Here is a 72,089-nt window from a genome sequence, read left to right on the forward strand (position 1 = left end):
ACTCCCCCCCAGAACAGGCGCCTCGATGGACCGACCAACCAGAGGAGGCGCTAGTGCAGCGGCCAGGACACATACCCACATCCGGATTCCCACCCGCAGACACGGCCAATTGTGTCTGTAGAGACGCCCGATCAAGCCGGAGGAAACACAGGGATTCGAACCGACGATCCCCGTGTTGGTGGGCAACAGAATAGACCCGGATGTGAGAAGTCACATATTCATCCTGCAAACAAAACCCCCGTAATTACACAGTAATGCGGCTAGTGTGCCATCAGCTCAGCAGTAAACAGTTCCTACCCTTGGTAAAATGACTTCCTCTGACCAAAGCTAACACAGACAAGCTAATGTATTAACAAGCTACATCAACCTACATGGGAACCCTGTTGTACAGTAATATCATCATCTCATCATCATCATCTCATCATCATCATCATCATCATCATCATCATCATCTCATCTCATCATCAGCTGCTCCTCCGGGGTCGGGTGGCGGTGGCAGCAAGCTAAGTAGGGCACTCCAGACGTCCCTCTCCCCAGCAACGCCCTCCAGCTCCTCCTGGGGGATCCCAAGGTGTTCCCAAGCCAGATTGGACATGTAGTCCCTCCAGCAAGTTCTGGGTCTACCCCGGTGTCTCCCCCCAGTTGGACATAGCCAAAAAAACCTCCAAGGGAAGGCACCCAGGAGGCATCCTAATCAGATGGCTGAACCACCTCAACCGGTTCCTTTCGATGCGAAGGAGCAGCGACTCGATTCTGAGCTCCCTCTGGATGTCCGAGCTCCTCACCCTGTCTCTAAGGCTGAGCCCAGACCCCCTACGAAGGAAACTCATTTCAGCCGCTTGTATCCGTGATCTCACCCTTTTTTGGTCACTACCCAAAGCTCATGACCAGGGGTGAGGGTTGGAACGAAGACTGACTGGTAAATTGAGAGCTTTGCCTCCCGGCTCAGCTCCCTCTTCACCACAACGGTCCGGTACAACGTCCGCATTACTGCTGATGCTGCACCAATCTGCCTGTCAATCTCCTGCTCCATACCTCACTCGTGAACAAGACCCCGAGATACCTGAACTCCTTCACTTGAGGCAACAACTCATCCCCAACCCGGAAGGAGCAATCCACCATTTTCCGGTAGAGCACCATACAAACAGTAGTACTGCTTGTAGAGATGGTAGGTTAGCTGTCTTAAAAGAGGCATCCCGTCTACATCACCCTCACGTTTCAGTCCTTTTTTCCTGGCGGAGTAGCAGCACGTTTTCTGCTGCACCACCAGTCGTCCTGCCTGCTCAAATAGAGTGTCTCTTCTACGTAACCTGGCTCCATGGTCCAGATGAATAAAACAGCTGTTTATTAATGGAGACAATCCTGGATTTCAGATTTTAATTTGAGCTATCAACCTCATTGTTGCAGTAGATTTGTCTTCGCCCCCCCCCACCCCCACTCCCCCACTCCCCCACTGCAGTTAGTTCACCCGCAATTGCACCGATGGAGGAATTTAATCTATTTTTTCCCCTTGAAATTCAGTCACTGAGGAACCCCCCCCCCCTCAAAACTCTCCTTAAAGTCTGTACGGCCCTGTTAGAGTCCACCAGAGGAAACAGATGCTGCGTGAGTGTATCGGGTACAATCGCACACTCAACCCTGTGTGCAGGCCGTACACAAAGCCAGTTGACCCCTGCTCTTCCTCCCGGGCAGCGTCCTCTTCCTCAGCAGCGTCGCCGCTGAAGGTGGCTGCGGCGGCATGGAGCATCGGGAGTCGTGCCCTGTATAGCGAGCCGGCAGGGCCTTGTTAACCGAAGGAGTTGAAAAGCGGGCAACCCTGCCTGGTGTGTGTGTGTGGGGGGGTGGAGGTGGGGTGGGGTGGGGGGGGTGGGGTAGCACCGGGACCATTACTAAAGCTTAATGATATGAAAAGTGTTCTCCTATCCACCACGGAGGGGATTCATCACGACGGCCTAGCGCCATACATCTTTCTGCAGCCCTTAAAGTGGAAAGGGGACATTTCTTCATGGTGCGGTAAACGCAGGGATCTTTTTTACTGGTCTCCCCCCCCCCTCCTCTTCTTCTCCCTGGAGCTTTATAACATTTTTCATCCCTGGTTAAAGAAGCACTATTTTAAGATCTCTGCGTCTGAGGAGGGTGGGAGGGCGGGGGGAGGGGGCATGACCTTGGCAATGTGAGGTTGATATAAGGTGATGATAAGCTCTGTGTGTGTGTGTGTGTGTGTGTGTGTGTGGTGAAACAAAGCTCAGTTGCTGCCGGTGTCTCTACAGTCACAAACCACCACATCTTATCTGGGATTTGTCCTGATGTGCCCCCCCCCCTGACCGAGACTCACTCTCTCTATACAGTGTCAGCGGCTTCAGCGCGGCGCTCATAGCGTCCCATTCATCCCCGCGTACATAAAACCAGACGGGTAACTGCAACTACAGCCTCCGAGAGTGGAGGAGTAAAGCGCTGCAGGTATCCTGCTCTACTCTGCATCCAGCTCCGGCAGAATTACTCTTATTATTATTATTTTTTTTTCCCTGCGCGTTTTCGTCGCAATGTAAATGAGCGCGCTGACCTGTTAATCAAATGGGGCGGGTAAACCGCAACAGATGGATAACCGAACAAGGAATGGCAGCGAGTGATATTTCGTACAGTTCCGTGGCCCCGATCCGGTTTCCAATCTGTATTTAATGCATACTATTATTTCCTGTTATTTGTATTGTCTAACTGGCGGCCTCCCTCCCGTCCCGGGGGTGGGGGTCGGGGGGGGGGATTTACACAGTAGATCACAGACAATAACAGTTAAAACAGAAAGTGCACCGGTTTATGACTTCAGCACTTTCTGTTTGAAGTGTTCGAGCACCACTGAGTTTAAATTATGGTAGGAGACGTCCTTGGGATGTGAACATCTCATTTCACCAGGCTGTGCACACGCACACACACGCACACACACGCACACACACACATACACACATACTCATAAACAAGGGCCCACACAGGTGCACACATAACGTACACATGCACATTTCCTTTCATCAGGGGGGTCTCAGGGAGGCTGGGGTCAGTGAGGCATGACCAGGGAATTGTACAACTGGCAGCAGGACACACACACACACACGCACACACGCACACACGCACACACCTGCACACACACTTGTGACAGCTGTGAAACGAACGGCTAAATCTTCTGTACGTCACTCTGATGACGAATCACCACGTGTACTTGAGGATGGTCGATGCTGACGCAGAGCTGCTGTGGTGATAGTTGTACCTTACCGGGAGACGACGCTCTTTGAGAGCGTTTAACTTCTTCCCGCGTCCCTTTAACATTATGTGCGCCAGTCGCCCTCTCGTTTCCAACCAGCGACGCGTTATAACCACGCTGCGCACTGCGCGATGTCCCGCCCGGAGTTGTGCGCAACAGATCGATGGAGGAAGAGCTCGCCGTAACACCGAGCTGCGAGTTTGTTTGCGTGGTGACCAGGCGGGATGTAAAGCGGCGGCTCGATGGACACAAGTCATGTGAAGACGCTGTCCCGGCTGCTGCGCGCCGGGTGCGCGCCGGCAGGACTCGGCACGGCGCGTCAAGACCACAGCCGCATCGGCAACCCGGCGCGCGGTGGCTTATCCGCTGCACCCTATGTAATATTCTAATTCGACAGCTGGGGACACGCCCCCCTCCGCGCGCTCCGCGCCTCCGCCATTGGCTGTGCTTTTAGATATTCAAGGGGGCGCCCGGTCGTTGGCCGAAAGGCAACGCTAGCGATTTCATAAAGCAAATCTTTTGGGAAGTTGCGCGTAGAGGAATAAGTGCCAAGCCCCCCGAGATAGCGACGGCGGGCGCCCCTCGCGTGTTAGTTCGCCGCGGGCCTTTTTCTGCCCTCTTGTCCGGAAACGGCGCCCCGGGGAGGAGGAAGTCGGTGGGGGATTTCTTCTGCGCATCTCTGGTCCGGTGAGTATCCGAGGCTTCCTGCCCGCCGCTGCGCCGTTGGCCGGCCGCCGGCTGGTAACCACACAGCTCCGCCGGGACGTCCCGAGGCTTTTCTTTGTCCTTCTTCTTTTTTTTAATGCGAGTTTTGTCGTTTCGAGTTAAAGGAAAAAATAAAGGCTAGATAGAAAAGGCAATACGCCACAACTCGCATTAAAGTTTCAATGGCAGCTCGGGGTGGATAAACTTTTTTTTTTTGTTCTATAGAAAGAAATGAAAAATGCGAGAGCTTAAGTTGCCATGGAAACACATTTGCCAAACATGAGAATATTATTCAATCTCGTGATCAGCTGTTTATAAATATTAACTTCACGCTTAGAGCTCGGTGTGCGCGTGTGTGTGTGCGCGCGCGCGCATCACTATCATTAGCCCAGCATTAGCTAATGTGGCCATCATGGCTCACAGTATTCAGTTACAGCATCAGATGAAGTTGTACTTAATGCAGAAGAGACCCCCTTTTACCACACTTGCCTCTGTTGATGGACATCTATGGATGTGGAGAAAAGACTGCAGCAACATTTATACAGAATCACTGTTGTGTTACTTTTGTATGAGACTATTCTGAACGAGTTTTTTTTTATTTTAATTTCCTTGTCCTTGATTTGCATGGTTTCATTCTTGCATCTGAGGTATTTCATCGCTGGATGATAACATGAACATTTAAATCAGCCAATATGGGGTCAGTTGTTAATTCAATCAATTACGGTATGAGCGACTGGTGCGTATTATAGTAATTTAGATTAGCTGCGTATAAGGAAATTGATTTAATTAGAAAAGGTAAAACGCTGAGAAGTAGATCAGGCATGATGACAATTTACCACACGGCTGTGCTGGGATCAGTTTGACTTGTTTGATTTGAGGTACAATGAGTGACACACGGCTTGGATTAAACTGACGAGTGACTAGAATTATTGTTCGCTCCAACCCATAAGAGAAAGTCACTGGGGTTGCTACAACGTGTGTGTGTGTGTGTGTGTGTGTGTGTGTGTGTGTGTGTGTGTGTGTGTGTGTGTGTGTGTGTGTGTGTGTGTGTGTGTGTGTGTGTGTGTGTGTGTGTGTGTGTGTGTGTGTGTTCTGCAGCTAGGGTGTCCTTCACAGGGAAGGGGTTCTAGTGTGTGTGTGTGTGTGTGTGTGTGTGTGTGTGTGTGTGTGTTCTGCAGCTAGGGTGTCCTTCACAGGGAAGGGGTTCTAGAAGCGTGTTCTGAAACTGAAGATGCTGCTCTCTCCGGGTCTTTGTCGCAGTCTTATCAAGATCAGAGCCGAGCCGGCCGGGCATGAACGCTCCAGAAAGCACATGCTGATATTGCACACTGTGGTAATGGCCTCCTTAAGCCAACACAAATAACTACATCCAGCACATATCTCATCCTTAAACAGTGTTTTCTCCAGAGCCATTTAAAGGCGTCTGTCTCTTTTTGAATAGTATTTCATGTCTAAGTATAAATATATATATATATCATGTATTTAAAAGGAAGGCCATCATGCTGGGCCAAGCTGAGCCCTGCTTTTGCAACAAATTCCGTTAGTTTAGGCTTTCTTTGCACCTAACGACTCTTGCCGGGTAGGTGTTTTGTCTTTGCAAGGGAGACATCCTGAAAACCCGAAACTGCGGCGAACCCCTTGTGAGTTTTTAATCCCGGAAGAGTCGTGCTGCAACTTGCATACTGAAACGAGGCTTTCCCGGGTTGTGGCGCTGTACTGCGGCGGGTGCGGGCATGGTATGATTGTCCTTGGGTGGATAATCTGGTTTCCAACCTTATCATCAGGCCAACCTCCAGCGGCGTCAATCTGTCCTTTTCTCCCATCCTTGGTTTTGATGTATTCACTTTGGAAGCCGACTTGCTGGTCCGCTTGAGAGAAACGTCCACCCCCTCTGTGTCGTTAGATTAGCATCACAACAGCAGATAGCGGAGGGATGGCAAAGGGTGTTGTGTCAAGATTGTTGTCTTGGACGATACAGCAAAAGCTGCATCCTGCTTGGAGTTTTTGGTTTGTTCCTCATCTTTTATTTGGTAGGGGGTAAGCACCGTGCAGGAACGATGAAGTCCAATTGTTCACCGGTGAAGACGGAGGCGACAGAATTGATCCATTATTGTAGATGTTATCCAGCCTTACATACCAGGACCCACCGATGGAGTATATTCTTTCTGTTTTTTCTTTATGGTGCACCGTGAAAAGACGTGCAGATGATGGCCCGGGACCATCCCCTTAACAAAAGACACAACACACTGATCTTATCCTCATCCACTCTTTTTACTTTTCTCATTTCAAGTTTTACCACTTTGTTCTGCCTCCTCTGTCTAATTTATGGCTCGCGGCCGCTATCTACCGCGGAGAGTATTAGCAAGTCTGTAAAACCGCCTTCTGCAGCCCGGCGGTGCCCCTCTCATTTGTCATTGCATCCTGTCCTAATGGGAAGAACCCGCCTCGTCTCCAGCTCCCGGCGTTGTTAATTAACCCTCCTTGCTAACGGACTCAGCCTACACCGCCTCCGGCTCGCACGCCGCTGTTATCGCCCTGCGCTGGCTGCCCCGCCGAGTCCGCGCCGGCGTGCCCATATGTCTGCAGGTGTCACGAGAGGTGATCTAACTTGCGCTTCCCTTACCTGCCGATGTGCTTTTTGAGAGCGCTGCCGGAACAGCAATGCGGTTTTATCTCAAATTGAATTGTTGAGGGAGCTGTTAAGGAGCCATACATCACCCCAACGCGCAGGGGGAGAGAGAATCCACGGCGGCGGAGGAGAGGCGATGGGGATGGGGCTCGGCGGTATTGCAGATGGAATGGGTACTATGACGGAGGCTGTGCACATAAATCTACTGGCTCAGCAAATCAAGTTGTCAGCTTGTAATGGCCAGCCAGTGAGTGTGTGTGTAAAAGTTTTGCAGTTTTCTCTCTCTCGCTTTCTCCCTCCCTCCCTCCCTCCCTCCCTCTCCCTCCCTCCTCTGTCTGCGTTTGTATGTATGCAAGCTTGCAATAAAGCCACGAAGAGGTGACCTTCCTTATTCCTTTCGTCTCTCGGTTTGATGAGGTGACTCTTCTCCACACACACACACACACACACACACACACACACTCCGCAACCCCCCTCCAACCCACATCCACCACCTCCTGCCAACTCCTCACCAGTCGATGGGATCAATTCCTCTCTGTTCACCTTTTATCTTCTGACTGCCGTGAACACTCGCCTGCAATATCGCCCTGTCTTCCCTCCCCCTCTTAACAGCCCTCACGCACCCCTCTCGTCCAAAAGGCTTTCCTAAATTAGAGCCGGTCAAAGTCTCGAGAGGCATCGGAGCCCACCGTCTTTGTTATACCGGCTTGCGTCGGTCTGCCCCTGCACCCGCGGGGCCCTCTGGCCCTCTGGTCCTGCCCCGTGTATGGATTTTCTGCCCCATGATTTCTCAGCTTGTCGTTATGTGACGGGCAGCTCGGATCCAACGGCGCACGCCGGCGCTAATTACCGCCGTATTTCTTCATCTTTACATCTGAGGAGAGGGGCGTGCTGCTGCCAAAAAATCTGCTGCTACCCGGCGGATCGGAAGAACGAGCAACGAGGGCAAGTGGTGCAGTCTGCAATTGGACGGCAGAAAGTTTTCGTTTATGTCTCGCTAATTTTATTGAGTTGTGTATTTGCCCCAGCAGCTGGGAAGAGTGTTAGTTCACCCATGTGCGTACAAGTGTGTGTGTGTGTGTGTGTGTGCATAGATTTTGTTGCGTATGTTTACGTGTGTTGAACCTCACCTTCTCTTGCTGCTTTAAAAAAAGTGTAATTCAGTGCACACAACTGTACCGCTCCCCCTGTTCCTTCACCATCTTAACAGGCACCAATAGGAACCGGATCATCCAAAAGTCATGGCCTCCCCAACCTATCAGACCTCAGTAGAAAAGCCATGATGGGTAGAGCACTACCCATAACTCAGGACCCCCTCATCCCCTTCACCCGTTCTTTTTTTTTGTTGGATTTTTTCCCCCCGTATTGGATCCGGCCAATTACCCCACTCTTCCGAGCCGTCCCGGTCGCTGCTGCTCCACCACCTCTGCCGGTCCAGGGAGGGCTGCAGACTACCACATGCCTCCTCCCATACACGTGAAGTCACCAGCTGCTTCTTTTCACCTGACAGTGAGGAGTTTCACCAGGGGGACATACACTATTCCCCCCAGTTCCCCCTCCCCCCCCCCGAATAAGCGCCCCGACTGACCAGAGGAGGCGCTACTGCAGCAACCTGGATACATTCCCACCTACGGCTTCCCACCTGCAGACACGGCCAATTGTATCTGTAGGGATGCCCAACCAAGCTGGAGGTAACACAGGGATTCGAACTGGCGATCCCCGTGTTGATACGCAACGGAATAGACCGCTACACTACCCGGACACCCCACTCCTTCACCCATTCTTCACCTGCTTCCATCTGGTCTCAGGTTCAGGTCCTCACCTGGAGAAGGCCCGCTTTAAAAGGAGCTTTGTTCCTTCTGCCATCCTCTTGTAGGATGATAAAGTATCTATCTATCTATCTATCTATCTATCTATCTATCTATCTATCTATCTATCTATCTATCTATCTATCTATCTATCTATCTATCTATCTATCTATCCATCCATCCATCCATCTCTCTATCTATCTATCTATCTTTGTTGTATTGGACCTCTAAATTTAGCACTGCAGCTGCTCAGTAGGGTTAAATAACTGTGTAACATGGCAGCTGTTTTTATCATGCACTTTATCCAGTGGTCGTTAGATGTTGCTGCTGATTCCCCTACTGGTGCTCGTGTTGTATCCATGGCGGTCTTATGTGTTGGAGTTCATTTTATTCTACCCACGTGTTTCATGCTTTCATGATCATTCTATCTTATGGCTTGGATATTATGTGTTTATTTATATTGGATTAATGTATTATGTGATTTATAAGTGAGTGTTTTTATGTAGTTTTGAATTGAAGGGCGGCGCAGTGGCGCAGTGGTTAGCACGGTCGCCTCACAGCAAGAAGGTCCTGGGTTCGAGCCCCAGGGTAGTCCAACTCTGGGGGTCATCCCGGGTTGTCCTCTGTGTGGAGTTTGCATGTTCTCCCCGTGTCTGTGTTGGTTTCTTTCGGGTGCTCCAGTTTCCTCCCACAGTCCAAAGACATGTAGGTCAGGTGAATCAGCCGTACTAAATTGTCCCTAGGTGTGAATGTGTTGGCCCTGTGATGGTCTGGCGGTCTGTCCAGGGTGTCTCCCTGCCTGCCACCCAATGACTGCTGGGATAGGCTCCAGTGTCCCCACAACCCCAGTTGGGATAAGCGGCTTGGATAATGGATAGATGGATGGGTGGATGGATGGATGGTTCTGTGTGTTTGTCTGTGTTTAGGTGAGCACACCAAGACAAATTCCAACCAATTCTGTTGATAAAGTATTGAATCTTGAACCTTGGCATTGTTGTAGGTGATGCATGATGCATGTATGTTGGTTTGTGCCCGTGTGTGTGTGTGTGTGTGTGTGTGTGTGTGTGTGTGTGTGTGTGTGTGTGTGTGTGTGTGTGTGTGTGTGTGTGTGTGTTTGTACAGATGCAGCTTAGCATTGTGAAAATTCCCATTTTGACTGACCGTGAATCCCTGCTTCACTCATATTGTCTATTGCTAAATTTGTTTGGAAAACTCCCTTTCATAAAAAATAAAAAAAAGGCTGCAGCAGCCACGGTACCCATGCATGCAAGGCAAGACTCGGGATGCAAGTGTTGATGATGACTGCTGTCGTACACAAACCTGTGTTCTCCTCGTCTCTGCAGGTGAGGATGCTGTCGTTGTGGCTGAGTGTGTTTCTGCCGGCCCTCTCCGTGGCTCAGAGGTCAGAGCCCATGTTCTCTGCTGTGACCCAGACGGTCCTGCCTCCCGACTACGAAAACAACCCCACCCAGTTAAACTATGGTGTGGCCGTCACCGACGTGGACGGAGATGGAGACCTGGAGATTTTTGTGGCAGGGTGAGCGATGGATAGATCGAGAGAGAGAGAGAGAGAGAGAGAGAGAGAGAGAGAGAGAGGAGAGAGAGAGAGAGAGAGAGAGAGAGAGAGAGAGAGAGAGAGAGAGAGAGAGAGAGAGAGAGAGAGAGAGAGAGAGAGAGAGAGAGAGAGAGAGAGAGAGAGAGAGAGAGAGAGAGAGAGAGAGAGAGAGAGAGAGAGAGAGAGAGAGAGAGAGAGAGAGAGAGAGAGAGAGAGAGAGAGAGAGAGAGAGAGAGAGAGAGAGAGAGAGAGAGAGAGAACGGGTCAAGTCATACCAAGTTTATTTGTACAACTGCACAGTTCACGGTTTACGTGTCAATGTAAGTTAATTGAACGTGATCTTGATGAGAAACAGGTAAATCCAGTACAGACAACAACAGACGGCACCCTCCCTCTATGCTTAGACCCTCAATTCAGATGAGGCAAAACTCCACGTGAAAAACATGCAGAGGAGAAAAAAAAAGAAGTTGATAAACTGCAGGAAGAGCATCAAGGGGAGGGATCCCTGCTCCAGAACAGATTTATTTATTCATTTAAAAATAAGTTGGAGGGCAAAAGAAGAAGGGAAAGTGAAGAGGTGAGTGGAAGGGACGTGTCTGAGGTCTAGCTGCTAACTCTTAATGTCTCCTTACAGCATCAGAATTATATCTGCCACCCCTTTATTTCTGGCAGTTTAATGGGATAGTGGAGCAATTCATCAACTAGAGCGTAGTCCTACCACCTGCCCTAACATGGAGGATGGTTGTAAAATGGAAAACCGGAAAACAGAAGTGCTTTCTTATTTCTGATGGGTTAACATCGAACAGCGAGCACGCTATGGGCCGGTTTCCCGGACGCAGATGTTTTGTCCTGGACTGAACTGGATTTTGAATGGAGATTCAGCCTACAAAAGAGAACCAGAAGTCAGCACATAGTCTCACAGACGCAAAGCCTAACTGTTGTGTGACTTTGTTGTGAACAGAATGATACGGGATCATTGTCTTAAGTTTGTAGGTCTGGTATTGAACGCGCGTTTTCAACTGAGTCGCTAACATCACACGTTATTTACATCATATCCTGACTGGAGGCTTACCACTGACATTGTAAAATAGGTGCTTTTGCAGCGGTTCAGCAGAGCTAAAGCTAGCTGGTCTGGATCATGTTGTAACCAACAACCCAGAAAAACAAGCCTACACATCAGAAACACTTCAGAATCTAAAGGTTGATTTGTTTGAGCAGGTAGAAGGTGATAGAAAACGTCGTACATCTCTGTCGATGGCGTTTCTCTGTGAGGCCATGTGGCGCTTCTCAAATGAAACCACATGGACGACACCAGGTGATAGAACACGAGGGAGAGACCGAAGCAGAATATCGATGGGGGTGCAAAAAAAAAGGAATATTACCAATTTTCTTACCAATGAGGATGATGTTAATAGAATTACAGCAGCGTATGCTTTTAGATGCCCTCACTCGCCAGCGTTTGTGCAGGAGTTGAAACCCCATCGCATCTACGCAGATGTTACAGCTAGATGTGAGACCAAATGTCTGTTTGTGAGTGAGTTAGGTGCAGGTTCATGAGGTGTTTCGAAGCTAAAAAGGCGTCTGTAAGTCAGGAGATTGCGAGCGGGCCCTGCGGCTCCCTCTGCTGATGAGAATGGATGTGGTTGGACGGAGCGCCATTGACGGGAGCGGTCTGGAAAGCCTGCAGGATGTGTCTGTCCAATGAAGCAGAAATTAGTTTCACAATGCTTAACTGAATATGGATTGGAGAAAACGACCCTCTTTAATAAATGTCATTTAGCCAGGATGGGCCCTTCAGCAGGTACGCTGGACAGGAAGGCGAGCTCTTGTACGGCCCCATACAATCTACTTTGGGCTAAAGGGAGTAAATGGGAGTAACACTTGGACAACTCCGATGTGAAAATGTTTTAGCAGTCCGGCATGCTGGCCCAAGGTCCTGTGATTTAGTGAAGTGTGACCCATTAAAATGAAAAGTCAAGCACCCGAATTTGACTACCATCCAAGTGTTCAGCATACACCTGCACATCTGTAGTCAAGACCATCCAAGGTTAAGAACAAAGTCCAGGCCAAGTCTTTAAGGAAGTGCGTCCGAATCAAGTCTGAGACTTTGAGGATTGTCACCAGAACAGTGCAAGTACAATTAAACACCATCATTATAACGGTAGTAATCTACCATCATAGTAAAAGTCAAAATTTCACTACTGTATTACTTACCCCCCTTCCCCCCGTTAAGGAAGGAATGTATCAGATTCCAATTTCCCCATGTGTCAGAGACATAAATCAATAACAATAAAAACAAAAGGAACAAATGAGATTAGATTTCATTTTATTGATCTTGTCAGGGAAGTTTCGTATATAATTCACAAATTAAAACAGTTAATTAAAGTCTTGTACTCGATCAGTCTTGAAAATGTATTGCCACTGTCTGAGACAGAGTCAAGTCCAAATCATGATGCTGTGAAGTCTTCAATGAGACCAAGACCTTCAAAATACGGAATTGAGACCAAGTCCATACTCGAGTACTACAACCCTAAAGAACAGGTCCAAAGAAACCAGCAGTGGTGCAGCTTTTAATTCATCCCTGTTTTGCACTGCGGCTGGGAGACTTTAATAACATCGGACAGCCTGACTGACCTGTTGAGGGATGACAGGTTTCCTCTCTGTGGCCTCTCCTCTCAGCATGGCGAGACTAGTAACAGCAACCCCTACGGCCAAGGTACAAAAGACTTCAACAGCAAATTTATGTAACATTTAAGAAACTTACGCAACGTTAATGTTCAGCCGACATTTAGGTCTCTCGTTTCCTCTAAAATATCTCTTTGCAGATTGTCATGATTTACATTTACGCTGCAGTTGTGGAAGAAAGTTACACCATAGTATACCTGCTTCAACACTGCCAGCTATTTTCACTGCACCGAGTATCCATCCATCCATTATCCAAACCGCTTATCCTGCTCTCAGGATCGCAGGATGCTGGAGCCTATCCCGGCAGGGATTGGACGGCAGGCGGGGAGACACCCTGGACAGGCCGCCAGGCCATCACAGGGCCGACACACACACATTCACACCTAGAGACAATTTAGTACGGCTGATTCACCTGACCTACATGTCTTTGGACTGTGGGAGGAAACCGGAGCACCTGGAGGAAACCCACGCGGACATGGGGAGAACATGCAAACTCCACACAGAGGACGACTCGGGACGACCCCCAAGGTTGGACTACCCCGGGGCTCAAATCCGGGACCTTCTTGCTGTGAGGCAACCGCGCTAACCACTGTGCCACCGTGCCACCCTGCACCAAGTATTCATATTATAGTCTTCTCTTTATTCTGCTCTAACCGCTTCATTTGTTCTACTGATTTTGCTATTTTCTTTTCTTAGTTCACTTATTGCGAGATTCTCTAGTTTTCTTTAGCAAACGGCTCTTGTGTTAGTGGGCAGCTTTTCACTCCTAGTCTGTATACTAGCTTCGAGCTTAGCCTAGCTTAACAGTTAGCTTTACTGCATTTACATTCAGAGCAGCCTCATTAAAACGATGGTGTGTGGTGACTGTTCCACAGTTACAGATAGGTTGTCTCTACTAGAGAGATGTGTCCATGAGTTAGAGCAGCTTCTTTTGACTAGGATTACATTAGATGTGATGGGCACTCCAGATAGCCTTACTCCTGGGCCTGACAGCAGATGTGCTATTGTCTACATGCATGCTCCATAATCACAGAAATTTGAATCAGTTCATCTGGACACAACGTTTATTGGGAGAAACGTTTCATCACTCATCTAAGTGACTTCTTCAGTCTCAACTGACTGCAGGTATCCCCACCCTTATAAACAGCACCGTTGCATACGACCGAAACCAACAATCGGTTTCATATGCAGATTGCCTTGAACATTAACTGGAGTTACAATGGCCATGTGTACTATTCACAGAGGATTGGGGAATGGTTGCAATCACAGCATTCTAAGATGGCAACAGATGTACTCGTAGCCCCCCTCGGTTCGGGGATGGTTGTTCTTTCTTCACATAGATGGCCTCTTTGACTCCCCATTCAAACCAGTGTTCCTCCCTGTCAAGGATGTCCTCAGCTGGTGAACGAACAGGCGAGACAAACTAATTTTACCATCTATGTTAAGAGGGAACAACCATCCCTGAACCGGGGGGTGGGGGCTGACATACGCTAGTGTTAGGAGACTCCCATTACCCGCAATATTAGATTCGCTTTGCCAGCCTTGGTTTACTGTTTATCCGGGGCCATAGTCTGTGACATAGGGGATAATCTTAGTGTGCTGGCATCACGGAAAGTGAATCAGAGAACCCAGGTACACAGCACCACTACTTTAAGTAACACTGTTATTCACGTTGGCACCAATAATGCTAGGATGAAGCAATCAGACATCAGTCAGGACGCTTGAGTTGGCCAGAAAGATGTGTTGGCATCAATTTATTGTCTCTGGTCCCTTGCCCATGAGGGGTAATGTAATAGGCTCACCTCAATGAACTGCTGGCTGGCTCGTTACTGCAATGAGCAGGGATTCGGTTTTGTTGATAACTGGCCTTCTTTCTGGGGCTGCCCTTACCTGCTGAAAGCGGACAGCATTCACCGTACTGGGGACGGCACTGCTCTTTTGTCTAACAATATAGATAGCAGTTTACATTTAATTTGACACTAGGGACTTCTCATTCAGCAGGTCGCAGGCGAGTAGAGAGCCTGCTAGGTTTAAACCAGGTGCGGATGTGGAGTCAACTAGTTTAGTTAATATGTTTAGTCAGGGAATTTCTCATAGTGTAGATTATCAGACTGATAACTTGGTCTATATCATTGAGACCGTCTCCCTACCCTGCTGTACTCTCCCAAGCTCTCCTCTCCTAAATGTGTGAATCACAATAATCTAATTAATTGCTACGACTGGTGGTGGTGAAATGTGCAACAAAGTACCTAATAATCTACAGAATCAAACATTTAATGTTATCAAACGTGTGACCACACATTGTTCAAAGCATAGGTCTTCAAAATTGTCAACTAATACGACAAGGTGTCTAATTTCAATTAATATTTCATCTATTGGTAGCTCTAAAGATCTGCCTACTACTGATCACTTCAGCAAGATGCTTAAATTTGGTTTCATAAATATCAGATTACTGTCTAACAAAGCCTGGTAACACTTATATGACGCTTGCATCAATAACGCCCTATAAGTGTAGCTATAAGTCATTGTAAGATTCAATACAACCATGTATACGCCCTCACAAATCCTCATAGCCACCTTTATGTCAATTTAAAATGGATTTATGCATTATAAATATGTCATCATTAGCCTGTTTATCTCTCAAATGTCATAATGCCTCATAGCCAACTTGTTTTGCTGAAGTTTTGTAGAGATGCATAATGAGACTTCAGTGCTATTTCACAGTCTTCAGCCATAGCCCTTAGTCATTGTAATACACATTATAGGAAAGTATGGGCGTTATAGACGCTTATAGGGCGTTATAGATGCTCATACGGCATTATATATGCTTATAGGGCGTTATAGATGCAAGCTTCATAGAAAGTGTTACCCAAAGCCTTACTAATAAATTATCTGATTCATGAACATAGTTTTGATATGATTGGGTTATGTGAAACATGGTTGAAACCAAATATTTTCTGTCCCTTAAATGAAGCTTCCCCACCTGACTATATTTATGCCCATGTAACTCGGGCAAATAAACAAGGTGGGGGTGTCACCTTAATATATGTCTATTTAACTTCAAAACTTGAATCTAAATTCTAATCTTTTGAGGCTTTTATTCTAAGTCCACTTCCCTCAACCATGAATAGACTCTGCTCAGTCCACATTATGATACACAAATGTGATACACATGGTGATACATTGTGATTGTTGGCCTCCTGGCCCTTACCATTTCTTGAAGAATTTGGAGGATTTGTCTCAGGTCTTGTTACTCATTCTGATGAGACTGTAATTCTTGGTGATTTCAATATTCATCTGAATAAGGCTGCTGATCCTCTAAGTAAAGCCTTTCTGGCGCTTGTTGATACTTTTGGGTTCGCTCAGTTTGATCAAGAGTTGACTCATTGCAGTAGTAACACCGTTGATTTGGTTTTATCTGTGTATCTGTTTCTGATCTGACTGTCTTGCCAACCACATCTGCTGTGTCAGATTATTTTCCCATTAAAATTGAACCATCATTGGCCTGTCCTGTTAATGTTGGCAAAGATGTAATTGCTACTCGCCACATTGGTCCGTCCACTGTAGCTGCATTTGGCCAGGAGCTGCCTGAAGTCTTGCCACATTTCACTGTAGAGACTGACTCTGTTGAAAATCTCCTTAGTGACTGAAATGTGGCCCTCTCTAGTCTCCTCGATTCAGTTACACCTCTCACTACCAGAGCTAGGTAACTAAAGAGGCCTACACCATGGTTTATCGATGAGACGCGCTCTTAAGCGGGCCTGCAGGAGAATGGAACGTAAATGGTGAAAATCAAAATTGGAAAGTTTTTTACCTATTTTTGCATGATTGAAATACAAGCGTACTTTATCTGCTGTGAAAGCAGCATATCTTAATCAATATTAATAAACATAATCCCACATTTCTGGGCAGCATGGTGGCCCAGTGGTTAGCACTATTGCCTCACAGCAAGAAGGTCCTGGGTTCAAACCTCAAACTGTCCCAGGTCCTTTCTGTGTGGAGTTTGCATGTTCTGCCCGTGTCTGCGTGGGTTTCCTCTGGGTGCTCCAGTTTCCTTCCACCATCAAAAAGTCATGCATGTTAGGGTTAATACTCCTGCCTGTGCCCCTGAGCAAGGCAATGGAAAGAAGAACTGGAGTTGGTCCCCGGGTGCTGCAGCTGCCCACTGCTCCTATACAATAGGATGGGCTAAATGCAGAGAACAAATTTCATTGCAACCTGTACAATGATAAAAATAAAGTGGCTTTTTTGGCTTTCTCTTTGACACTGTAGCTAAATTTACTAAAAAGCAGCCGTCTATTAGTTTCTCACCATTCACGGCCCATGAGTTTCTAGACTTGTTCTGCAATAAGGTTGATGAGCTCATTAGCAAAATTAGTTCTTCAACTCCAGTTACCCCTGCAGATCCTGTCTTAGCAAATTCATATGAGTCACTGAGAGTCCCAGTTATTACAGCTTTTGAGACTATCTTTCCTGATACCTTGACTAAGCTCATGTCAGCTTCTAAATAAACTACTTGCCTACTTGACCCTTTACCAGCAAAACATTTTAAAGACCTCTGGCCTACAGTGCTAGACATTGTTAACTTATCACTTACTACTGGCACTGTTCCCAGCAGTTTTAAGAAAGCTGTAGTTAAACCTCTACTTAAGAAACTGCACCTCGATCCAGGGTCTCTTAATAACTATTGACCAGTCGCTAATCTTCCATTCTTTTCTAAAGTACTAGAGAGGGTTGTGTATCGACAACTTTTGATCCATATAGAAGAACACTATCTATGGGAACCTTTTCAATCGGCTTTCAGGGCCTGTCACTCCACTGAAACTGCTCTGACAAGAGTGGTGAAAGATCTTCTACGTGCTATGCACTCTGATTCCACCTCTGTGCTTCTATTGCTGGACTTCAGTGCAGCCTTGGACACCATTGATCACTGTATCCCATTAGACAGAATAAATTGTAATTTTGGTGTCTCTGGCGTCTCTGGCTTAGCTCTCTCTTGGCTTAAGTCCTACTTATCTGGAAGAACACATTGTGTCTGCTATGATAATATTACATCGAAATTCCCTGACATTAAATATGGCATACCGCAGGGCTCGGTTCTTGGCCCTCTACTTTTCTCTCTTTATATTTCACCTCTTGGCCAAATTATACGCAGTCATGGAATAAATGTCCATTGCTATGCAAATGATACTAAGCTGTATGTACCTATAAGGGCTGATGATCATACTTAAATGACTGATTTAGAGGCCTGTTTGGCTGCTGTGAAAAATTGGATGTCACTTAACTTTTTGCTTTTAAATTCAGATAAAACCAAGATGCTGTGTATTGGCCCTGCTAGACACAGACACCAATTTGATCAAGTAACGATAACAATCGACAACTCCAATTTCACAAAGTGTGGTAGCCAAAAATCTTGGTGTTACATTTGATCTCAGCCTTTCCTTTGATAAGCACATTAAATAAATCACCAAGACTGCCTATTTTCACTTACGTAACATGGCTAAAATTCGGTTTTTCCTGTCCGTGGTTGATTCAGAGACTCTAATACAGCATTTGTTTCATCCAGACTTGATTACTGTAATGTTCTGTTTTCAGGTCTCTCACATGCTAGTACTAAAAGTTTTCAGATGGTTTAAAATGCTGCAGCTAGAATCCTAATTAAAACTAGAAAATTTGACTATATTACACCAATTCATGCCTCCCTTCATTGGCTTCCTATCCCTGTTTGTAGGTCAGACTTCAAGGTGCTTCTGCTGACTTATAAAATCCTAAATGGGCTTGCTCCATTTTACCAGTCTGATCTCCTTAATCCGTATATTCCATCTCGAGCTCTCTGCTCTCAAAATACAGGGCTCCTGTGTGTACCCAAAGTTAAAAAGAAGTCAGCTGGCGGCAGGACCTTTTCCTATTGGGCCTCGTTCTGGTGGAATAACCTGCCCGCTGCTGTCAGGCAATCAGAGTCTGTTGAGTCCTTTAAATCCAAACTTAAGATTCATCTTTTGGCCTTAACCTACAATTAGCTGTCTTTAAATTGAGTGCTTCACAACCTGTACTGCATGGCGGGTTGGTTTCTGTCTCAATGAATTTACCAAGTACTCTTCTGCTGATGAGACTATAGAGTATAGATTATTGACTACTGCAAACTGTTCTCTTCTCTCACATGTCTTTTCTCTCTCTCTGAACGATGTCTTCTCCTTTCTTTTCTTCTGTGTATGTGGATGGTGTGATGTGAGTCTCCCCCATGTGCACGTGTAGTCTGTTCTCCTCCCAGGTCTTCATGGTGATGGTGGTCACCACCTGGACACTGCTTGGCATCCTCCTCATCACATTCTTTATAAATCCACATACTCCAATATGTGACTAATGTTTTCTCTTGTCTCTTGTCCCGTGTATGTGAATGGTGTGATGTGAATCTCCCCTGTGTGCATGTGTAGTCTGTCCTCCTGTCAGGGCTCCATGGTGATGGTGGTCGTGTGGCTCGGGTCCTGGGCTGTTCCAGTGGAATCTGGACACTGCTTGGCATCTTCCTCATCACGTTCTTCATATATTTTATAACTCCATTATAATTCAGAATAAGAACCAGAATCATGTTTATTGGCTGTGTAGGTTTGCACACATGGAATTTGACTCCGGTTTCGTGACTCACTTGAACATAGAATAACAACACTACAACACAACTCAACTGCCCTCAATTCTGTTATCCTCTTTCAATGAATCAACATCCATTATACGTCTGTCCGTCTTGGGAGAGAGATCCCTCCTCTGTTGTTCTCCCTGAGATTTCTCCTATTTTTTTTCCTCCCTGTTAAAGGGTTTTGTTCCTTATCCAAGTTGTTCCTTATCCCATGCGAGGGTCTAAGGACAGGGCGTTGTGTTGCCGTAAAGCCCACTGAGACAAATTTCTAATTTGTGATATTGGGCTATACAAATAAAATTAGCCAGGCACGGTGGCGCAGTGGTTAGCATGGTCACCTCACAGTAAGAACGTCCTGGGTTCGAGCCCCGGGGTAGTCCAACCTTGGGGAGGTCGTCCCAGCTCGTCCTCTGTGTGGAGTTTGCATGTTCTCCCCGTGTCTGCGTAGGTTTCCTCTGGGTGCTCCGGTTTCCTCCCACAGTCCAAAGACATGCAGGTCAGGTGAATCGGACGTACTAAATTGTCCCTAGTGTGAATGTGTGTGGGTCCTATGTGATGGCCTGGCGGCTTGTCCAGGGTGTCTCCCCGCCTGCTGCCCAATGACTGCTGGGATAGGCTCCAGCATTCTCGTGAACCTGAGAGCAGGATAAGCGGTTCAGATGATGGATGGATGGATGGACGGACAAATAAAATTGACTTGGGGGAAAAAAACTCTTGATTTGCTGAATCCACACTATACGTCCATGTCAGTCAGGCTGGTAAAGCAGGACTTCTGGCTTTAACGCAAAGGAAAAAATTCTGATTAGTTGGGAAAGATCTGATTGCGATTTTCTTCACCTTGAACATTACAATATGACTCCATATATATATATATATATATACACTACCGTTCAAAAGTTTGGGATCACCCAAACAATTTTGTGTTTTCCATGAAAAGTCACACTTATTCACCACCATATGTTGTGAAATGAATAGAAAATAGAGTCAAGACATTGACAAGGTTAGAAATAATGATTTGTATTTGAAATAAGATTTTTTTTACATCAAACTTTGCTTTCGTCAAAGAATCCTCCATTTGCAGCAATTACAGCATTGCAGACCTTTGGCATTCTAGCTGTTAATTTGTTGAGGTAATCTGGAGAAATTGCACCCCACGCTTCCAGAAGCAGCTCCCACAAGTTGGATTGGTTGGATGGGCACTTCTTTGAGCAGATTGAGTTTCTGGAGCATCACATTTGTGGGGTCAATTAAACGCTCAAAATGGGCAGAAAAAGAGAACTTTCATCTGAAACTCGACAGTCTATTCTTGTTCTTAGAAATGAAGGCTATTCCATGCGAGAAATTGCTAAGAAATTGAAGATTTCCTACACCGGTGTGTACTACTCCCTTCAGAGGACAGCACAAACAGGCTCTAACCAGAGTAGAAAAAGAAGTGGGAGGCCGCGTTGCGCAACTGAGCAAGAAGATAAGTACATTAGAGTCTCTAGTTTGAGAAACAGACGCCTCACAGGTCCCCAACTGGCATCTTCATTAAATAGTACCTGTTAGAGCCTGTTTGTGCTGTCCTCTGAAGGGAGTAGTACACACCGGTGTAGGAAATCTTCAATTTCTTAGCAATTTCTCGCATGGAATAGCCTTCATTTCTAAGAACAAGAATAGACTGTCGAGTTTCAGATGAAAGTTCTCTTTTTCTGGCCATTTTGAGCGTTTAATTGACCCCACAAATGTGATGCTCCAGAAACTCAATCTGCTCAAAGAAGTGCCCATCCAACCAATCCAGCTTGTGGGAGCTACTTCTGGAAGCGTGGGGTGCAATTTCTCCAGATTACCTCAACAAATTAACAGCTAGAATGCCAAAGGTCTGCAATGCTGTAATTGCTGCAAATGGAGGATTCTTTGACGAAAGCAAAGTTTGATGTAAAAAAAATCTTATTTCAAATACAAATCATTATTTCTAACCTTGTCAATGTCTTGACTCTATTTTCTATTCATTTCACAACATATGGTGGTGAATAAGTGTGACTTTTCATGGAAAACACAAAATTGTTTGGGTGATCCCAAACTTTTGAACGGTAGTGTATATATATGTATATTCTCTTAACAATGAAGCCAGGTGAAATTGCAGGATTTTCAGATTATTAGTTCATTAGTTGGCGATTCGAAGAAAATCCCAACTAGAATGAAGTCGCAGCTTGAAATGGCAGATTTAGGTTTCAGAAACCCTGCGGATGGACGGGGTGTTGCTCACTGGACTCGTGACAGCGTGTTGTCTTCCCTCTCTTGACAGCTACAACGGCCCTAATCTGGTGCTGAAGTACGACGGGCAGAGGAAGAGGCTCGTCAACATCGCCGCAGACAACCGAAGCTCTCCGTTTTACGCCCTGCGAGACCGTCAGGGCAACGCCATCGGCGTGACAGCTTGTGACATCGACGGAGACGGTCGGGAGGAGATCTACGTCCTCAACACGAACAACGCTTTCTCTGGTACAGCTCACATGCGTTCGGTTTCCCCTACATGAATACACATATATATGCGCGTGCATGCACACGTACACACAAAACGCATGCAAATGCTACACGGTCGCCCGCACGTCCACTAGCGTGCGGAGGAGGGGTCACGGCCGTGTTCAGGCGCTGAGAAGAAGCAGGAGGAGAATCAATATCCAGATATAACGCTTATCTCACGTGAGTCTTCATCAGATAACAGATAAGCTTTGTGCCGCCATTAATCAGCCCGAGAGGTTTTATATTGCAAACACCGCAGTGCCTTGAGCTCCATCACTCTGCCCCAAAACCCGAGCTGGAATATTCCTCACCCTCAGCTCTCATAATGCACCGCTCTGTTTGCCATCTCTCATTGTTATTGGATTGCATAACCCTGCTCCTCTGTCAGCTCACTGTTTCTATCTCCTGTACTCTCTCTCTCTCTCTCTCTCTGTCTATCGCTCGCTCTCTCTGCCTCCCTACCTCCCTCTCTCTCCTCCTGTCTCTCCCTCCCTCTCTCTCTCACTCTGTCTGCCTCCCTACCTCCCTCTGTCTCTGTCTCTCCCTCCCTCTCTCTCTCTCTCTGTCTATCGCTCGCTCTCTCTGCCTCCCTACCTCCCTCTCTCTCCTCCTGTCTCTCCCTCCCTCTCTCTCTCACTCTGTCTGCCTCCCTACCTCCCTCTGTCTCTGTCTCTCCCTCCCTCCCTCCCTCCCTCTCTCTCTGTCTCTCGCTCTCTCTGCCTCCCTACCTCCCTGTCTCTCTTCCTGTCTCTCCCTCCCTCTCTCTCTCACTCTGTCTGTCTCTCACTCTCTCTGCCTCCCTACCTCGCTCTGTCTCTGTCTCTCCCTCCCTCCCTCTCTCTCTGTCTCTCGCTCTCTCTGCCTCCCTACCTCCCTCTGTCTCTGTCTCTCTGTCTCTCCCTCCCTCCCTCTCTCTGTCTCTTGCTCTCTCTGCCTCCCTACCTCCCTCTCTCTCTTCCTGTCTCTCCCTCCCTCTCTCTCTCTCACTCTGTCTGTCTCTCTCTGCCTCCCTACCTCGCTCTGTCTCTGTCTCTCTGTCTCTCCCTACCTCCCTCTCTCTCTTCCTGTCTCTCCCTCCCTCTCTTTCTCACTCTGTCTGTCTCTCTGTCTCTCTCTTGCTCTCTATCTGCCTGTCTGTGTGTGTCTCTCTCTCTCTCACAACCATTTGCTGCTGTGTTCAGCCACAGAGGATGAGGTGATTTTTGCTGCAGAGCTCGGATAAAAGGGGTCTTATCTGCTTTCCGTTTTGTTTTATGTTTTGAGCTGCTGTTGAATGGTTATTGTTGGGACGGTTCAGGATGCATGTTGAGTGCTTGTCTTGACAAATATTATTTATATCGACAAAAAGATATCAAGTCTCTTTTTGTTACTTTTTTTGTCAAATAAAGACTTGTTTTAAAAATTCAGTTCTCTCTCTTTCTCTGTCTCGCTTGCTCTCTCTCTGTCTCTCTGTCTGTCTCTCTCTCTCTCTCTCTCTCCTTCAAGGTCGAGCGACGTATTCCGACAAGCTGTTTAAGTTCCGTAATGGACGCTATGAAGATTTGCTGAGCGATGAGATTAATGAGAGCAGAGATGTAGCCAACCGTATGGCTGGCCGCTCCGTGGCCTGCGTGGACAGGAAGGTACTACTCCCAACACATAGACACACACACACATACACACACACACACACACACATACACACACACACACACACACACACACACACACACACACACACACACAAGAAAATAAGCAAAACAAGTATAAGCACACATACTCGGTGAGTGTGACTCTCAGAAGTGTGTCTGTGTATTTGCATGGCCGCGTTTGTGTGCGTCTGTTTGTTTGCCGGCGATCACTCATCCTCCCCGCCCCTCCCCGCGTGGCCAGTGACAGTTCATTTGGGAGAGATTGTGTGCCATTTTGTCTCTCGTCTGTCCACTGTCCTGGTGTAATTACAGAAACGAAGGGCCCTTTTATTTTGTAGAGCGCAGGAGGGAAGGAGCGATGATGGCAGGAGGGAAGGAGCGATGGCGGCTAACCGCTTCATCCCGCTGCTCGTGTTCTCCATCTTACTTCATCTCTCTCTCTCTCTCTCTCTCTCACCCACACACACACACACACACCATCCTTACTTCCAGTCAGGGTGAAAGTTAAAGCTAATAATCCGCAGGAGAGGACAGTAGGGATTAGAATAGATTTTTTTGACCGCAGTCCCGTCTCGCTGAGCAGCGGGCGGAGGCGCGGCTGCCAACCCGACGGGAAGACGTCTACTTTAAACGGCGCGAACGCCTCCACAACGAGCCAAACAACCTGGATGTGTGTCCCGCGCCGGTTCCAGGAGACCGATTAAGGGAGAAGACATTTTCCTAGTGCTGAATGAGTGACTTCCTCCTCCTCTTCTTCATCACCGTCTGCTTATTCTCAGCCCCCCCCCCCGTCTTCTATACGCTCTTTGTCTTGATCCACTTAGTCCTTTTTTTTTTCTTCTTCTCCCTTCGTCATCTCCACTTTTAACCGGCTCTTCCCTCAGTCTGAAGCGACCCTTTAACTTTCGGTGGGTTTGACACCGGGGCCGCTGACAGTCATTGATGAAGAGCGGTCACCAAACTTTTTTTCATTAATACTGACACAGCAGCACAAGGTCGTAGGGGCCAACACTGGATCACCCATGTTGTGTTTTCAGCGGTGTGACTAATGTGTTGGCTCTTGTTTACCTATAAATAGAGTGCTATCAGTCACAGAAAGTAAGGGATAATTACTCTCCGTCTCCTTGGAGGCGACGTGCCATCATTAGTCTCATAGGGACTGACGAGAGGTCTCGCATGGCCTTGATAGATTGGCTCACTTTCAGGTGGTTGACGGTTAGGGCTGGGCAATAATTCAATATAATCCTTTATCGTCTTTCAGTCTTGTTGAAACGGGATGACATTCGAATATCGCTGTATCGTGATGTGCAATTTTGTTGTCTACATCAAAAAATAGAGAATGTATTAATGTAACATCTCTCACAAAATGAAGTCTGAAGTAGTCGAAGGGAGTAGCTGTTATTTGAAAATTAGTTTTCGTTTAGCGTTATACTTTCATCTAGTATCTTAATATTCCGCTCCTCATTTGTTCGGCGCTTTTATCTACACCACTGATGGTTTCTGGAAAAAAACTATCTATCTAGCTAGCTAGCTAGCTAGCTAGCTAGCCACCCATCCATCCATCCATTTTTTATTACCCTCTTTCCTATTTTCCGAGCCATCGCTGCTGCAGCCCCTCTGCCGATCCGGGGAGGGCTGAAGACTACCACATGCCTCCTCCGATACATGTGGAGTCGCCGGCCACTTCTTTTCACCTGACAGTGATCCCTGTGTTTGTAGGCAATGGAATAGACCGCTACGCTACCCGGACACCTCTATTTTGGCATATACTATAGGCAGATATCGTCATATATATCATCCATCCATCCATTATCCAAACCACTTATCCTGCTCTCAGGGTCGCGGGGATGCTGGAGCCTATCCCAGCAGTCATTGGGCGGCAGGCGGGGAGACACCCTGGACAGGCATATATCAGTATCGTGTAAAATTTCCTCTGATTATCGTGATACTGATTTTTTTCCACATCACCCAGCACTGGGCAACAGAAAGAGGTGGAGAGCTCAACAGTTTCCTAAATGGATTTGTGGTCTCTCTCTCACAAGGACCCTGGGGGGAAAATTTTTTTTTAGACAATTTAACTCCTGGCGGCCGGTCCAGGGTGTCTCCCCGCCTGCCGCCCCATGACTGCTGGGATAGGCTCCAACATCCAGTTTGGATAACGGATGGCTGAAACACCATTTTCCAGTGAAAACAGTGCAAAGAAAATGTTGTATTATAGTTGGGCAACCTCTCTTGGCAGCAGGGAAAATCCTGCTGAGTAGAAACCCTGGCAAAAAGAGCCTGCATTACTGTACAGGCCTGCAGGAGCATGCACTTTGCAGTCATGCATGTGTCACCATGCACCGCAGCCATTCAAGTGATGGAAATCAGCCTTGGGAGAGGATTTATTGAAAAACCATTGACTTTTAACCCTGTTAAGTAACCGCCGGTGGCCTTCAACCCTTTTATTCTAGATTAGACTTTCCTTACATTTGTTAAGTCTGTGCATTTGTGTGTTTCACAGACACACACACACACACACACACACACACACACACACACACACACACACACACAAACACACATGCACACAACTCGTCTCACCTCAGTTGGCTTGGTGGGAGGCTAAGTGTGACGCTTGTTGACATTTACATCAACCAGACTCATTTGCCCTGCTTTCCTGTGGAAACATGATCATGATTGTATTTGCAAATGTGTGTGTGTGTATTGTGTGTTGTGTGTGTATGAGGTTGTATTGATTGAAGTGAGCTGGAGCTGGTGGGGGAGCTCATTGGATTCGGGTGTGTAGTCTATTAGTGTGGTTCCGTCGGTGAGTTCATGTCTGCAGGGACTCCAACTGATAATGGAGTGTGAAATTAATCTCCAAAGGGAAGCGGAGAAAAAGGGTGGTGGTGAGAGGGGTGGACAAGATGGGTTAAAGGGTTTGGGAAATGCGGGAAAGAGAAAAAATTAACAGGGGCAGCAGAAAAGCTTTCGACTGGGAAAAAGGTGAGGAGAGGGTAATAACTTGAAAATAAAAGAGAAAGCAGCGACTACAAATAGAAATCATGAAATGGTGCTTTTTAATTGCTAATCATTTCGATTCCCTTGGGTACGAGGTTCCAGTTTTTATAAGTCAGGTAGAGGCAGGTCTTCGGGAGCTTTGGGTCAAAGTGCAATGAGGGAAAAAAAAACACGACCTTAGAAAAGTGGGTTTGTCACGGAGGAGTTGCTGGTTCAAAACTCTGGACTGGCAGGGAATGTGTGTGAGCTTGTACTTCTGCCAAGATACCCTTGAGCAAGGCATTTCCCCCTCCATCCGCTCCAGTAGTGTTGCCGGGCGGCTCGTTGGACCGTGGTTTTACTGGTGTACTGAAAGCATGTGAAGCAGGGTGAACGTGAGCGCTCAGCCGACTCATCTTTCCTGGGTAAATGGAGGTTTCATAATAATCAGAAGCTCACAGTAAATGCGGTAATCCAGGGTTTTGCCTCCTCTCCAGGGCACGGGCCGCTATGCCATCTACATAGCGAATTACGCCAGCGGCAACGTAGGTCCCCACGCCCTCATAGAGATGGATGAGGCCGCCAGCGACCCCTCCCAAGGCATTGTCGCCCTGTCCAATGTGGCGGAGCAGGCCGGAGTCAACAAGTTGACTGGTAGGTGTGTTTGTGCGTCGTCATGTTTGTGCTGTGATGGGTACGTTTGTGCGTCTTTGCGCGGCCATGCAGGTCACCAGAATCGATCACATGGATGTGTTTAACGGTGTGAGAGTGCACGCACCACAGCCCGATACAGCCCTACTGGACACATCAGCCTTATGATGATGATGATGATGATGATCGTCATCATCATCATAAAACTGACATGGTGTCGTTGCTCCCAGGTAGTCTGAAAACCTGTAACGCTGTGATCTGCAACCGTAGAAAAGTTGCGAGGAGGACCAAGAGAAGTACAGGGACTATTAAAGCAACACAACATAGAGGTAGGTCGAGTGAGGGAGACAGGGAGAGAGGTGTCGGCTGTTTACTGAAGTCCAAGTCACGGGGAAGTGAAGGGGAAGGGCGACACGTCTGTAGATCATCCTGGACCGGCTTGGCATCCCACAAGGCGGCATCCGTCCCTGCCTAGTGGTGCTCCACCACAGCCTACCTGATACTGCTGTGAATGGAAGCACCCAGATATACACGAGTCTCTTTAATGTGGGGGACTTAGTCGACATGTAATGTAATCTGAAAAAACAGAGTTGTGCAAAGACATCCATCCATCCATGATCCAAGCCGCTTATCCCAGTGGCCTGGCGGCCTGTCCAGGGTGTCTCTCTGCCTGCCGCCCAGTGACTGCTGGGATAGGCTCCAGCATCCTGCGACCCCAATTGGGATAAGCGGCAAAGACATCCACTGAGTTTGAAACCGAGTCGGTGCCCTCGTCAAGGAACGTAGCACTCATTCAATGTAGCACATCCTCTCACATTCACTGTAGCACATCAGCTCACATTCACTGTAGCACATCAGCTCACAGATCTGTAGCACATCAGCTCACAGATCTGTAGCACATCAGCTTACATTCACTGTAGCACATCAGCTCACATTGACTGTAGCACATCCTCTCACATTGACTGTTGCACATCAGCTCACATTCACTGTAGCACATCCTCTCACATTCACTGTAGCACATCCTCTCACATTCACTGTAGCACATCAGCTCACATTGACTGTAGCACATCCTCTCACATTGACTGTAGCACATCCTCTCACATTGACTGTTGCACATCCTCTCACATTCACTGTAGCACATCCTCTCACATTCACTGTAGCACATCCTCTCACAGAGAATTGCTGTGTAAGGAGTTAACTGTGCTTTGTTTAGTGAGGCTGCACATGATGGCTTCTATTTTATCTGGCTGTACCTACAAGCAGGTGGTGCCTGTGAAAACTGTGAATGAGGCGGCCAAAGAGCAGCCAGTGACATTTGCGTGATGGTACTTAAATTGTGCTTAAAATCTGGAGTCTATTCTTTACAATGCAAGTGACTCCTATCTGAAGTCAAATAAATATCGGAGGCCATCTTTGCAGTCTTGCTTATTGATTTATGATATGCACAGTGTCTGCAGACATGGGGGAGTAATGAAATATCAATACATGCCCACGTAAATATCTGCTGCAGATACAGGAGTGTGTAATTGTAAGATATGTGGTAAGAATTGCAGGAATGCTGATCTGAGACCAATAAGGTAATCATGAGACGCTTATTGCCATGGGACCTGACCGCCATGCAAAACCAGCATGACTGATTCTTTGCTTTAGAAGGTGGTGGTGGTGGGGGGGGCAACATGGATGGCCAGTATGTATGTATTGAAGGTGGCCTACTGCAGTGGTTTCCAATGTGGGGCAGCAGGGGGCCTCAGCAAATTGGAGGGAAGATGAGGGAAACGCTAAAAAAAAATTTAAAGAATAAATCCTGGGTTCGAGCCCCGGGGTAGTCCAACCAAGGGGTCGTCCTCTGTGTGGAGTTTGCATGTTCTCCCCATGTCTGTTAGGGTTTTCTCTGGGTGCTCTGGTTTCCTCCCACAGTCCAAAGACATGTAGGTCAGGTGAACCGGCCATATTAAAAATTGTCCCTAGGTGTGAATGTGTTTGTTTGGGTGGGCCCTGTGATGGCCTGATGGCCTGTCCAGGGTGTCTCTCCGCCTGCCGCCCAATGACTGCTGGGATAGGCTCCAGCTTCCCCGTGACCCTGACAGCAGGACAGGCAGTTTGGATAATGGATGGATGGAAAATCGAATTATTATTATGTGTATTATAATATATAAAATATAATGCATAATAATATATAATTATGAATATTATACATATTATAATCATATAATGTTGTTGAATGTCGTTAAACTAAACGGACAAACAATCCTTATAATGGAAATCAGAAATATTGAATCTAATGGAATGATTAAAGATTTGAAATAATTATCATTGCATTAATAAAAGTAAGGCGCTGTATTGTTTTTTTTTTACATTTGCCGTAGTATTGGGGTTTTAGAGGCATCTTGCAAAAGGGGGGCCCTGTTCTAGCCGTCCCCCAGATCCACCTTCACCTGCATGCTAAGAGCGCAATAAAAAAAGAAAGGGGGGGGGTCGTTTGGCGCTTTTCCCCCCACATGTACTTGCAACTTCAGCCACCAGAGGGCAGGCTCACTCTGCACAGATTTGAGCGATGTATCTATCGCTCATACCTGTGCCATATATCAGCGCAGAGGGACACGCGGTGACAGATACACGTCTCTGAAGAGGGGTGAGTAGTTTAGGGCGGTGGGAGGCTGGCGGTGTTCTGTCTGGTCCGGCGGAGCGAGCCCGAGCCAGTAAATCCTAAGTCACAGCAGGGAGTTTGCGTACAGCAAAAGCAATCACAGCCTCCTCATTTGCATAATTACACATCACTTCTTTGGGAGGAGAAAGTTTGGCGCTGACCAGTTTATCTGACTGTTGTTTACAGAGCGTGCTCAGAGAGTCGCCGGGCGATATCGAGAAAACACTTAGCTGAAAAACAAGGGGCTGGAGAGGATCTATACACAATCTGCTCACAGTGCACACACACACACACACACACACACACACACACACACACACACACACACACACCTGCTACTGCTGGTGTGTGTGTGTGTGTGTGTGTGTGTGTGTGCGTCAGCAGGAAGACCTGGCTTGCGTGGGAGACGTGGTCTGTACAGTCAGTAACGATCTGTCTCTCTGGTCACTTCTCTTATGGAGCCTGAGCTCGCTCCCTTTCCTGCTGTGTCTCTCCTCTAATCTGGCCTCTTCTTCTCCTCTTCCCCCCCGCATTTGTTTTTTTTTGTCCACCCCCCCCCCCCCCTTACCGTCCTACGGGTCTCTTCTCTGGTCTTTACTGGCTTTGTCTCTCTGTCTCTCTTGTCTCTGTCTGTCTGTGTTTCATTCAGTTCACATCAAAGTTGCTTTATTAACAGGAAATACATCTTCTGTAAATATGGCCAAACACATTCAACAACACAATGTCTCTGTCTGTGTCTGTCTCTCTGTCTCTCTGTCTGTCTGTGTCTCTGTGTTTGTGTCTCTCCCTGTCTCTCTGTCTGTGTCTCTCCGTGTCTCTCTGTGTTTGTGTCTCTCTGTCTGTCTGTGTCTCTCCCTGTCTCTCTGTCTGTCTGTGTCTCTCCCTGTCTCTCTGTGTCTCTCCCTGTCTCTCTCCCTGTCTCTCTACCTGTCTCTCTGTCTGTCTGTGTCTCTCCCTGTCTCTCTACCTGTCTCTCTGTCTGTCTGTGTCTCTCTCTGTCTGTGTCTCTCCGTGTCTCTCTGTGTTTGTGTCTCTCCCTGTCTCTCTGTCTGTCTGTGTCTCTCCCTGTCTCTCTACCTGTCTCTCTGTCTGTCTGTGTCTCTCCCTGTCTCTCTACCTGTCTCTCTGTCTGTCTGTCTCTCTACCTGTCTCTCTGTCTGTGTCTCTCCGTGTCTCTCTCCCTGTCTCTCTACCTGTCTCTCTGTCTGTGTCTCTCCGTGTCTCTCTGTGTTTGTGTCTCTCCCTGTCTCTCTGTCTGTCTGTGTCTCTCCCTGTCTCTATCCCTGTCTCTCTACCTGTCTCTCTGTCTGTCTGTGTCTCTCCCTGTCTCTCTACCTGTCTCTGTGTCTGTCTGTGTCTCTCCCTGTCTCTCTGTCTGTCTGTGTCTCTCCCTGTCTCTCTGTCTGTGTCTGTCTGTTTGTGTCTCTCTCTGTCTCTCTGTGTCTCTTTGTGTCTGTGTCTCTCTCTGTCTGTCTGTGTCTCTGTGTTTGTGTCTCTCCCTGTCTCTCTGTTTGTGTCTCTCTCTGTGTCTCTTTGTGTCTGTGTCTCTCTCTGTCTCTCTCTGTCTGTTTGTGTCTCTCTCTGTGTCTCTTTGTGTCTGTGTCTCTCTCTGTCTCTCTCTGTCTGTTTGTGTCTCTCTGTGTCTGTATCTGTCTTTTTATGTCTGTGTCATTCTGTGTCTGTGTCTGTCTGTGTCTCTCCCTGTCTCTCTGTCTGTGTCTCTCCGTGTCTCTCTGTGTTTGTGTCTCTCCCTGTCTCTCTGTCTCTCTGTCTGTCTGTGTCTCTCCCTGTCTCTAGCCCTGTCTCTCTACCTGTCTCTCTGTCTGTCTGTGTCTCTGCCTGTCTCTCTACCTGTCTCTCTGTCTGTCTGTGTCTCTCCCTGTCTCTCTACCTGTCTCTCTGTCTGTCTGTGTCTCTCCCTGTCTCTCTGTCTGTGTCTCTCCCTGTCTCTCTTTCTGTGTCTGTCTGTTTGTGTCTCTCTCTGTCTCTCTGTGTCTCTTTGTGTCTGTGTCTCTCTCTGTCTGTCTGTGTCTCTGTGTTTGTGTCTCTCCCTGTCTCTCTCTCTGTGTCTCTTTGTGTCTGTGTCTCTCTCTGTCTCTCTCTGTCTGTTTGTGTCTCTCTGTGTCTGTATCTGTCTTTTTATGTCTGTGTCATTCTGTGTCTGTGTCTGTCTGTGTCTCTCCATGACTCTGTGTGTGTGTGTGTGTGTGTGTGTGTGTGTGTGTGTGTCTGTGTGTGTGTGTGTGTGTGTGTGTGTGTGTGTCTGTGTGTGTGTGTGTGTGTGTGTGTGCAGGAGGGAGAGGTGTGGTGGTGGGGCCCATCGTGAGTCAGACCCTGTCAGACGTCTTTTGCGACAACGAGTATGGACCAAACTTCCTGTTTAGGAACAACGGGGACGGGACGTTCAGCGATGTGGCACAGCAGGCTGGTGAGAGAGGGGAGAGCTGAAACACACACACACACACACACACACACACACACACACACACACACGTACACTGACTCATGACAACACACACACACACACACACACACACACACACTGACTCATGACAACACACACAGCTCAACACAAGCTGTGCGACCGTTCCAGGCGGTGTTCGTGTAACTAATGTGTGTGTTGACAGAGTCAGTGGTGAACAAGTGTGTGTGTGTGTGTGTGTGTGTGTGTGTGTGTGTGTGTGTGTGTGACTCACCGTGTGTCCCCAGGTGTGGAGGACCCCATGCAGCACGGCAGGGGCGTGGCGCTGGCGGACTTCAACCGCGACGGCAGAACGGACATCGTGTACGGCAACTGGAACGGGCCACACCGTCTGTACATACAAATGAACAACCGCAAACACAAGTTCAAGGTACGGATCAGCCCCCTCCCCGTCCTCCACCCCCCGCCCCCCCCGTCCTCCACACCCCCCCCCCCCGTCCCGTAATCAACAGCAGGTTTAAGAGTCTGTGAGCCACCATCATCACAACGGCGTCTGTGCCGCCTTCTCATTATCTAGCGGTCTGTTGCTAGGTAATGGACACCGTGTCGATGGCGGCTAATCTACCGCCGGTGTGTCCAGCAGTCCTCGGTCCAAATGATGGACTATGTAGAAGATGTAGAGGACTTTGAAAAGAGAGAGGGCTTGGTCCTGGGTCCTGGGTCCTGGGTCCTGGGTCTCCCCCGCCCCCCGGCTGGGATCAATGTCTAACGTACCAGCAGTTAGCAGCAGTCAGCGGCTTCGTTTGGGACCGAGCGGAGCTCCAAGATGGACAGGCTGCGGTTCACACACCCGCCCGCTGCACCATAATGTAGTGTGCATCTGGCAGTGTGTGTGTGTGTGTGTGTGTGTGTGTGTGTGTGTGTCTGTGTGTGCAGTATGCTCCGCCATGTGTAACCCTGCAGGGGTTGTGCGCAGGATGGTCTATATCCGTCAGCGTGGGCGGCCACGTGGTTTACCGTGGGTCTGAGTTCGCAGCAGGCGTCTTCATGGGGGTTAAACGGGAGGTTAATGTGTGATGCTGCCCCACACACACACACACACACACACACACACACACACACACACAATACAGAAATTAGTGTGTCACACTAATGACAGTCTCGTTAGCGTGACACACACCTGCACACACACACACCTGCATGCATGCATTCTAGATTAGAAATGTCTTACGTGTTAAATCTGTGAATTTGTATGCTACACACACACACACACACACACACACACACACACACACACACACACACACACACACACACACACACACACACACACGCCGAGCTCAATTAACTGTGTGATGTTTTATGTAATGGCGTGATGGCTAAAGCACGAACACAGCGCACGTTTGAGAGCCCCTCAACACACAGCTGCCTCGCCCACGAGCCACGCTGACCTCTGACCTCGTTAATGAAGCCTTCGCATCACTCCAGCAGGCGGCTAATTAAACGGGGCTGAAGCAGCAGCCGCCGCTCCCCGCACGCTGCAAAGTGCCGAATGGCCCGTTTGCATTTTAATTGAAATCTATTGCTGCGGTTTTCCCCTAGACTAGGCTTTGCACACACATCCACACTCAGCTACACACACTACACACAGACACACACTACACGGACACACAGCCACACACGCTACACATCCACACACACTACACAGACACACACACACTACACAGACACACAGCCACACACACTACATATCCACACACACACTACACAGACACACACACACACTACACAGACACACAGCCACACACACTACACATCCACACACACTACACAGACACACAGCCACACACACTACACATTCACACACACTACACAGACACACAGCCACACACACTACACAGACACACAGCCACACACACTACACAGATACACACACACTACACAGACACACACACACACTACACAGACACACACACACTACACAGACACACAGCCACACACACTACACAGACACACAGCCACACACACTACACACTCACACACAATACACAGACACACAGCCACACACACTACACAGACACACACACACTACACGGACACACAGCCACACACACTACACATTCACACACACTACACAGACACACAGCCACACACACTACACATTCACACACACTACAGACACACAGCCACACACACTACACATTCACACACACTACACAAACACACAGCCACACACACTACACATTCACACACACTACACAGCCACAGCCACACACACTACACAGAAACACATACTACACAGACACACACACACTACACAGACACACAGCCACACACACTACACAGACACACACACACTACACAGACACACACACACTACACAGACACATAGCCACACACACTACACATCCACACACACTACACAGACACACAGCCACACACACTACACATTCACACACACTACACAGACACACAGCCATACACACTACACATACAGACACACACACACACTACACAGACACACAGCCACACACACTACACATTCACACACACTACACAGCCACAGCCACACACACTACACGGCCACAGCCACACACACTACACGGCCACACACACACTACACAGAAACACAGCCACACACACTACACATCCACACAGCCACACACACTACACATTCACACACACTACACAGACACACAGCCACACACACGACACATTCACACACACTACACAGACACACAGCCACACACACTACACATCCACACACACTACAGAGACACACACACACTACACAGCCACACACACTACACATTCACACACACTACACAGCCACAGCCACACACACTACACGGCCACAGCCACACACACTACACGGCCACACACACTACACAGAAACACATACTACACAGACACACACACACTACACAGACACACAGCCACACACACTACACATCCACACACACACTACACAGCCACACACACTACACAGAAACACATACTACACAGACACACACACACTACAGACACACAGCCACACACACTACACATCCACACACACTACACAGACACACACACACACTACACATCCACACACACTACACAGACACACACACACACTACACATCCACACACACTACACAGACACACAGCCACACACACTACATATCCACACACACTACACAACCACAGCCACACACACTACACATCCACACACACACTACACAGACACAGCCACACATACTACACAGCCACACACACTACACACACACTACACAGGTTGTGTGTGTGGTTGTGTGTGGAAGCGCTCCGCCTGGCATTAATATGAATGCCGAGCGGAGCGGCGGGCAGGTCAGAGGTCACATGCAGCACAGAGGAAAAGTCCTTATCTGCGTTGCTTGGCTCTCACTTGTTGTTTGCAGTGAGACATGTGTTCCCTCTTGCCTCGTGTGCTCAGGGATGTGATGAATCGTTTCGTTTAAGCCCAAAGAGTTGAAGAGGGGAACCAAATCCAGAAAACCACAAACGTCAGAGCAACACGCCCCCTGCTGTCCGCGATGAGATTAGATTCAACACAGCGTCATAAACTGCAGGATTTGATAGACGCTAAAAAAAGCCACTTCGAGAAGCACACATATGAACTCTGTCAAGAGTGTGTCGTGAGAACTCTCCTCCTTCAGACTGAAGCCTGTCATCCCTCCATCCTCCCTTTTACCTCCTCTATTTAACCCCCCTCTGCTGTTCTCCGGTGTAACGACATATGCATTCGTCAGCCGGTATCGGGACCGTCGCTCTTCGTCGCTCCCTTCCTCCTCGTGGCCTCATCTCCTCTCCTTCACCCGAACTGCAGAAGGTCAGTCAGGACCCCCCTCCCACCGACTTTATGAGCCTTATAATTAAAACGGGGAGTAAATACTAGAGGGAGTGAAGGGCCCCTCCATAACTCTTCCACAACTTATCACTGCGTCGCTGGAGCGGGGAGTTATCCGTTACTTTCCCCTGGCTGAAACTCCCCCGCCGCACAGGCGCTCTGGGGCAGCGCAGCGCCGCAGCGGCCGCCGGTACAGCTCCACTGCAGCTCTCCGCATGAACAAACACAGGGCCTTGTTTGCATTCATTACGCCACTCGCATAGACGAACAAGCATATCCAGAGACCCCGCCGACCGTAGGCACACAAGTTACTCCCTTCAAACATGTCTTGATGCACGCTCGATACTCCAGGTAAGAACTCAAAGAAGGTTGAATCAGCTCATCTGGATACAATGTTTACTGACGGATACATCTCATCACTGAGACGGGCGATGAAACGTATCCGATCCCGGTGATCAAACATGTTTGATTCCTTCAGACGTGTTTGGGTGACCTCATTCCATGATCCAAGCCGCTTATCCCAACTGGGGTGGCGGGAGGCTGGAGCCTATCCCAGCAGTTATTGGGTGGCGGGCGGGCGGGGAGACACCCTGGACAAGCCGCCACTCCATCACAGGGCCGACACACATTCAAGATCGGCCCTGGACTCCGACCCCGGGGTTGTCCAACCTTGGGGGGAGGTCATCCCGGGTCGTCCTCTGTGTGGAGTTTGCATGTTCTCCCCGTGTCTGTGTGGGTTTCCTCCCACAGTCCAAAGACATGGAGGTCAGGCGAATCAGCCGTGCTAAATTGTCCCTCGGTGTGAATGTGTGTGTGCTGGCCCTGTGATGGGCTGTCCAGGGTGTCGCTCCACCTGCCGCCCAATGACTGCTGGGATAGGCTCCAGCATCCCGCAACCCTGAGAGCAGCATAAGCGGTTCAGATAATGGATGGATAATACTAATAATGGATTACATTTATAGTATAGTGCTTTTCTAGACACCCGACGCGCTTCAAGTTGAAGGGGGTAACTAATTTCAACCACCACCAATGTGCAGCACCACCTGGGTGATGCACGGCCGCCATTTTGCACCAGAACGCTCACCACACATCAGCTTGAGGTGGAGAGGGAGGAATCATTGAGCCGATTACACGGGGGGGTGATTAGGGGGCCAGATGGGGAGAGCCAGGTTGGGAATTTTGCCAGGACACCAGGGGGGACCCCCTACTCTTTGTGATAGGTGCCATGGCATCTTTAATGACCACAGCGAGTCAGGACCTCGGGTTTAACGTCTCATCTGAAGGACAGGAAATAAAGTGGTTTTCTTCCCTTCTTGCACTGCCATCACTTAACACACCCAGTCTGTCAGATATTCAATCTTGAATATGCTGTTGCAGAATGGCCTCTTGAATTCTGCCATTTTTTTAAAAACTTTGTGCTAAAGATGTGATAAAGAGATGTAATGCTGGGTTGGCTCGGCTTCCGCCTTGGCCGACATGGCCAACTATTTATTCACCCAACGCATTAGTCATAAAACCAATTGAGAAAACCGCACAATACGTCCGGCCTGCCCGAATTGGGAATTAGACTCCATAAGAGAAAGCCAGACGATGGAATAGGTATTGCTATTGGTCTCATTAAAAATGTGCTGATGTAAAACAGTGTGCAGCGGCAACAGGGGCGGTAGCCATTCACACACTGGCTGTACGTATATGGCAGCAGTGTGTGACTACTCGGCCATCAGAAAGATTTTTCCCCCAGCTTGATACGGTGTGCGAATAGTGATTTGCTGCCACCACTGTACCCAGTTTCACATTATTGTTTCTAAATGTGGTATTGAATTTCAATTACTGCCTTCTCTGCAGGAAAGTGGTGCTTATGTGACTTTCTATGGATGTGTATGTGTATATAAGTACGTGTGTGTGTGTGTGTGTGTGTGTGTGTGTGTGTGTGTGTGTGTGTGTGTGTGTTTACTGATGTGTGTCCTCTGCGCAGGACATAGCCTCTCAGAAGTTCTCCACGCCGTCCCCGGTACGCACCGTCATTGCTGCAGACTTTGACAATGACAATGAACTGGAGGTCTTTTTCAATAACATCGCCTACAGGGGCTCCTCTGCCAATAGGCTGTTTCGGTACATGATGCCAGATAAGAATCTAGCAAGACGGACACACACATGCACATGCACCAATATCTTGCTGCAGTATCAGTCGTAATGCGGTACCAGTTTAATGGCAGTTGGGTGATGTACTTGCCGGAGCGGTTCTGGGCCTTGATGTGGCGTCCTAAAACGAAGCTAAAAGCCGACGAGGACTTTAAACGATCGGGCAAAGAGGACTTATCTGGTCTGGCGTTTTGCCCGTTCTCACGCACGAGTGAGCCTCGCCTCGAGACGTTTTCAGGACACCTCTCGGCTCCCTCGCTTCCTACGCCCTACATGTTATTCTTGCATATCATTCAACAGAACTTATCGCTGGAGTAAAGCCGTCCCGTTTCACAGGAGAATCTGATCTGGCACATTTTTGGGAACAGGATGTAGCCGTTATGACAAACGTTGCCCCGGGCCGTTGGAAAAATCCGGGCTGCGTGTTAAAGGTCAACCTGAGGCCCGGAGACTTGACTGCGTGAGGATATTCCCAACTGGCGGTTTACTGGAGGACAGTCTGTCTTTTTGGACAGGATACCGGTTGGCTTGGGGAAGGGTCACCGCTCGAGTCCCTGCGGCTGCACTTTTGTTTTAATACGAGGATGAATCAGCCGAATTAACTTTGCTTCCTGGCAGCGTGGACACGCGGTTCAGACTGCCCCGTTCCACTAATCGATATTCAATTGAGTTTGGGGTTCAACGGCAAAGATCAGCACATACTTTATTGTGTAGGGAAATTAAGTTAGAAGTTAAGGAGCACCCGATGAGGAAGTGTCACTTAACACCACTTAACAACTTCCCTCTACCTGGCATCAGCACTGCGAGGTTTTCTAAGCGGTTCTCTTGCAGCAGTGCAGCAGTGCAGCAGTGCTGCAGCAGTGCAGTGGGTGACAACAGAGCAATTCTACACATTTCTACATACTCATGCGACTCCAGTATCCAGGATTGTTGGACAATGTGTCCAACAATCTCACCGCTCCGTTAAGCCTTCACCCATCTGCCATCCTAAATATTATTCCCTACACAGACGCTCTCTTACAGAACGCTTTAGTGACAGTCTCACGGACAGTCTTAATATTTCAGTATTCTTGAGTATTTCGTGTTTGAGTCTTTGGTATCCTATGTTGACATCCCATCGAGTCAGATCCCTTGTTTGTGCAAACTTGCTCAGCGAACAATGAAAAATAAAGTACACGAAATTGAACTTGAACTCAAACTGAGTAACTGTTGTGTGGTTTGCAATGACAGGGTGACCAGGAGGGAGCACGGAGATCCCCAGATAGAGGAGCTGAACGTCGGGGAGGCAGCGGAGCCAGAGGGACGAGGAACGGGTGAGTCTGACCTAAAAGGCAAAAAAAAAGAAATGATGTTTAGATCCAGAGCATCCTTACCCACAAACTTCATAACCACTCTGGGGTCTCCCGCAACCGAGAGGCGCACAACTTGAATAAGTGTGCTGTGACTAGAAGCTACCATAAGATGGCAGCAGAGGTCCACAAGGAAACCTGCTCCTATTGCAAGCATGCAAGCTTCTCTCACATGGACCACGGAACGCATCTGAAAAAGGAAGGGGAGGGGCATAATTTCAAGAAACGTGGAGTGGGTGGGGGGGGGGCAGATGCACTTAAACAGCCATAGGCCTATAGTACTTATGTATGAGTGTTGAGCAACATTACAGAACACTATTTTAATCCGAACCCACTCACTGCCACATCTACATGCACGATGAACACGCACATGAACACACACATGCTCAGGTGAACCCCTCTGATCTGACTCCTCACATTCACACACAACAGGCCTAGTTACACATAAACCCTACAGATGAAACAATAGCGAACAACAAACGTCCACTTCCACAGCCAAAACATAGCCTGCTGCAAGTCTAAATCAACATCATATTCACTATTATCACACGTCAGCACTCAGCAGATTAACATCTTATACACACAGAGGCAGGCGGGGTGTGCAGAGCCGTGCACGCACCCACACACACCAGACAAGCGCAGGGAAATTAACAGTAACCCACACAATAGTCCAAGCCATACCATAGAAAATGACTAACAGTAATATGTAGGTAATGTAAAAAAATCTGACTTACTGTAGTTTTGAACTTCCTGAAGACCAGTCTGCGTCGCTCGTTTTGCTGGACGACTACTTTTGCACAGCAGTCGTGTCCACTTGTGGCAGGACGTCCCGGTGTATATGACTGCACATCAAGTCATTAAGCTGCTCTTTGTTTGAAATGTGTCTGGTTTCAGCTACGAGTATTGCATCATATCCATCCCGAGTAGGTGAGAGAACCTTTCGTAAAACATCAAGTGAGATCAGGGGGATCATCTCATTAAGTGTGTCATGACATATGTAGTAGTTCTTCACGTCGAGCCACTGTTTGATACGGGGGCAGTCCTCAGGTCTAAGCAGCATCAGCTTATCCAAAGGAGTTGAATCAAGTGCAACTGGACTTGGTATAAAGCCATTCATCCAGGTCATTCATCCATGACCTGGATGAATGAGAACATTCACAGACAGCATCAGCTTATAAAGGTTGATGCACTGGGGGTCATTACCGTCTATGGCAACCCCTGGGCCCATCAGAATACTGAGAGAAGTTAGCTGTTTCATTAGCATCTCTCTACTGACCCTCTGGATCACCTGTAACTGGGTGTGCAGCTGTGTGGCCTTGCTAGGAATCTGTGACTCAAACTTCTGAAACTGAGCCACACACACCGTGATGTTTGCTGCTCGTATGCTCCTTACATCCTCACAGCGGCTCTACTCCTTACTCAGAGTAGAGCTGCTGCTCCTTCGCATCGAAAGTAGCCGGTTGAGGCAGTTTGGGCATCTGATTAGGATGCCTCCTGGGCGCCTTTGTGTGGAGGTTTACCGGGCACAGCCAACTGAGAGGAGAACCCGGGGTAGACCCAGAACTCGCTAGAGGGACTACCTGTCCAATCTGGCCTGGGAACGCCTTGGAGCTGGAGGGCGTTGCTGGGGAGAGGGACGTCTGGAGCGCCCTACTTAGCTTGCTGCCACTGCGACCTGACCCCAGAGAAGCAGCTGAAGATGAATGAATGAACGAATGCTTCTTACACGCCCCTAAAGCATGTTTCCGGTTTCAAAGACCGTGAACGGCCAAAGCAGGTTCCAGTTTCTTACTAATCCCCAGGCCTCTAGTCGGGCAGCAGTGCCACTGCGTGCAGTAAAGTTTCACCCTCATTTCACACGATGTCAGCCAGTTAAAATCTGTAAACCACTGATGCTGACCGGATCTTGCTTATTGTGAAGACCCAGATCCTGTACCTTTAGTTTTCCTTCACCACAGCGGGGTCGTTCGGTTGATGAGGCTGTGTAAGACTCCTGCAGCACTCACTTGAACAGTGGCTCTCGGACTCGGTATTGTGGCTTGCGGGGGGGGGGGCGGGGCAGCTAGCCACGGCTTGGCACTAGGGGTGGGACAAAATATCGATACTGGTATATTTTGTAGTACTTCCTCATGCAATAAGTTATCGAGACACTGGCGCCAAATATTGATATTTCCATTAGAATATTTTTTTCCGTGATCATTTTTTTCAACTTTATCGATAACAATCAAACTCAAACAACGGTAACATATACAGACCTTTAAGGAGCAAAAAGAGGAAACAAACTTCCAATTATTTTATCCTGGAATGATGGCACACGTGGACAACTTGCAGTCGGTGTGTGTGTGTGTGTTAAAGAGGCACGAAGCTAAGACTGCACTTTGTTGTACGTTGTTTCATCTTAGTTGTCAAATTCTGTGAAGCTGACACCACAGTGCATTGAACAAGTACATAATTCCCGCTTTTTGCCTTTGTAGGGGTATTTTCTCTTCTTCAGTTACACAGATATTGTGACGTATCACAAATGATTGTCTTGCAATAGTAGCCCAGAATCGCTGCATCGTGATACCACCGTGGCCAACGTATTGTGACAGCATCGTATCTTGAGTTACTATGATTCTCAGCCCTACTTGGCACACCACCGGCGGTGGACCAGATTTAAGCTTGTCAGGGTTCGTGGTCGAGGCCAAGGACGCTGCGGCGGTACACGCACAGTCCGGATTAGTGGCGTGCTCATCACTTTTAGTCTGCTTGCTTTTGAAAATGTTCTGAATCTGCCTCTTCATTTTTAGCGTTTGTGTTAGTTTCGCTAATGCCGCTGTTTACTTGAACTAACTCGTGACGCACACAGGTTGGGACGTCGCTGGTAAACAATGCACGTGATTGGTTAACGTCAAATCACAGCAGTCGGTGAGCGTGGGAGTGGGCGACCGTGACTGGTATCGTTTGGCTTGTCTAAAGTACAAGTTCTGAGAAAATCCACAGCTACAAGTCAGGGTTTTATTCATAAAAGGATCATATCAGCCTACAAAAGTTACCTGGGCTGCGGGCCCCCCTGTCATACCCCCCCTCCCCCGCTTCCACGGTCCGTGCCTGCAATACCCATCAGAGTTAAGTATCTAAGTACGTGTTTTATGTTAACTGTGTATCTTAGCCTTTAGTTATTATTTTACATGGTGCACTGTGGATTTCCAGGAGCCGTTGCAACCGATTTTGATGGCGACGGCCGTCTGGATCTGCTGGTGTCGCATGGCGAGAGTGCAGCACAGCCCGTCTCCGTCTACAGAGTCAACCAGGTCTGCATGAGTGTGTTTTAACACATCTAAAACCTCACATGTAAGGCCGTCACAAATGACTGTGTTGGTGATAGAGTCATCTATCGATTATCCTGAGATTAGTCGAGTTAATTAGATAAGAGAAGAAGTTCTGTGAAGTGTTTTATTTAGGAGCAATATTGTAACACAAGACTCACTCTGACCTACAACGCACACTCCACCTGTTCCCCTTCGTATTATCTCCTTCTTCATGTTGTGTGCTTTTTACTTCTGGTCCACGTTCCTATATTGTGCCTGTTTTATTACACCTTTTAATGTAGGGTGACCTTGAATATACAAAAAGGCGTCCGTTAATGATATTCTAAATTTGTCGGCAGGATGCTCTGATGAGCTGCTGCAGCATGGAGCTTGTCCATCTTTGCAGTGCTTTGCTGACTACTGCATTTCAGTTAAAAATAGTCCCAGACTTTGCGTACTTTGTCATTTTTTTAGGCTTCTGCCTTTTCTTTCTTCCAGTTCCTCAACAAAAATAATCTGCTGCGTCATCTACTTGTAACAGTAATGATCAGGCTGTGGTCATTCTACTTGCCCAGGCTTGTGTAGACGTGTGTAAAGAAGCGAGACAACGCTTCAAGACAGTACACTATTATTCGTGACAGCCCCAACGTACTATATGTAGTGGGGCACGAGACAAGTAAACAGCCCGGACTTTGCTTTCCTCTTTTCTCGGTCTCAAAGGGCACCGCCAACTCCTGGCTACGTGTGATACCTCGAACCCAGTTCGGGGCCTTCGCCAGAGGGGCCAAGGTGGTGGTGTACACCCAGAGGAGCGGCCCACATACGCGCATCATCGACAGCGGCTCCGGGTACCTGTGTGAAATGGAGCCCGTCGCTCACTTCGGTCTCGGTAAGTTGAGTTACACCTTATTATTAAAACCTGCATGGGAGGAAATTCCTCCTCTGGATGTGACCCATCCTTTTAACTTCGGAGCAGTGGAAACCACAGTGTGGTGACCGAGTACCAACTCTTGATTTCTGAGGCCAGTGCCTTGGTCAGGTCGGTTGGAGTACCTGATACCTCGCCTGGCAACACATGTCTTTGGATGTGGGAGGTACCTGGAGAAAACCTGTGCGAATATTGAGGAGCACATGCAAACTCCATGCAAGGAGGACCAGGACCTGGGATTGACATCCAGAACCTCGTTCTTATGAGGGGTGGTACTAACCACTCCTCCGCTGTGCAGCCTAGATCTGCAGTGCACTAAAACATACTGACGTGGTTTTGTTAAAGACGTCGCTGTGTGTTTCACTTTTATGTTTTGTGTTTCACGTATGTTTGTGTACGTTGGAGTGCGATAGGACACGTGGTGAAATTACGACACAGTCCATCTAACTACCAGCCCACAGCCCAGGCACACATTCAGGACGGGGCAGATTGAGTGAGTTAAAGAGAGAGAGAGAGAGAGAAGTCCATGTGGAAAGCATTGCTGTAATACCTCCTGCCTGATTGGAGGCCCATGGGAGAGCGAGCTGGCTGTGTGAGCGAGCTGGGCCTGAGGAAATGGGAGCGATGGAGGGAGGCGGCAAGCTGGGGGAGGGGGGGGGGTCGGCAGGTGCTGCAGCTGGAAGTTTGTTAGGAACCAGCTCCTTGTCCCAGACACCACCACCACCCCAAGGCCCGTCAGCTGGTGGCCATCCAGCCCTGGCAGCCCCCACCGCCCCAGATCCATGTTCCCAGGTGTCTGCTCCCTGTTCCCTGGCTGTTCCCTGGCTGTTCCCTGGCTGCGGGATACTGGACCTGCTCTGTATCACGAAGGTCCAAGGCAGAGATCAGTGCTTCACACACTCAACTGAAACAACATACCATCAGTAACAAACTGAGAGAGAGAGAGAGAGAGAGAGAGAGAGAGAGAGAGAGAGAGAGAGAGAGAGAGCGCTGCCTCCGATGGACGTGCTGTAGTAGGAGGATGTCAGATGGTTGCTGAACAGGTGAAATGTCCTTTGGCAGATTATGGGAACACCTGCGGTAGCAGTAGAGACGTCTGGCAAGGCAACTCAAGATGTGTTTACATAAGAAATGTCACTTTAATTAAGGACCTGAGAGGCCCACAAGGGAGACGCGCTCTCGGTGGCTGATTAAAATGGTTAATGGAGGGAGAAGAGACCAGAGAGAGGGTGTGTGTGTGTGTGTGCATGTATGAGTGTGGTTTGTGTGTTCAGGTAGCTATGCCCTGGCATGTAAGTGCATGTATGTATGTAAAAAAAACGAGGGGGGGGGCAGCCTATAAATGACTCCCCGGTGTAACAACTCATAAAAATCAATTAGTGTAACGACACGTTTAATCCTTCATATGAGTCCACTCTTTGTGTGTGTGTGTGTGTGTGTGTGTGTGTGTGTGTGTGTGTGTGTGTGTGTGTGTGTGTGCTGACCAGGTACGGATGTAGCCACCAAGGTGGAGGTGTACTGGCCAGATGGCCGCTCGGTGGCCAGACCGCTAGAGCTGTCGGAGATGAACTCGGTGTTGGAGATCTCCTACCCCAGAGACGAGGAGGAGGAGGAGGCTACGCCTACTGTGGAGATTGAGGTGCGCCGCTTCGCGTCTGGCTTACTTCTCTGCTCCTAGTGATGCTGAACTCCGCTCCACCACCACGTTATGATGCTCTGCAAAACCAGTTCAACCACACGCATGTTACATGTTTCACTCCTGACGTATTGAAAACACCACCAGGCATCACTCCTCCCGCAGGGTTCATATACTTACTACTACATTCAGGTAGTCAGCAGGGTTTCACTGCTGGATATGAGCGCTAGGAGTGCTGCTTTTTCAGCTTCAGAAGCATCATTTGATTTGCTGTAACTGTTCCAGCCCGTCCTCAGGAGGGCGGGGGAGCGGCTGACAACTGAGACGAGACTTAGTCACAACGACAGCTGTTCTAATATTTGGGGCAACTTTACATTCACAAACGCTGTTGTCAAAATACTACAAGATTGGGGGCATCTGGGTGGCGTGATGGTCTATTCCGTTGCCTACCAACACGGGGATCGCCGGTTCGAATCCCCGTGTTACCTCCGGCTTGGTCGGGCGTCCCTACAGACACAATTGGCTGTGAATCTGCAGGCGGGAAGGCGGATGTGGGTATGTGTCCTGGTCGCTGCACTAGCGCCCCCTCTGGTCGGTGGGGATGCCTTTTCAGGGGGGGAGGGGGAGTGTGATCCTCCCACACACTACGTCCCCCCTGGTGAAACTCCTCACTGTCAGGTGAAAGGAAGCGGCTGGCGACTCCACATGTATCGGAGGAGGCATGTGGTAGTCTGCAGCCCTCCCCGGATTGGCAGAGGGGGTGGAGCAGCGACCAGGACGGCTAGGAAGAGTGGGGGTAATTGGACGAGTACAACCGGGGAGAAAAAGGGGGGAAATACAAGATTGGATAACATGATTTTCACTGGACTGGATCTTAATTATCATCTTTAATCTCTTGCAGTGCGGCCTCGGGTTCGCAATGAACGAGAACGGCCGGTGCACCGGTGAGTTTAAAACATACAGTCTGACTCCGTCCCCCTGCCCTACGCCCTTCCTCTCTCACTCACATGCCAGTAAGACCGTCTCTCCCTTTCCCTCTTCCCCTCCCTCCGTCTCCCCCATCGCCTCCTCAGATCAAAACGAGTGCACCCAGTTTCCATCTGTCTGCCCCCCCGATCGTCCCATCTGCACCAACACCTACGGCGGCTTCAAGTGTCGCACCAACAGGAGATGCAACCAGGGCTTCGAGCCCAACGACGACGGGTCGGCGTGCGTGGGTGAGTGGCAGAATCGCATGGATCATGGAGCTCAGGAGAACAGAGCAAATACTGCCAGGGAGCGAGACGCCTTAAGCGGATTCAACACTAGAACGACCCGGATTTCACTCCTACCTAAAACGACCATGGGCGGTCATTTCGACCACCCATGGTCGTTCAAGTACAGTTCCGTTTTAGGCAGATCTTTTACTTTTTTTTGTGCAACTGATCCAAAACTAATTTTAATGTAAATATATGCAATTTTAGGTGCACTTAGGGAGCGGCAGGTCTGTATCTCCCCCCCCCCCCCCCCACAAAGTTATTGAACTTTGAAAATCCAAAATGGTCAAAATGGCCACCTTGGTCGCTCTAGTGTTAATGAATGCAGTTTCGAGCAAAGGCTGAGAGGTGCTGACATTCCTCCGATTGTCCCAACGCCTCCCCCGGTCTTCGCTCGCCTCCTGCATGACCAGCTTCCCCACGTGAGTCTCAGAAATACTCCTGGTGACCTTACCCTGACCTTTGCATCCCCCCTCCTCTCTCTCTGCAGCTCAGGTGGCTTACTTTGGGGGGACACGGTCGTCGGGGGTCCGGCGGTGGTCTGGCCGTTCTCTCTGGCCCCTCTCTTTCTGTGTGCTACCTCTCGTCTCGGCCCACCTCCAGACTGGACCACTGTAGCGGCTTCGCTCCTCCTCTCTCCTTCCTTCCCACGTCTACCCTTGTACCAGTTTGATCGATCACTCGCTACTCCGCGGATAACAGGGGAACTGTACAGAAACTCTCAGAGCAACTTTTCATCAAACTGTCTCCTCCTCCTCCCTCTCCTCCTCCTCCTTCTTCAGACTCCCCACGGAGCCGCCGCTTCTCTTTTTCTTCATCACGTGTTCATGCCCTCTCTCGCTCCCCTCCTGCTGCTATGTGTCCCCTCTTGGTTCCCGGCCCCCTGTAGACTGTAAAGACCCCCATGCAGGGAGCATGCCAGCTGGGAGCTAAAGGTTTGGGCACCGACTGTGCCCGTGCCCGCGCCCGCCGAGTCCTCACGTCATCACCTGGCACTTATCTTAGTAGGACCTGAACACGTGCCAAGTCATTAAGTGGAGCTCCAGTTTATAGCCCCCCGCTATAAGACTGTACGTACTACTGGGCCTACAGACGACATTCATTACAGACATGCTGAGGCCCCGTCTGTACCTCCACCACGCCGTCATGTTAATCCTCACAATGGCTCTCAGTCTTACTGTGGACAAACAGGGAGGCTGAGGAAAACCAGGTCTCCAAGCTCTACCGTGTGTGTGTGTGTGTGTGTGTGTGTGTGATAGCCCACGGTGCAGGTGGGTAGGGGAACATATGTCGGACCATCTGCCTCAAGACACGAGGTTACGTTCCGTCACCTACAGAAACACAACGGTTCGAGTCAGAGGATAAACACTCGCACACAAACATCGATGAGCACAAATTTGGAAGGTGGCTGTCAGCGGACGACGTAGCGACGTGTAGCAACTGCTAAAGGATGTTCCAGTTACTCCAGAAATCACCACAGAGAAGAAGAAGACGGATCACTTGTTGGACCCAGGTGATGGACTCTCTCTCATCAGGAGGAACATCAGCGTTACACACCTGACAGCTGGTTCCTCCAGACCTCCGACACATCCTGCTCTGTATAGTCGGCTGGGATTCGACCCCTACTGCTCATTTTCTGTCCTCAACGAAATAAAGTTGCTCGTTCACCACAGGAAGATGCACTTGTGAGCGGTGTGGTTCATTTGACGTGGTATTTCAGGTCGGGTGGAGGCCCACACCTGAACCGACGGGTTCTCAAGGTCAAACCAAACCCAGGAACCAGCCGGTCAGCCTGTGTCCATGTTGTACACATGCTGAAATACACCTAGCACCCAACAAATCACTACACCTCTCTTACCCCGCACACACACACACACACACACACACACGGCCTCATTTCCTGCTGTGGACTGTGAGCAGACATAGAAGGCACGTTGTTTCGGAGCTGTGTTGTTGTTTGGGAGCTGTGTTGTTGTTTCGGAGATGTGTAGCGCATGTTGGTTCATGGTGCTGCAGGGGCATGTACCTCCCAGTGCACAAGACAACAAACACAACTTTACCCGTTTTCACACAAACATCCAAATCACAACAAGGGACACATTTCTCATCTACTGCTGGCCAGCCTGTATTGTGTGTGTGTGTGTGTGAGAGAGCGTGTGTATGAGCGCATGTTTGTGTGTCAGCATGTGTGTGAGTGTGTGTTGTGTGAGCATATGTGTGTGTGAGCGTGTTTGTGTGTGATGTGTGCGAGCATGTGTGTGGGAGCACGTGAGCGTGTGTGTGTGTGTGTGAGCGATGGTGTGCGAGCGTGTGTGTTAGCGTGTTTGTGTGTGATGGTGTGTGAGCATGTGTGTGTGTGTGTGTGTGTGTGTGTGTGGCAGAGAGATTTTTGTGGAATTCTCCTATTCCCTCGCTGAGGCAAGCGTTATGCATTTTGAATTTTCTAGTTTGACGCCTCACACATTCCTTTCACAATACAGCACTCAAGTAGGCCCAGGACACTTTCCCCACAGCCTGCTAATGAGTTGGACTCAACCCACCGATGCCACCTGTAAACAGCAAACACTGGAGCACGCCGAGGCTCCGAGATCCCAGCTATTCCTCCAAGAGATGTCCGTGATGAAAAAACCAAAATCACAGGAGGAATCACAGCATGCAATCCAATAAAACGGGCCGGTGAGGGATATGTTAATGCGGCTGAAATTATTCATCAAGGATGTCTGTTGGATCCATGCTGACAGTGTTGTCACGCTCTCTGTGCTGCGTTATGCTAATGGCTCTCCGGAGAACCCTGTAATGCTGTTTGTGAAATTACCGGGTTAGCACTGGGTCGTTTCCACTGACCTCTGAGGATTTCGCAGATCTGCTCGTACATTCTGATCAACACGAGTATTACAGAATCCCCATCACCGTTATGTCTGAATATGCTAACGACGGGGCAGAAGTAAGACTCGTTTCCTGTCGTGAACTGTAGCTTGATGGGACCGTTGTACGTCAAAGAAGGTTGAATCAGTTCATCTGGATACAAGGCTTCCAGATGAACTGATTCAACCTGCTTTGATTTTCCTACCTGGGTTTTGTGGGAATCTCAGCTAAGTCCTAGATGTGTACCTTTACAGGTGTGGAAACTGCATGGGAGTTGTTCAAATTTTGGTTCGCCAACTATGCTGAACGGCTACTTTATACTTTAGTTAAATTTCCCCAAAATGTAGCTTAATTGGAACTGTCCCTTTCCATTATGTTCCTCTACTAATGGGATTTCATCTCTTAAGACATAAAAGGAATTTAGTGCCGAGACGTTTTCCGGCTGGTGCAGATCAGACGGCGTGATGATTAAGTGATTATTAGACTATAAGACGTGCTTCCATAAGAATTTTAACTCCAGCAAGATCCTTTCTGCACATATGCCGTGCACGTGTCGTTGATCTATCTACGTGTCTGGTCTCTGCACTCACTAAAGGACAGGAGAGCACAGACCATAGTAAAGATTCAGACGTCACATGGATGAAACTGTAATGTATTACTGCCATGATTAAATAATGACTGACTAATTTCTACGGTTAATACGGTTGTAAAATGTTTCATGTACCTATTTTTTCTATGTTACAAGGAACAGGCTAATTGTAAAATATCAGTGTCAAGGGTAGTTTCTACATGTGAGTTGAGTTGCAAGAAGGTCCTGGGTTCAAGCGCTGGGGTAAGTCCAACCTTAGGGGGGTCATCCCAGGTCGTCCTCTGTGCGGAGTTTGCATGTTCTCCCCGTGTCTGCGTGGGTTTCCTCCGGATGCTCCGGTTTCCTCTCCCAGTCCAAAGACATGTAGGTCAGATGAATTGGCCGTACTAAAATGTCCCTAGGTGTAAATGTGTGGGCCCTGTGATGGCCTGGCAGCCTGTCCAGGGTGTCTCCTCGCCTGCCGCCCAATGACTGCTGGGTTAGGCTCCAGCATCCCCGCGACCCTGAGAGCAGGATAAGCGACTTGGATAATGGATGGATGGAGTTGAGTTAGGCGAAACATGAAAGTGTTAGCCCGGTCGTAGCGTGCTAGCTAGCTTGGATCACGTAGACAGAGGATGATAAACATGTGTCCAGTGCCGTTCTCAAACTCTATTTACCTTTACCTCACTTTACCCTAATCCTAACTCCCAATTTAACTAAGTAAAGGGTAGTTTCAACAAGTCAGTTGAGTTAGGCGAAACATGAAAGTGTTAGCCCAGTCGTAGCATGCTAGCTAGCTTGGGTCACACAGACTGAGAATATTAGACACGTGTCCAGCAGCTTTCACAAAATCTATTTACCTTTACCTCACTCTACCCTAATCCTAACTCCCAATTTAACTAACCGAGAGTTTACTAACAGCTGAATTTAGACCTTGACCTGAAGGGTAATTTCAACAAGTGACGTGGATTAGGCGAAACATGAGAGTGTTTGTTGAAAGTTAGTTGGAAGGCCTTGCGCAATGTCACCGGGTCAGACCCTGGGATCTCAAAATGGTCTGAGTTTTACCAGAGAGACAGATTTTGCTGCCTGATACTGGTGTCATGTTTCCCTGTGTCTGCGTGGGTGGGTTTCTCCCACAGTCCAAAGACATGTAGGTCAGGTGAATCGGCCATACTAAACTGTCCCTAGGTGTGTGTGTGTGTGTTGGCCCTGTGATGGACTGGCGGCCTGTCCAGGGTTTCTCCCCGCCTGCTGCCCAATGACTGCTTGGATAGGCTCCGGCATCCCCGCGACCCTGAGTGAGGATAAGCGGTTTGGATAACGAATGGACGGATGACTAATTTCTTAATGATGTAAGTAACGAGGTGATGCTGAGTAAGTTAACAACACAATCTACACAGTGATGGAGTTTCTCATCCAGACACCCAGAGAAGTCGAGTTTGGAGTGGGAGGCGAAAGCGTGCGTGCTTCAGGACGCTCGTTAAATGACACGTGATAAACAGGAACCACAAAACCAGAAGGCCGACGCCGGAGAGTAACGCAAACAAGAGGGAGGCAAGCTGTGGAGAAAATAAACGACAACAACCAGGGGTGTATGAACCTTTTACCGGGTAATGTACCTGAACCGCATTGCCGAGTGTCCTGCGCTATCAGCAGCACGGGTGTTGTGTGTACGTGTCTGGCGTGTTCACCGCCACTGTGTCGTTCACGTCCCCACGCTGAACGAGGCTCCAGCTGTGTTCCTCTGCTCAAATGAGCTGCTGGCCGAGATGTCCCAGTGTGCAACCCAACCTACAACATAGTGCCTGGGGTGTGTGTGTGTGTGTGTGTGTGGATGAGGAAGAGCATGTGTACTATGTGGAAAAATACTCCGCACATCTTTTTGTCGTTCAGATCACTGGCCACAGAACGGTCCAAAAACTGCAGTGACACAAAAACCACATGTGGCGTCCACGTAGGGAGAGATGACATAGTGACGGCGATGTGTCGCTCGATAGACGTTTAGAAATACGAGGGAAGGGCGGTGACGTGGACTATCTGCTGCACGGGGGGAACGATGACGACTTTACAGACGAACGAGAGAAGCCGGCGTGGACGCGTCAGCCGTCCGTTCTGTCGGTAGTCTTTCACTGCGGCTCTTTTCTCCCCCCGTTGCAAAAAACAAGTCAAGTCCTGGGGTGAGATCGCTGCAGCTTCTGTGGTGCCAGTACCACATGTTCCTGTACTTGTACCACAGAAGCTGTGGCGCTCCACCATAGGAATTCCTGCGGTAATTATTGTGTTCCTGCGGTATTTCTGCTGTGGTACTTGTGTGATACTCTCGAGTTTTGTGAAGGTTTTTCTTTTTCCTCTGTGATTTTTATTAAAGCAGAAAGACGAGTCCGCCCAACCTTTTACTTTTTCTGTCTTCCTTTTTTTTCGCGCCTTACTCCTACAGATCTTTTATCCCCTAAGCCCACTAGAAGAGGAACCGGGCTGTCATGTCACTGATATTTCTGTTTGCATCGGTGTTGAGTTGGCCGTGCCCATTGACACTTTCCCACATGCTGTGTCCTCAGGTGCCTCTCCCCCCCCCGTCTCTCTCTCTGTCCGTCTCTCCGCTCTCTCTCCCCTGCCCCCCCCCCTTGCTCTCTCCTCCCTCTCACTCTCCTCTCCCTCACTCCCTCACTCACTCTCCTCTGTCTCCCATTCCTCTCTCCTCCCTCATTCACTCTCCCCTCTCTCTCTTGCTCTCCTCCTTCTCTCACTCTCCCCTCTCTCTCTCACTCTCCTCCCTCCCTCCTCTCTCTCACTCGCTCTCCGCTCTCTCTCCCCTGTCTCCTCCCTCTCACTCTCCTCTCCCTCACTCCCTCTCCTCTGTCTCCCATTCCTCTCTCCTTCCTCATTCACTCTCCCCTCTCTCTTGCTCACCTCCTTCGCTCACTCTCGCTCTCTCCTTCCTCTGTCCCTCGCCTCCCTCCCTCCTCTCTCACTCACTCACTCTCTGTCTCTCCTCCCTCTCCGTCTCTCGCTCCCTGTCTGTCTGTCTGTCTGTCTGCAGGGCCGTACTGTGAACATAGCTGGTGCTTAGCTATGTAGTCACACTGTAACTATGTGCCACTGACAGTAATGGGATTACTTGTCTCACATTCCCAACTTCTTCCAGAGGTGAATAAAAGCCCATTCAACGGGCCGCACGGAGCATTGCGGAAGTATGCACACACACACACGCATGTGCTTTTTCCGCACATGAGCCATACGCACACTCACTCACAACGCCACATACAAACCCCAAATATGCCATCTGGCTTTTACTGGCACCGGACGAGCGTGGAAACTTGGGGAAGTAGTGTCTCTGCCGCTTATCCAACATCACATCACCAGAAGCTGTCCGAGTGGAAAAGAATGACTTCGCAATTTCACGGCCCCAAACACCAGTTACCGTGGACCTTGTTCAGCGTTCACGAGACGTCGTCTTTCATGTGGGGTGTTTTTGTTCCGTTTCTGCTATTTCCTATTCTATTTGTTTTACCCTACCTCTACAAACACACACACACACACATGTACATATACATACCCAGTTGTGATTCGGCGTGTGTGGCCTGGTGTTTGTTATTGGATGGAGAATAGAGAGACACCGGTTCAAAGCGCTCCGCTCTCCGTCTCGGCCTCACCCTCGGGCTCCGCGCAGGCCTGTATCTGCCGCTGTCCACCCCGCGCAGGCAGCTAGCACAGCGCTGACTGACGTAGCGCAATTTCGTTGACCGTGGCAATCGATCTGAGGGAACAACATGCAACGACCCCTGCCTCACAATCAGCCGAGGTGATCGGAGGTGACACTTTAACCAGAACCACACATTTCCAGCCCCGATCGCTCAACTCGGCGTTTTTTTTTTTTTATGCGGCATTCCGGGCCGCGCCGGGTTGAGGTCCAATGGCAGACACAACACAAGAGCTGTCAATCACGCCGAGGTTAAATAAACCAAGCGGCTTGCGATGCCAAAGCCAACAGGCAGGGCAGGCGGCTTTAGAGGGGGGAAATCGATTCAAAGGAGAGGCTCCAGGACCAGAGGCTAAGCACAATAAATCAAATGCGACCCAGAGCACAGACACAGAAAGACAAGTCCAGTAGTTTCCACCGCGCCGTCTCTATTTCTCCCTCGCCGCCTCGTTCTCACGCGTGCGTGCGCCGTCTCGCGCACTCGCCAAGTCCTGCACATGGAGTCTCATGTGTGATAAATATTCAAAACAAATGCTGAAAATCACAAAGAGTATACGCGCACATTTTCTAACGACAACAAAACCAGACTGTGTGCGATAGTGTGTGTGTATGTATGTGTTATAGGGATGTTCGATCAATTCATGTTAAACACTATCAAAACGCCACCACACATCACCCAGAAGGAGAGGGTTTTGCTACAGGGTCCCGACATCTGGTTGAAGTGTGGAAGTATCCCTCACTGCCGTCTTGGATTCACAAAGATGTCGATGAGTGTTCACTGGGATGGGAGGAAGTCGTCCAGGTGTGTGTCAACACATTAGGTTCTGCTCCGGTGTCCAGGGCTGTGAGATGGATTCCAGTCAGCAGTGTTTGGGCGATATCGTCTTCTTTCAGCTGCTCCCGTTAGGGGGCGCCACAGCGGATCATCCGTTTCCATCTCCTCCTGTCCTCTGCATCTTCCTCTGTCATGCCAGCCACCTACATGTCCTTCCTCACCACATCCATAAACCCCCTCTTTGGCCTTCCTCTTCTCCTCTTGCCTGGCAGCTCCGTATTCAGCATCTCTCCTCCACACAGGTTCAAGCCATCTCAATCTTGCCTCTCTTGCTTTGTCTCCAAACCGTCCAACCTGGGCTGTCCCTCTAATATACTAGTTCCTAATCTTTTCCTTCTTCGTGACTCCCAACAAAAATCGTAACATCTTCAACTCTGCCACCTCCAGCTCCACCTCCTGTCTTTTCGTCAGTACCACTGTCTCCAAACCGTATCACATAGCTGGTCTCACAACCATCTTGTAAACCTTCCCTTTAACTCTTGCTGGTAACCTTCTGTCACAAATCACTCCTGACACTCTTCTCCACCCACTCCACCCTGCCTGCACCTCTCTTCCACACTCCCTGTTACCTTGAACAGTTGACCCCAAGTATTTAAACTCATCCACCTTCGCCACCTCTACCCTTTGCATCCTCACCATTTCACCGTCCTTCCTCTCATTCACACATAGGTATTCCGTCTTGCTCCTACTGACTTTCATTCCTCTTCTCTCCAGTGCATACCTCCACCTCACCAGGCTCTCCTCAACCTGCACCCTACTCTGACTACAGATCACAGTCATCCGCGAACATCATAGTCCACGGAGACTCCTGCCTGATCTCGTCCGTCAATCTGTCCATCACCACTGCAAACAAGAAAGGGCTCAGAGCCGATCCTTGACGTAATCCCACCTCCACCTTGAACCCAACCGTCACTCCTACCACACATCTCACCACTGTCACACTGCCCTCATACGTATCCTGCAACACTGTTACATACTTCTCTGCTACTCCCAACTTCCTCATACAACCTCCGCCACACCTCCTATCTCAGCACCCTGTCATATGTTCTCTCGAAATCCACAGACACAGTGTAACTTCTGACCTTCTCTATACTTCTCCATCAACACCCTCAAAGCAAACATTGTATCTGTAACACTCCTTCCTGGCATGAAACCATACTGCTGCTAGCTATTCATCACCTCTGCTCTTAACCTAGCTTCTATTACTCTTTCCCATATCTTCGTGCTGTGGCTGGTCAACTTCATACCTCTGTAGTTGCCACAGCTCTGCACATCGCCCTTATTCTTGAAAATCGGTACCAGTATGCTTCTTCTCCACTCCTCAGGCATCCTCTCACTTTCCAAGATTGTGTTAAACAATCTAGTTAAAAACTCCACTGCCATCTCTCCTAAACACCTCCATGCCTTCACAGGTACGCCATCTGGACCAACTGCCTTTCCACTCTTCATTATCTTCACAGCTGCCCTCAATTCATCCTTGCTAATCCACCGCACTTCCTGATTCACTATTCACACATCATCCAACCTTCTCTCTTTCATTTGCTTCATTCATCAGCCCCTCAAAGTACTCCTTCCACCTTTTCAGCACACTCTCCTCGCTTGTCAGCACATTTCCATCTCTATTCTTCATCACCCTAACCTGCTATACATCCTTCCCAGCTCACCCTCTCTGTCTAGCCAATTGGTACAAGTCCCTTTCCCCTTCCTTAGTGTCTAACCTCTCATACAACTCACCATACACCTTTCCTTTGCCACCTCTCTCTTTGCTTTACGCTGCATCTCCTTGTACTCCTTTCTACTTTCCTTATCGCTCTGAATATTCCACTTCTTCTTCGCCAACCTCTTCCTCTGTATACTTTCCTGTACTTCCTCATTCCACCACCAAGTCTCCTTGTCTTCCTTCCTCTGTCCTGATGACACACCAAGTACCTTCCTAGCGGTCTCCCTCACTATTTCTGCAGTAGTTTCCCCGTCATCCGGCAACTCTTCACTACCACCCAGTGCCTGTCCTTGCTCCTCACTAAACTCCACACAAGTCTTTCTTCAACTTCCACCATTTGATCCTTGGCTCTGCCTTCACACTCTTTTCCTTTTGATCTTCCTTTTGACCATGGTGAACTTTGACCAACAAATTTAAAGTTGACCCACAAATTCAAATTAGAAACCAAACAGGGAGGAACTCTTAACTTTGCCCATGTATATATTTGTTATAATTTTTCTTTATACAATTAAAAGATGTAAAACAAAAATGAGGCTGCATGGTTTGCTTTCCCACAGGAAACAGCGGATGGTATGTATATTCATAAGTTTATCAGCAGTTTAGCACTTTCCACTATAGCTGGCTAGTTATCCTCATGCCGTTATCGGCATACCGACATTTTTCAGTTATGGCAAAAGGCCTAGCGGTGACCACCTACCAATAGCAAACGTCAACACAGACAGCGCTAGTCCTCTTGCGCTAGTGTTGTTTCATTCGCGAACGATTCTTTGGGTGAACGACTGAACTGAATCACTTCCTGAAAAGTTCCATTCATTCTCAGTCAGTTCACTCACTGAATGAGGGACTGAAGCCATTCATTCGCAGGAGGAATGGGGTGTGTTCAAGACAGCAAATACACAGCTAATTGAGATTGCCGACATTTAGCTGCTATGATTCAATCAGACCGGTCGCCTCCTCTTTACGTGTCTATGGACACGCTTCTGCAAGTCACTTATACGTGTTCACTGACACGTATCTCACAGATGCCGCTAGGGGCGCCCTGTAACCTACTAGGTCTGTCATGACGAGCCCTACTACCCTAGATGCCCGGATGTAGATGCCAGCGACTGAGGTTAAGCGTGTGGCGGTGGTTAGAGCGTGAGCGCTGAGGAACACGTGGGCGATGAAGAAGAACTCGCACGTCTGTTATTTGGCAGTACTGCGGACACAAGAGAGACGACGAGTTACAGACACAGGTACTATGCAAGTCACGCCCAACACGTGGCGACTACCAGAAGAAACACGGCTAATCACCACAGCCACCCACTACACAAACACAAAGAACGACGCGAAGAGTTTAAAACAATCGAGCGTTAGCCAAAGCAAAACAAAAACAAAACTAACGTCGAGTCAAGTAGCAGCAAAACAGTCCAACAGACGTTAATTCATCGGAGTTCTGCAAGTGTAACTCCTTATGAAGAAACATCCAAGCGCCACAAAGAAATAACGGGGGCCATCTCACGTTATTTGGCAGAGGACATGATGCCTGTGAATACAGTGAGCAGAGAGGGCTTTCAGAGTCTGATAACCACACCGGACCGGAGATACCAGATTCCCATCAAGGAATTATTTTTCCCAAGTCGCCTTTCCACAAATGTACGACACGTGTCGGAAGACGGTCAAGTCTGAACCGAGTGGAGTACTACGCGTTGTGTTGACTTTGGTGCTCCCTTGTGGAAAAAAGGCGGTAGTGTCACTTGGCTGATTGTGCCTCAGTAACAACAAAATATAATATAAAAAAAAATACAATTCTAACATTACTCACTCTGCAAAACCGGTAAGACAGCGGCTTTAAATTGGGACTGTTACGTAATCATTTATAATATAAACCCCTAGTAGCTGCTATATTTAAACAGGCCTAGATGTTGTGTTAAAGTGATGAAGGAACTACTGCCATGCAACGAAGTTTGTGGTATTTGTTCATTTTCAATATAGTGGCTGTAGCCAGGTGCACAGTCTTCAATAAAACCATGTTGCTGGAATGGAAATAATGCATTTCATTTTTTAATTCAGTGTGCAAAGGCTGTTCATTGTCTGGGGTCTGTGTTAGCCGCAAACCTAAAGCAGAAAGACATTAAAACTGTATACTTCAATATTTGTTTATTTATCGCGAGTCATGTCGTCATCGCAAAATTCAACAACGTTATCGCATGCTTTCCTAATATCGTGCAGCCCTACCTACAACCTATATACTGTGAAGAGATAATATTGAAAATCATGACTTTTTCCCTGTAATGTGGTAATTTTGATAATCACCAGTTCTCTGTGAAACGTGTGTGTGTGTGTGATTCCACATATATATGAGTATTAGCTGCAGAACGGAATGGTATGGGAAGATGGCGGCACAATTTCACGTTTGCAGCGGCCTCACCCAGTACCGGTGTGGAAAGATGGCGGCGTGAACTTAACATCTGCGGTGGCCTCACCCAGTACCGTCCAATGCAATGTCTTTGTCCATGTCCATGTCTGCATCTGCTTGTCCGGTGGGCCCAAGGACCACAGCCCTGCCGGAGCTGCGCCCGAGGAGGTAACACCGAGGGCGGTCTGACAGGACGCAGAAGCGGGGCAGGCTAAGCTAACTGCTAGCCCATGCAGACTGGCAGCTCTGACAATCATGGCTGGGGTTAGTTCTGTGGACAGTGGAATTTTTGGACTGCGTTGGACTGAGTGGACTGTGTTGTTAACTGTTTGTGTGTTTTTTGGGGTTTTGTTTTTTGCTTTGTTCTCTGTTTTTGATGGTTTCGTTTTTGGGAAATTGGGAAATTTGGGATGTGTGTTTTTTGTCTTTTGTGTCGCACTGCTGTGGGCTGGGGGAAACGGAATTTCGTTTCTTTTGTGTCCGCAAGTACATGAAAGAAATGACAATAAATCGTTCCTGATTCCTGATCTGCTACAATGACAGAGGCTTCTTTCATTGTCACCGCAGGCCCGGCTATTCTCTGGGGCCTGATGGCAGGAGCTGCTCTGATGGGCTCCATGTGTGATGCATTACATGCAAACAAACAACTGTAAACTTCCTGCAACGACTGCACTGATGTTTAACTGTGGTTGGCAAGCACAGCTGCCAATCAAAATATTATTGGAAGACTGAGACAGTGGTGGTGCACTGATTTGCTGCCATTTGGTGGAATAAACATTTCACACAATCAGTATTGGAAAGAGGTTGTTTCTGCCCGTCTGTGGCTTATAAAGAAATAATACTGTGGAAAGGTTAAACCGAGCCCTTTTCCTTTTGGTATTCAGGGAATGCAGAGTGAATGACTGGGTGTGGAAGAAACTTTGCTCAAGGGAAAGTGAAGGAGCTGTGAAGCCAATGAAATGAGAAAATTTAACTTTGAAATGCAAAGCATTGTGGAAACAGTCTCAGAAACCAGAGCTACATCCTCTAACAACAATTTAGCGCTGGAGACAACGGCCAATATTTCAGGGCTCTTACCAACATGCAACCAAAGCATGTTCCTGTAGAAATCGCCGCCTACTCAAACGTGATTGGCTCATGTTTAAACGGATGTAATTACAGGTCATTGCCGATTTCAGCATTTGTCACATGTCCCACAAATGTTGACAATTTTTTCCTACATTGGCCTGGCGGCCTGTCCAGGGTGTCTCCCTGCCTGCTGCCCAATGACTGCTGGGATAGGCTCCAGCATCCCCACGACCCTGACAGCAGGATAAGCGGTTTGGATAATGGATGGATGTGTGATTTATTTGTTAGAGCTCACATGTTTACATGTTCTCCATATTTGTTAAGAGGTTACAGAATTTACCAGAGAAAGTGCATCAAGGTTGGCTGACACTGTTGTATTTAAACGAGCTCTCATATTGAAAAAAAAAAAGTGAGTTTGGAAAGTTATCCAAAGGAGTTGAATCAAGTGCAACCGGACTTGGTATATATCCGTGAAGACGTTTCGCCTCTCATCCAAGAGGCTTCCTCAGTTCGTGCCTTCCTGACTAGACCAAGCTAGTCTGACTGGCTGGTGATGAGACTCAGATATTTATCCTCTAGGAGTCGTTATCAGAGCTATAGATGTCCATGGCTCTTTGTGATCCGATGTTTACCAACGCCCGTCACTAACAGAGCCATAGATATGAGTGGCTCTTTTGTGTACCGATGTCCAGCCGGGCACGTCGCCATCGGAACTATTGATTTGCATTTGTTTAGCAGCGACGGTCGTTGGGGGTGTTAGTTTCGACTTCATTATTCAGTGGTCATGAGAGTCGTTGGAGCCGTTAGTGACCGACTGTTGTTCTTGGAGGCTAGGCTTCTTGAGTCTCCTGGGTAGAGATGAAAGGACAGCACTGTAAGTGGGAGATAGGTGGTGTCGCAGACCTCCTCCTCTGTTGAGGGATGGTTTTTCCAGTTTCGCATAGATGGCTTCCTTCACCCCTCTTTCAAACCATCTGTCTTCCCTGTCCAAAATGTGTACGTTGCAGTCCTCGAAGGAGTGTGTCTTCTCCTTTAGGTGTAGATAGACTGCTGGGTCTTGTCCTGAGGACTTTGGCCTTCTGTGTTGGGCCATCCGTTTGTGTAGTGGTTGTTTGGTTTCTCCTATGTATAGGTCAGTGCAATCCTCATTGCATTGTACGGCATACACCAGATTGCTTTTCCGGGTGTGTGGTACACGGTCTTTGGGATGAACCAGTCTTTGTCAGAGTGTGTTGCTGGATTTGAAGTATACCGGGATGCGGTGTTTGTTGAAAATTCTCCTGAGTTTCTCAGAGACCCCAGAAACATACGGGATGACTGTGCTATTCCTTCTGTTTCTTTTCTCCTTGTTGCTCACCCGGTTGGTCTTTCTGGAATGTGTTGCAGTTTTCACAAAGGTCCAACTGGGGTAGCCGCAGGTTTTTAAAACTCCCCTCAGGTGTTTGTGTTCTTCCCATTAGGCCTGAGTGCTGCTGGGCACATTGTCAGCTCTGTGTTGCAAAGTTCTGATGACGCCCAGTTTGTGTTCCAGAGGGTGGTGTGAGTCGAAAAGTAGATATTGGTCTGTGTGTGTAGGTTTCCTGTAAACCCCAATGTGGAGGCTCCTGTCTTCTCCAGTGTGGACGTCACAGTCCAAGAAGGGCAAACTGTTGTTCTTTACATCTTCCCTTGTGAACTTAATGTTCTTGTCCACTGAGTTGATGTGTTTGGTAAACGCCTGCACCTCTTGTGTTTGGATTTTGACCCATGTGTCGTCCATATATCTGAACCAGTGGCTCGGAGGTGTTCCTCTGAAGGAGTTCAGGGCCCTGTGTTCTACCTCTTCCATATATAAGTTGGCCACAATGGGCGATACTGGTGAGCCCATTGCACAGCCGTGTTTCTGTCTGTAAAACTGGCCCCTGAATTGGAAATATGTAGTGTTCAGGCAAAGGTCCAGTGTTAAGCACCCTCTGTTAGCGACGGGCGTTGGTAAACATCGGGACACAAAGAGCCATGGACATCTATAGCTCTGATAACGACTCCAAAGAGGATAAATTCTGAGTCTCATCACCAGCCAGTCAGACTAGCTTGGTCTAGTCAGAAAGGCACGAACTGAGGAAGCCTCTTGGATGAGGGGCGAAACGTCTTCACGGATATATACCAAGTCCAGTTGCACTTGATTCAACTCCTTTGGATAACCATGACCTGGATGAATGAGAACATTCACAGACGAGTTTGGAAAGCAGAAAATAAAATGAACTATTTTTTTCAGACTTACCAAAACTGCTCAATGGCTCCTCACTGCTTTGTTTTGATTGACAGCTTGGGGGCGGGGCAAAAGTATAGCAGAGGTAAACGATTGGTTGAAAGTTAGAACTCGGACGTTGTGTCATTTAAGCAGGCTCGAAAGTTTGTATATACAGCATTTTTTTTAAAGTATATACAAATTAGATCGTTGGTCTGTTGAAAGACGGGAGAAGCTAAATGAGTCAAATGTGGCCCCGAAAAATGGGGAAAACTGTTGTTGTAAATTTTAGAAAAAAAATGAAATCAGCGCAAATACATTTTTACGATTTCCCTAAAGATCCTGAACTTCGCGGGCATTGGCTGCACTGATGTGTAAATCACAACGTGTAGCCAAATCATTACTAATCTCACTTTACTCATTTGAGATAATGGGCGACACAGAACATATGTAAAAGAAGTCACAGAACTCAGAACGCAGTATAGTTTCTGTGAATCCCATTACTTTCACACATTTTTACACACTAGGGTTATGTATGGGGTATCATACGACATATAGATATTTAACGTAGCCTTTAGCAGTATCAGATTCATTGCAGTGATATGATTCACAGAAACTTTATTGATTTGACGAACAGGAACCTGTCTCATGAACCAGTCTGCACTGCACCTGCAGGATAACTTTCCCTTACGCTCAGTGAGGCTTATGGTTTTTCCTCATAGATCTATAGCACTCAGCCCCAATGGATAGTTCTCCTGTTGAATCCTTGTTTGAAACTGAGATTGACAATGACGGTAGGAAAATTCTAACAGTGATCGACACATAGAAACATTAGCAGTAACTTATCACTACTGTAACCGGTTATTTTCTTGCCCGGTGCGGGATTCGATACGGGGTGTACTGCACCACAAGGCGACATCACTAACCGCTAGGCTAAAGGTCAGACCCGTTAACTAGGGACTAACGTGTGTTATTAGTAATTTACAGTCGTCACCCTCCCCGGAAGCGCGCCCTCGCGCTTTGTTATTCCCGCGCTCCGAAGAGACTTCTGAGGATCTGCACACTTCCGGATCCCACCGCTGCCACCAATGGTTATTTTCTTGCCCGGTGCGGGATTCGATACGGGGTGTACTGCACCACAAGGCGACATCACTAACCGCTCGACTAAAGGGTCAGACCCGTTATCTAGGGGCTAACGTGTCTTATTAGTAGTTTACACTACGCTAGCATTGGCTTGTACAAAAACATGCTAGGTGCTAACATTACACGTCCGGCTCTTACCTTCGTAATTGTGGATGTAGCTTGAAACGTGAAGTTTGAAGCCCTTCTCCTTTTTGATAACTGACGTATGGCATGCTTCTTGGATAGATAGATAACTAACTAACTAACTAACTAACTAACTAACGTCTAACTTAGTACTAACTAACGTCGTTAACCGTAAGTTTCAGTAGATCTTGAAGAGACCGAGTGAAAAACGCGATTACGTCGCTGTTGTTGTCAGTTGTCCGTATCACTTCCGGCGCTGCCCGGAAATGATCGACCGAACATTAGCGCGTGTCAGAAATATGGGGCATAAAGAAGGCGTATGACTCAAAAGCTCAGAAAAATAAAAATACAATTTCATTTAGTAGATATTCTACAGAAGAATTCAACTGAGTGTTATAAAATCTTGTTTCAGTTTCTTAGAGTAACTAATTTGATTAAGAATATTTGAGATTTTTTTTGGGGGGGGGGGGGGATAGCGTAAATAATAGACATTCTGATCCACACTCCATACCAGCTGGTGGCGGTAATGCACCATTTCGTTGTTTGCCAGCCGCCAATAAACACCAAGAAGAAGAAGAATGACGACTGGCCGAGTCGGAATGCGGAAGAGTGTGCATATAGTCCATTCCTGACGCCAGTCCTAACACATCTATCGATTATAAGGAGATAAGCTGTTTATTTGTGCGTAGTGAACACCTTTCAAAAAGTGGTATTGCTCTTTGAGATTGACGTTGTAAAATAGATGCTTTAGCACAGAGCTAAAGTTAGCTTTTCTGAATCGTGTTTTCAGCCAACCAGCAACCCAGGAAATCAAGCTGAAACTTCAAAACCTTTAAACATGGATTCGTTCGGGCAGCTTCAAGGTGACCGAGAAGGCCTGACTTGCATCTCGACTGATGGCGTTTCTATGAAATCCTACCCCAAATGAAACCACACGGGCGATACCAAATGACAAAATGCGAGGGAGAGCCTGAGAGAGAACAGCGGCGGGGTGTGGAAAAAATACATTTTAGCAGTTTTCTTACCCATGTGGACATCAATGTTAATTAGAAGGAGCAAAATCTTTTGACGTCACACAACAGCATATATTTCTAGATGTAGTCTCGTGCAGCCCCCCCACAGATTTGTTGGCGAGTGAGTGAGTTAGAAGCCAGGTTCACGAGGAGCCTCGCATCTACTAAGGGAGGAGGAGGAGGAGGAGGAGGAGGAGAAAGGGAGATGAAGCGAGGCAGGGCAGTAAGAGGTGTGTGTGTGTGTTCGTGTGACCTTTCTCCACAGCTGCTGAACCGTTTCTCCGCTCCTCCTTCGCCGAGCCTTTGAGAAAATATCAACTCGCTCCACTCCGGCCTCCCTCTGTGATGTTGAACAAGCCTCTGCACTGTACCTGCCAGAGCCTTATCGCTCTCCTGAAGCGGTCGCCTTATTAACAGGCCATGATGGATCTTCAGCATGCCTCCTTACACACACACACACACACACACACACACACTAAACAGCCTGGACCGTCGGATCACTCTGTACATTCCATCACATGTTAAGACATTCAATCAAGGCTCGGCATAACGTCATGACAAGTTTACCAAAGATGGACGCCAACATCCAATCCACGTCGGGTCCCGCGCTAGCTCGGTCCAGGCAGACGGGGAGTTGTGCCTTGGCTCCCCCTGACATCCAGGGGGGTAATGGAGAGAGGGAGCGCGGAGGAGAGTCTCTTTACCTCGGATGAACTGACATTGTTGTTTTCCTGGAAGCGAAGAGCAGAGCGTGGCTCTGGTTACTAAACAAACAACATATTCTGTTGGTGGACATGGAGGTCTGGGTGATTCCCGAGAGCCGAACCAAGTCAGGACAGGAACATTACCAAACAGCCCCCCTTTTGTCACAACAAATTAATCCCCCCCCCCCGTCATTCCAAAAAAAAAAAGAGAGATGAAAAACGCTTTCTTTTATTTCCCAGTGGCAGCACAAGCGCAAGAAACTCTGCAGGCACAGGACGGTAATTGAGTGTCAGGTACAAGAAACAGATTCAATAAATATGTAAATATGTAAACACGAGTCCGGTCCGACTTATTTGTACCGCCCAGTATCTAAAATTACACATTTGCCTCAGTGGCCTTTACCGCAACACAACAGCCTATCCTTAGACCCTCGCGTCGGATAAGGAACAACTCCCTACAGAAACCCCTTTAACGGGGGGAAACCCCAGGGGGGGGGGGCAACAGAGGAGGGATCTCTCCCCCCAAGACGCACAACGTGCAATGGATGTTGTGTGTACACAATTTACAGAGTACAACACTGAAAGAGGATAAGAGAATTATAATGGAACGGCGGCCTGGCGGCCTGGCCAGGGTGTCTCCCCGCCTGCCGCCCAGTGACTGCTGGGACAGGCTCCCCCCGAGACCCCGGTCGGGATACGCAGCTTGGATAATGGATGGACAGGATATATGAAGAATGTGACGAGGGGGGGATGCCAAGCGGTGTCCAGGTGGTGACCACCGTCACCATGGAGACCTGGGAGGAGGACAGACTACACATGTACACAGGGGGGGACTCATCACACCATTCACACACACGGGAGAAGAGAAAGGAGAGAAAAGACATGCGAGAGAAGAGAACAGCTTGTAATAGTCAGTAATCGATACTCTCTGGTGTCGTTGGCAGAACAGTGGTTGGTAATTCATTGAGACAGAGACCGACCCACCATGCAGTACAGGATGTGAAGTACTCAACTTAAAGACCCGCACTTGTAGGTTAAGGCAAAAAGATGAGTTTCAAGTTTGGGTTTAAAGGAATCAACATGACTTCTTTTTTACCTCTGGGTACATACAGGAGCCCTGCATTATGAGAGCGAAGAGCCTCGAGATGGGGCCTGTCCCAGCAGTCACCGGGTCCGCTAGAGATGGAGCCTGTCCCAGCAGTCACCGGGTCTGCTAGAGATGGAGCCTGTCCCAGCAGTCACCGGGTCCGCTAGAGATGGGGCCTGTCCCAGCAGTCACCGGGTCCGCTAGAGATGGGGCCTGTCCCAGCAGTCACCGGGTCTGCTAGAGATGGAGCCTGTCCCAGCAGTCACCGGGTCTGCTAGAGATGGAGCCTGTCCCAGCAGTCACCGGGTCCACTAGAGATGGGGCCTGTCCCAGCAGTCACCGGGTCCACTCGAGATGGGGCCTGTCCCAGCAGTCACCGGGTCCACTCGAGATGGGGCCTGTCCCAGCAGTCACCGGGTCCGCTAGAGATGGGGCCTGTCCCAGCAGTCACTGGGTCCGCTAGAGATGGGGCCTGTCCCAGCAGTCACTGGGTCCGCTCGAGATGGAGCCTGTCCCAGCAGTCACTGGGCCCGCTCGAGATGGGGCCTGTCTCAGCAGTCACCGGGTCCGCTCCAGATGGAGCCTGTCCCAGCAGTCACCGGGTCCGCTCCAGATGGGGCCTGTCTCAGCAGTCACCGGGTCAGCTCGAGATGGGGCCTGTCTCAGCAGTCACTGGGCCCGCTCGAGATGGGGCCTGTCTCAGCAGTCACCGGGTCCGCTCGAGATGGAGCCTGTCCCAGCAGACACCGGGTCCGCTCCAGATGGGGCCTGTCCCAGCAGTCACCGGGTCAGCTCGAGATGGGGCCTGTCCCAGCAGTCACCGGGTCCGCTAGAGATGGAGCCTGTCCCAGCAGTCACCGGGTCCGCTAGAGATGGAGCCTGTCCCAGCAGTCACCGGGTCCGCTAGAGATGGAGCCTGTCTCAGCAGTCACCGGGTCCGCTCGAGATGGGGCCTGTCCCAGCAGTCACCGGGTCCGCTCCAGATGGGGCCTGTCTCAGCGGTCAACGGGTCCGCTAGAGATGGAGCCTGTCCCAGCAGTCACCGGGTCCGCTAGAGATGGGGCCTGTCCCAGCAGTCACCGGGTCCGCTAGAGATGGAGCCTGTCCCAGCAGTCACCGGGTCCGCTCCAGATGGGGCCTGTCCCAGCAGTCACCGGGTCCGCTAGAGATGGAGCCTGTCCCAGCAGTCACCGGGTCCGCTAGAGATGGAGCCTGTCCCAGCAGTCACCGGGTCCGCTAGAGATGGAGCCTGTCCCAGCAGTCACCGGGTCCGCTAGAGATGGAGCCTGTCCCAGCAGTCACCGGGTCCGCTCCAGATGGGGCCTGTCCCAGCAGTCACCGGGTCCGCTCCAGATGGGGCCTGTCCCAGCAGTCACCGGGTCCGCTAGAGATGGAGCCTGTCCCAGCAGTCACCGGGTCCCCGAGACCCAGACAGCACGATAAGCGGTTTGGATGATGGATGGATGGAGCTCGAGATGGAATGTACAGTTTAAGGCGATCACACAGGTAAGATGGGGCGAGCCCATTTAGGGCTTTAATACACACACACACACACACACACACACACACACACACACACACACACACACACACACACACACACACACACACACACACACACACACACACACACACACACACAGGATGGAAACAACGTTGGAAACGACAGTTTTAGCCATCTGGTAGTCCTCTCGTTTATTCATCCAACATGCAGCATCCACTGTACACAATGCACTCCTGGACTCCCCGACACAAATCCCACCAAGAAGCACACAGACGCTGATACCAATACAAAACAACAAAAACAAAACAAAACAAAAAACAACTCGTATACTTTTAAGGAAGACACTGCAGCATAAATCATCCCCCACTCATTGCAGCAACGTGATATACAAGTCTTGGCTTGCTGATGACGTCACATAAGGAAAAACAAACTCGCTGAAAGGGTAAATACAGAGTATATGTCAATAAAAGGGGATAATTCATATTCTGGGCGGGCTGAACTGAGCTGCAGCAGTACGTATGATACTATACCCCCCCTCCCCCCCGCTCCTCCTGAAGAAACGGGACCACTAAACCCCACCTTCCGTGCAGAGGTGACCTCGCGCGCTAGCGTGCCGAGCGCGCGAGCGGCTCACGGACAGGAAGCGGAATCGGTTTCTGTGCACCGCGTCGCCTCGTCAGTACACGTCGCTTGATGCCGGTTCGTACACTTGGCCTTCTTCGTCTTCATCGGTCTGAGGAAGTAGCCCCTGCGTCAACATGCTACATGACATCATAACCCCTTTATACACTGACAAACAGACCGTCTGTTCCTCATCACAGTTTTACACGTGGAACCTTAGAGCAACAATCCTGAAGACTGTGGGTTTTTTTTTAACTTATCGACAACTTTGATGACATTGGTACTTGCATTCAACATGAATTAGTCCTAAGTGCTCGTGTTTCAGCACCAAACCGATCCCGGTAGCGATCAATATTCACGATCGGTTGGTAAACATCCTCTGTGGGTTTGGTTTTCCATATCCGACACTGACACAGCAACGTTTCCTCTCTTTCAAACTTTCCTCTCGTACATTTCGCTGCCGTGGCGAGGGTGTAGGACCCGGCCCAGCTGATTTCTGCACACGTGGCCGCCTGACAGCAAACACCGCACGCGGAACCGAGCAACTTCACAAGCTGCTGGATTCGATTCGATTCGATTCGATTTGATTCGATTCGATTCGATTTGATTTGACTTGATTCGATTTGACTTGATTCGATTCGATTTGATTGATCGTGAAACTGCCATTGTCTGAGCAGTGATACAATGTATCATAGCCGGAGGCTTTGTTGCAGGTGAATCTTCAGGATTGCAGCTTTAAGCATATGCATTATATACACTTTGGACTTTCCCCTGAGAATCATCATCATCATCATCATCATCATCATCATCATCATCATCATCATCATCACCATCACCATTATGTACAACACATTTTATTCCGGAGAGACATCATATTCATGACTGTTATTAACATTTCCGGTGTCATCGTTTACCTCGACGTTGCTGACACCATTATTACTCCCAATCCTTTCACCTCAAGCTACATAATTATCATCACTGGATTCCGTTTTGGGCAGTCTAATCACAAATATGATGACGTCCCCCCGCCCCCCCCCCCACACACATACAACGAAGAGCAGAGCTCCGACTCATCCACGGTTGCTCTGCCGGCTGTCCTCCAGGGTCCTTTTCAAGGAAGAGCTTTCCAAATACAAAAGACGCGGTTGTGACGTGTCTCCAACAGGAGACAACAGGAGACCCGTCGATTCCTTCTCAGTAGAGCAAAACCACGACCACAAGCAGGTCCCGGCTCTTCCCCCATACAGCCTATATACACACACGTGTCCACACAACACTGATAGGTTATCCGCTGACGACGTCCTTTTACTTCCTCGTTGGCAGTGATCAGTCCATCAGCCCCAGGTTTGGTAACCAAGCCACTGGGAGAAACATGAAGGCATCGGAAGCACAGGAGGCGGTGCACAAACACAACTGAACTCAGCTGCAGCGGTGGATGTGCAGGAGGCTGGCTGCACGACAGGGCTAGAAGTTTGGCTTAGGTTTTGCTAACTGGCTGGTCACGTGGCGGAAATGTCCAGCCTGCGAGCTGGTGGAGAGATGCTGGTTTGTCAGCGGCAGAGTACGTCAAACAAAATCAAACAAATAGTGAGGAGAGAAAGGAAGTGTTATAACGGATGGGTGTGTGACACCAACATGCAGGTTGTTTGGCTACCTTCTGACTGTCACCCGGATGCCTAGACAAGTCTCCTTTCTCCCCAGGTAGCAAAGTTGCTGTGGCCCGGACCCGCCCCACACTGACACACTTCATCCGGCCCGCATACGGCGTGGAATGATGGCACTTGGGCGGTCCGCTCCTGTTTGCCAGATCTGGGCCAGAACCAAGCCATAGCAATGCCGCATGTGCCACATATTTGCCAAAGGTGGCCCATATTTGTTGTGTGATATTTGGGCCATATTCACCATTTACCACACGGGCCACTTCAGGGTCACATCCAGACCACATGTTGCCCAGAGCACCGCATCTTTGCCAGAAAAGACCCACATTTGATTTGGCATATTTGGGCCATATTTGCTGTTATACATGTGGGCCACTCCAGGCTCACATCCATGTTGTCAGGGCCAGAAGAAGGCCATCAGTGCCGCATCACTGCCTGAAGTGGCCCACATCCGGATGCTATCTGGGTTTGCATCAGTCAGATGCTGAAAGCAATCAGGAGGTGTGACTATGCAGTGCTGCATGACTGAGCTCCAACATGAAGAACTTAATCAGTACTGTAATCAGTACTGTAATAATCAGTACTGTAATAATCAGTCCTGTAATACCTTTCTCACCGGTGGTAACAACTGGGATATTCCAACGCTTGGGGAATTACAAATGGGATCTTCAAACACAAAAGTGAAAATGATGAAATGAATTAAAATCGAGACACAATCGAGTGAGGGGATTGAGGAAGGTTTATGAAAATGTCTTCAACCTGACCACAGAGGGCGCTAAACGTGTATCCTACTGACATCAAGATCATTTTGAATAACAAAGCAACAACCATAGTCAGGACGTGGCGAATGGAAATGGTGGACTATGAATGACCAGTGGCAAACAGGACATTGTTTCGCCCGATAAGGACCTAAACGGGATGTTCTTGAGAAGTCAGAGCAACATCCCACAACACAAAACAGTTGCTCACCTTCACGAAGAAACCACCCGAGCCCTCCAAACTTCCCTTTGTCACCGAGTACGGCAAACAAGCCTGTCTAATAAGGAATATCAGCTATGGCCTCCTCCAGAGGGATCCATCCCTCGGACCACGGCCCCCTGTGTTAGAGGCCCGAGCTGGAGAAAGTGGGAATGCCCCTCACACGGGTCACCACGACTTCCTCATGGCGTTTCATCAGCTGCAGGCGAGACACGTCGGCAACCCCGGCACACTGAAGGTGTCGGTGACAGGAGTGGTCGGGCGGAGACGTTAGAGGAGCTCATCACATCAGAACATTGCTCCGATGCAAGAATTAAAGATTTAAAGCAGGGATGGGCAACGTGGTCCAGAAAGGTCCGGCGTGGGTGCAGGTCTTTGTTCCAACCAAGGAGCCACACACCTGAGTCTACAAATCAAGGTCCTTAGCAAAGACTACTGGTTGACTGATAGAATCAGGTGTCTAACTGCTTGGTTGGAACAAAGACCTGCACCCACACCGGACCTTTCTGGACCACGTTGCCCATCCCTGATTTAAAGCAACAACACAGTCTCGATGATGAGGTAGATGTTTCTCCTTTCTGGTGATGGCCATCATCACATGCATGTGTATTTCCCGCCTAAATTACCCAAATGAGGCTTTACTTTCCATTTTGCCCAGGGATTATTCAGCCAGCGGATCGGGAACTGCTCCCTCATTTGCAGAAAGCTGCGGTACACAGGTCCGATCTCGAAACGAGACCGGACAAGGATAACAGCAGATGGAAACATTTTTTGGTCTCCGCATGGGAAACAAAGGAAATTGTGGAGTTGTCACAATTTGCAAATGCATTCCTGGAATAGCACCTACTGCAACACACCTGAACCCTCCAGCTGTTTGCGACCACCCATAAGACCCAGCGGCGCTCCCTGGCCTCATGTTCAGCAGCTCCTCTGGTTTCCCCTCCCCGTCCAAGAGACGAGCCGATCTGTGGGCCAAACGCAAGAAGGACACACCTCGCAGCCGAGTGATGTGTGTCCACACATTCAAGTGGTCTTTAGGTTTGTACGTGGGCTGATGATCAAACACACAGAAAACACACACACACACACACACACACACTCATGTAGGCTTACAGACAGCTGTGTAAGTATTACGATCTACGCCGAGACCAAATCTGTCTACGAGAAGTAAAACTGATACACGCCTTACAATGGGCTTTATTATCTGCTTATCAATAATCTGTCCTACAGTTCGCTGGCCAGCTTCCATCACATCCAGACTCCTCCTTCAGCTGCTCCTCCTTCAGCTGCTCCTC

The 72,089-nt window shown here is 48.6% G+C and overlaps 1 protein-coding gene across 1 annotated transcript; it reads left to right on the plus strand.

Moving 5' to 3' along the window:
* The first annotated feature begins 6,723 nt into the window (after window positions 1-6,723).
* Window positions 6,724-47,194, plus strand: crtac1b (cartilage acidic protein 1b). The gene is made up of 15 exons (XM_056291476.1): window positions 6,724-6,834; window positions 9,739-9,932; window positions 21,557-21,753; window positions 23,260-23,396; window positions 26,885-27,041; window positions 31,979-32,113; window positions 32,395-32,537; window positions 37,951-38,087; window positions 39,348-39,430; window positions 42,659-42,759; window positions 43,477-43,645; window positions 45,172-45,323; window positions 46,222-46,264; window positions 46,394-46,537; window positions 47,067-47,194. Exons 1-15 carry the CDS (start codon window positions 6,724-6,726, stop codon window positions 47,192-47,194), a joined length of 2,031 nt encoding a protein of 676 aa, XP_056147451.1.
* Window positions 47,195-72,089: the final 24,895 nt, after the last annotated feature.

Source organism: Lampris incognitus, chromosome 13, assembly GCF_029633865.1.
Source record: "Lampris incognitus isolate fLamInc1 chromosome 13, fLamInc1.hap2, whole genome shotgun sequence".
Lineage (NCBI taxonomy): Eukaryota > Metazoa > Chordata > Actinopteri > Lampriformes > Lampridae > Lampris > Lampris incognitus.

Bases quoted from the DNA above. Each gene is read 5' to 3' on its own strand.
- crtac1b (XM_056291476.1), top strand. From the start codon at position 6,724: ATGGGGATGGGGCTCGGCGGTATTGCAGATGGAATGGGTACTATGACG. The intron at 6,835-9,738 runs GTGAGTGTGTGT...TCGTCTCTGCAG, and splicing joins CAGCTTGTAATGGCCAGCCA to GTGAGGATGCTGTCGTTGTG. The intron at 21,754-23,259 runs GTACAGCTCACA...CTCTCCTTCAAG, and splicing joins CACGAACAACGCTTTCTCTG to GTCGAGCGACGTATTCCGAC.